We start from the raw sequence: 72,089 nt of genomic DNA on the forward strand, positions 1-72,089 counted from the left end.
CTTCCAGCCTCTCTATAATAGTTTCCTTTGGGTAGGGATTACGTGCTTACGTGTTTGGTTTGAATTGATCTATGCGATAAAAAGGTATACTAAACTGTTCGTTTAATGAATATACCCTCTATTTCATTTAGCTATGGCACTCATACCCAGTCTGATATAGTCTTCCTTAGTTCCAAATTTGGTGGACATCGATAAATGGGTTCAGAAGTCATGCTGAATTGATCGATAACTAAACAATACCCCCTGTCCCACACCCTCCCCTTTTTTTTAATTACTTAACCACATCCACAATATTTCATACAAATTTGGTTCAAATCGGTCATGAGGCTCAGGATTTACATTGAGTTGATCGATTGCTAAACAATACCCCTCCCCCCATACCCTCCCTCTTTTGTAAAGAACACCCCTCCTCCCACACCCTCCCTCTTTTCCAAAGAGCATGCCTAACCCCCTATCGCCCCCTCTGTAAGATAAAGAATTTGTGTTCCAAATTTGGTCGAAATCGGCCAAGGGGTTCAGAGTTTACACTGCGTTGATCGATAATTAAGCAATACCCCTCCCCCCATACCCTCCCCTTTTTCAAAGAGCATACTTAACCTCCCTATCGTTCCCTCTGTAAGATAAAGGATTTGTGTTTCAAATTCGGTTGAAATCGGCCAACGGGTTCAGAATTTAAACTGAGCTGACCGATAACTAAGAAATACCCCTCCGTCACACCCCTTCCCTTTTCCAAAGAGCATGCTTAACCTCCGATCGTCTACTTCTTAAGAGCAGGAAATTGTGTTCCAAATTTGGTCGAAATCGGCCAAGGGGTTCAGAATGTAAACTGCGTTGATCAATAGTTAAGCAATACCCCTCCCCCCATACCCTCCTCCTTTTACAAAGAGCACGCTTAACCCCCCTATCGTTCCCTCTGTAAGATAAAGAATTTGTGTTTCAAATTCGGTTGAAATCGGCCAAGGGGTTCAGAATTTACACTGAGTTGATCGATAACTAAGCAATACCCCTCCCCCCACACCCTCCTCCTTTTCCAAAGAGCATGCTTAGCCCCCTATCGTCTTCTTTTTAAGATAGGGTAATTGTGTTCCGAATTTGGTCGAAATCGGCCAAGGGGTTCAGAATTTAAACTGCGTTGATCGATAACTGTATTGCTCCCTCCCCCCATAGCGTCCCCCTTTTCCAAAGAGCATGCTCAACTCCCCTATCGTCCCATCCTTAAGACAAAGAATTTGTGTTCAAAATTTGGTTGAAATCGGCCAAGGGGTTCAGAATTTAAACTGCGTTGATCAATAGTTAAGCAATACCCCTCCCCCCATACCCTCCTCCTTTTACAAAGAGCACGCTTAACCCCCCTATCGTTCCCTCTGTAAGATAAAGAATTTGTGTTTCAAATTCGGTTGAAATCGGCCAAGGGGTTCAGAATATAAACTGAGTTGATCGATAACTAAGCAATACCCCTCCCCACACACCCTCCCCCTTTTCCAAATAGCATGCTGAACCCCCTATCGTCCCCTTTTTAAGATAAGGAATTTGTGTTCCAAATTTGGTCGAATTCGGCCAAGGGGTTCAGAATTTAAACTGCGTAGATCGATAATTAAGCAATACCCCTTCCCCCATACCCTCCCCGTTCTCCAAAATGCATGCTCGACCCGTCCCCTCCTTAAGATAAAGAATTTGTGTTCTAAATTTGGTTGAAATCGGCCAAGGGATTCAGAATTTACACTCAGTTGACCGATAACTAAGCAATACCCCTCCCCCCACACCCTCCCCCTTTTCCAAAGAACATGCCTAACCCCCCTATCGTCGTCTCCTCAAGATAAAGAATGTGTGTTCCAAATTTGGTTAAAATCGGTAAATGGGTTCAGAAGTTATGCTGGAACATACATACAAACATACATACAAACATACAAACATTGAGTTTTATATATATAGATAGATAGATAGATAGATAGATAGATAGATAGATAGATAGATAGATAGATAGATAGATAGATAGATAGATTCATTTTGTGATTCGGCAAATCAGGATCATTCACATATCTGGCGTGGATTCCTCTCACAACAATTCAAGACAAAGTTTTCAAAACGACTTATCTGCTTTTGTAAACAAAGATTCAAACGACGATTTGACGAATCTGTTAGCTCTCCCACGCAAACCAGCACCACCAATAGGTAGATGAAGGTTTCCGCTACCTGTTGATGGTGTTGGTTTGCGTAGGAGAGCTAACAGATTCGTCAAATCGTCGTTTGAATCTTTGTTTATAAAAGCAGATAAGTCGTTTTGAAAATTTTGTCTTGAATTAAGGTACCAAGACGCATTGTTCATCTCATCTACGAAGGAAAATGTATGGCAACAAATGGGCGGTAGACCAGCAACGACACGTGCGAAAAAGCCAACTTGTCCAAACGTCTGGATAATTTAAAGAAATTGAATATTGTGTCGCCAACACTAAATTGTATTCCGACTTCCGACGTTTTACTTCCGAACTTACTTTTGACATCATGAACGTCAGAACAAAATTTGAATTTGCTACCAACACATTGTCGGAACTCGGAAGAGCGTTCGGAAGTGTGGAAATCGACTTCCGAACTTCAATTTGGTGCCAGCGACGTTGTCAGCGACAAAACATGCTTGATTTTGTGACAGATAACACCATGCAGTGCTGCATATTTATTTTACTTTTCCGTGTGAATCTCGTCGGAAGTGGGCCTTGCTGCCAGTTTATCAGCGTCATACAAACAGTTTTGGTCTAAATGCACAATAATAGTGATCAAAGTGATTCTGTATTGGAGTGTATGGATGTTACTTTCATCGACAATTTTAATAATTCCTGTTTACTGAATGTCTCGATAAAAAACAATTAGACACTAATGGAAATCGGCAGGGGATTTTCGACAGCTATTCCAAATTTCAACCCACCGTTATGTAAAAGGTTTAATCAATTGTTTGTGATAATAGTACCAGGGCAAAAATGTGTGGTGAGATTGAAATTACGAAAAACTGAAATAAGACAAACCCTAAAACAGCAATTCTTGGCGAAATCCGCTTTTCATCACATAACAATTTAAAGTTCTGTATGTCTACACCTGTAATCCTAACTGAAAGCTTTACTCCTCGTAAGGCACGTTTTATCTCATTTGGAGAATTAAACTCAAATTCATAGTTTCATTTGGAGAATTCAACTTAAAAGTGACAGTTCGAAAATAAAAAAAATCACCCGATCATAAGAATAGCTGGTGCTACCCAGCAATTCCAATGAAAAATGATTCGATATCTGTCAAAAGTAATCATGCTCTGCGAGCAGGGTTATTCGATAATTATTGAAATGTCACTTTTAAGTTTAATTTCAGTTTAATTCTCCAAACCCTAATAAAAGAAATTAAAGTGAAATTAGAAATAAAACGCCAAAGTCAATTATTAAAACAATATAAATGCTATTAATTTGATGATTGACATATGATTTACTTTTATAAATTACTCAACTATCTCTTAAAATTAATCACTGAGTACCATTCCTTTACTCCGCAAATCCTTCTTCGCTTCCTTGATCTGTTCCAGAAGTTCCTTAGCTGCTTCCTCACAATTGTTGAAGGTAAACGTTCGGTACAATACAACGGTGGCAGAGTAAAGCTGGAATTAAAGTTTTTTTTTTACAGGTAAACATCTCATGTCAACAACTGTTATTCATATCGGTTTCCATTCATAGCAAGGAAAGTGTTCGTTTATATAATACACTTCTAGTGCTTAATATCATAAGAGTGTAAGTGCATCAATTTTTCCTTTCGGTAACAACTCAGCTCGATTCAGCAAACTGCCGCATTTCTCTACATTGATACACCCTACCAGCGCGCTGCAGCATATGTTAGATTTTCTTGCAATTCTGTAAAAGAACCTACTAAAAACTAAAATCTATATAAGAACTGGGGATATGCGAAATTGATAGATTATTTTTATAACACAAATATTGTACAAGATCTACAATTTTGCAAACTTTTCTTACAATACCTATTCAAGAAGCTCAAATCTCTGGTATAAGGATCTAACAAATTTGCCTATGTACTTAGGTATTGGCATACTGGAGGTAAGATTTTTGTAAGTTATTATACAGAGTTGTAATGAATTCTAACATTCATGGTTGAGAGTAATAAGAGAGCATCAACTCAAAAAAATCATCAATGCAGTTACCTCGTTATGGTACTAAGCGCAAGACATATTAGTTTGAGTATTACTTACTCCAAAAATCACCAACAGAATCAGCGGAGAGAGTTGAATCTCGAACATATACTGGTCGAAAACCTGATGCTGCACCTGACGACACACGATGGCAAAGTACACTCCAAAGAACGCGACGGCCGCCGCTAACCACTCCATCAGCTTGGTCATTTTAATCAAATTAAGGATCAAAATCCACTACCTAAGCACCGTAAATCCTATTTCGATGAAGCCGGTTCAACTACGAAGCGATGCGAACCGAGGGACCTCAAGTTTGTTTGTTTTGATTAATTACACGGTGTCACTGTTGACGTGGTGGTTGTCAAGCGAACAGAAACGGGGAAACAAGTTTCATGAGACGACCGCTAGGTGCACCGCACACTCGAGTGTTCGTATGTAGATGTCAGCACAGGCACTTATGGTGCGTTCATTCTTTTATGGCAAGACAATTTGGCGCGAAATCTTTGTGAAAATAAAATAATGCAACATGCTAGACGCTGGCTTGAGATTTCCAATTAGAAATTAGATTCAATAGAACGGAATAACCAAACTATTCAGCTGACAAAAAACTTGACAAAAATCACTAGTAACAACAAAATGAACTCATCTGGGGAATTATTTTAGATGATTGTAATTGTAATGATAGAATTCGAACTTGACGTCAAATGAGCATAATTCGACTAATATGACTTGCGAACTGCGAACACGAACGAAGCTCTAGGTTCTTCCCGAAAAATCTAAAGGCCTACCGTTTCCTCAAATTTGATAACAGTCAGCCATGGTCCTCGAAATGGAAGACAAGCATCTTCGAAGCAGCTAGAAGAGACTATCCTTCGACAATGTAGCAACTCCGTTTCCGGTTCATTTGCCGCCTGAAGAAATTTAAATAGCTTTCTATCGATATGGAAAATTAATTGTTGAAATCGAATCAAAAGCTTAAGGTAATTACGTTGAATTGAGTCGACTCATAAATATAACACTTTGGCCAGGTCACACCAAATACAGTTTTGCTGCCGATCCGTGATGGTTAAAACGCCAGTGTTCGGAATATGAAACAATACGGGATGGGGTTCGTCGACTCACGGCGCTTAAGTCTCTTTACAATTTGATACTAAGTTCGAAGGAGACGCACGGTTGAGATTATTTCGATTACTTGCTTTTTTTATTGCCATAACTTGATGAATTGGAATTTGTCCAGAACCAAAATCTGTCCGTCTTATGGATTATAATCCCTCACAAACGAGGGGTTTATTGCAATATGATGTGAATAAATAAAAATCAAATCTATTTTTTATTTATCAAATGTGTTGAATAACGTTCAAATTATATGATCCGTTTATCAAGGAAATCTTTGAGCTATTTGTAATGCTACTCGAGCTATCCATTTTATTAAACATATTTAATAACATATTTAGTCACAAAAAAAAATCTGTAGGAATTTAGGTCCTTTGATTTGAGCATGTGCATAAAAGACCGCCCACGGTTGCTATCGTAGGGGTCCGGAATCCATACAGCACCGAAATCCGTATGCCACGTGAGATATTAATGAATTATTGGCAGTGGCTGATTTTCTACCCGCCGCTGCTACATCTAATGCGCAAATAGCCAGCATGAGTTAACCGCCAGAAATTTGTATGGCGAAAGACATATAACGCGGGTTTTCTCAAAATCAGGAACTTTTCATTAAAAGCTATTTGGTTGTGTAGGAAGGTATCCGCTAATACGCCTACCAAATATTTTTTTGATGAAGGTGCTTAATTTTGAGAAATCGAACCATAGATACCTACCTTTCGCCATACAGATTTCAGAAAGTTAACTCCTAGTGTGCCGCTGTAAGCCCGCTCAAAGTGGGCGATTCATTAAATAAGTTATCTTAACCTATGTTCATATCGTTCATATACTTGAGCGTAAGCTTTTTGGCCATTTGATGTAAAAGTAGGCTTTGAAATTAAAACAACGCAAATCAACAACAAAACACTACCCAGCAAACATGTTGACACATATGTTGACCATAATTGTACCAAAACTGACTGTGTTCGAATAACAAATCGCTATCAATAAAGTATTTATTTATTTATCATCAGACTAAGGCCGGAGTGGCCTGTGCTGCACATAAAAGACTTCTCCATTCAGCTCGGTTCATGGCTGCATTTCGCCAACCACGCAGTCTGCGGAGGGTCCGCAAGTCGTCCTCCACCTGATCGATCCACCTTGCCCGCTGTGCACCTCGCCTTCTTGTTCCCGTCGGATCGTTGTCGAGAACCATTTTCACCGGATTACTGTCCGACATTCTGGCTACGTGCCCGGCCCACCGCAGTCTTCCGATTTTCGCGGTGTGAACGATGGATGGTTCTCCCAACAGCTGATGCAACTCGTGGTTCATTCGCCTCCTCCACGTACCGTCCGCCATCTGCACCCCACCATAGATGGTACGCAACACTTTCCTTTCGAAAACTCCCAGTGCGCGTTGGTCCTCCACGAGCATCGTCCAGGTCTCGTGTCCGTAGAGAACTACCGGTCTTATAAGCGTTTTGTAGATAGTCAGTTTGGTACGGCGGCGAACTCTATTCGATCGGAGCGTCTTGCGGAGTCCAAAGTACGTACGATTTCCAGCCACTATGCGTCTCCGAATTTCTCTGCTGGTATCGTTATCGGCGGTCACCAGTGAGCCCAAGTACACGAATTCTTCTACCACCTCGATTTCGTGACCACCGATAGAAACTCGTGGTGGGTGGCTCATTGACCTCTCTTGAGCCTCTTCCTATCATGTACTTCGTCTTCGACGTGTTGATGACTAGTCCAATCCGTTTAGCTTCGCTTTTCAGTCTGATGTAGGCTTCCTCCATCCTCTCAAAGTTACGTGCCATGATATCAATGTCGTCGGCGAAACCAAATAACTGGACGGACTTCGTGAAAATCGTACCACTCGTGTCAATCCCTGCCCTTCGTATTACTCCCTCCAAAGCGATGTTGAATAGCAGACACGAAAGACCATCACCTTGCCGTAACCCTCTACGGGTTTCGAAGGGACTCGAGAATGCCCTGAAACTCGAACTACGCACATCACCCGATCCATCGTCGCCTTGATCAACCGTATCAGTTTATTCGGAAATCCGTTTTCGTGCATAAGCTGCCATAGCTGGTCCCGATCGATTGTATCATATGCGGCTTTGAAGTCGATAAATAGATGATGTGTGGGCACGTTGTATTCGCGGCATTTCTGCAATACCTGACGTATGGCGAACACCTGGTCTGTGGTAGAGCGTTCACCCATAAATCCCGCCTGGTACTGCCCCACGAACTCTCTTGCAATTGGTGTTAGTCGACGGCATAAAATTTGGGAGAGTACCTTGTAGGCGGCGTTCAGCAATGTGATTGCGCGGTAGTTGCTACAATCCAGCTTATCGCCCTTTTTGTAGATGGGACACACGACACCTTCCATCCACTCCTGCGGCAGAACCTCATCCTCCCAAACCTTGGTAATCACCCAGTGCAGCGCTCTAGCCAGTGCTTCACCACCGTGTTTAAACAGCTCTCCTGGTAGTTGGTCAACTCCAGGGGCTTTGTTGTTTTTCAATTATTTCAATTTCAATTATCAATAAAGTAACTCTTCTCCATTCGGCTAGGTCCATGGCTACACGTCGCCAACCACGCAGTCTACGGAGGGTCCGCAAGTCATCTTCCACCTGATCGATCCACCTAGCCCTGTACCTAGCCCTCGCCACCGCACCGCCACCACCGCAGTCGTCCGATTTTTGCGATGTGAACGATGGATGGTTCTCCCAGCAGCTCATGCAACTCGTGGTTCATTCGCCTCTTCCACTATCGTCCGCCATCTGCAGCCCACCATAAATTGTACGCAACTTTTTCCTTTCGAAAACTCCCAGTGGGCGTTGGTCCTCCACGAGCATCGTCCAGGTCTTGTGTCCGTAGAGGACTATCGGTCTAATGAGCGTTTTGTAGATTGTCATTTTGGAACGGCTGCAAACTCTATTCGATCGGAGCGTCTTGCGGAGGCCAAAGCACAAACGATTTCCAGCCACTATACGTCACCGAATTTCTCTGCTGGTATCATTTTCGGCAGTCACCAGTGAGCCCAGGTACACAAATTCTTCTACCACCTCGATGTCATCACCACCGATGCAAACTCGCGGTGGGTGGCTCACATTGTCTTCTCTGGAACCTCTTCCTATCATGTACTTAGTCTTCGACGTGTTGATGACAAGTCCAATCCGCTTGGAATCCCTATTCAGTCTGATGTAGGTTTCCTCCTTGTGGGCAGCAGGGACTATGTCCAAGGGCTTGACGATCCCTCCCCAGGCCATCTGCGAGTTGTGGTGCCTGCCTAGGATGTGGTGGGGTTTGATAGTAGGTTTGTTAAACCTCTATAAAAAGCTGCAAGTATCCGCAAGTAGGCTTCGCCAAAGCGACCGTGTGGCTCAAAGCGCACAAGCCTAAGTCCTGGTGTCAGGTGGGACGCTAAACAGCTCTGACACGACGCCCCTCCAACGAGACAGGAGGCCCAATAAGCCGCCTTTAAAAGCAACCATTACGAACGACATAGTAGATAATACGACTCGATACAATCGGCAACGACCTAGGGGACGAATAAAGGATCACGATTGGAAGCTTGGAACATGGAACTGCAAGTCGCTAGGCTTCGCAGGTTGCGATAGGATAATCTACGATGAATTACATCCCCCAATTTCGACGTCGTAGTGCTGCAGGAAATCTGCTGGACAGGACAGAAAGTGTGGAAAAGCGGGCATCGAGAGGCTACATTCTACCAAAGCTGTGGCACCACCAACGAGCTGGGAACCGGCTTCATAGTGCTGGGAAAGATGCGCCAACGCGTGATTGGGTGGCAGCCAATCAACGCAAGGATGTGCAAGCTGAAGATAAAAGGCCGATTTTTTTAATTATAGCATCATCAACGTGCACAGCCCACACGAAAGGAGACCCGACAACGAGAAAGAAGCGTTCTATGCACAGCTGGAGCAGACATACGATGGATGCCCACTGCGGGACGTCAAAATCGTCATCGGTGACATGAACGCTCAGGTAGGAAGGGAGGAAATGTATAGATCGGTCATCGGATCAGACAGTCTGCATACCGTATCGAACGACAACGGCCAACGACGCATAAACTTTGCAGCCTCCCGCGGTATGGTAGTCCGAAGCACTTTCTTCCCCGCAAGAATATCCACAAGGCTACATGGAAATCACCTAATCAAGTAACGGAAAACCAAATCGACCACGTTCTAATCGACGGCAAATTCTTCTCCGACATCACGAACGTATGCACTTACCACAGTGCGAATATTGAATTCGACCACTACCTCGCTGCAGTATGTCTGCGCTCAAAACTATCGACGGTGTACAACACGCGTCAGAGTCGTCTGCCGCGGCTAAACATTGGGCGGCTACAAGACGGTAGACTATGCGCAGCAGCTGGATATGGCACTCACAACGGAAGAGCAGCTAGGCGCAGCGTCTCTTGAAGATGGCTGGAGATATATTCGATCCGCCATTGGAAGCACCGCAACCGCTGCACTGGTGCCCCCGGATCAGAGAAACTGGCATGACGGGTAATGTGAGCAGTTAGTTGATAAGAAGAATGCAGCATGGGCGAGATTGCTGCAACACCCCACGAGGGCAAACGAAGCACGATACAAACGGGCGCGGAGCAGACAGAACTCGATTTTTCGGATGAAAAAGCGCCAGCATGAAGATCGAGACCGTGAAGAGACGGAGGAACTGTACCGCGCTGATAATGCACGAAAGTTCTATGAGAAGTTAAACCGCTCACGCAAGGGCCACGTGCCACAGCCCAATATGTGTAAGGACATAAACGGGAACCTTCTTACAAACGACCGTAAGGTGATCCAAAGGTGGCGGCAGCACTACGAAGAGCACGTGAATGGCGATGTGGCAGACCACGGTGGCGATATGGTAATGAACCTAGGAGCACGCGCGTAGGACATGCGACTTCCGGCTCCGAATCTCCAGGAAATCCAGGAGGAGATCGGCCGGCTGAAAAACAACAAAGCTCCTGGAGTTGACCAACTACCAGGAGAGCTGTTTAAACACGGTTGTGAGGCACTGGCTAGAGCGCTGCACTGGGTGATTACCAAGGTTTGGGAGGATGATGTTCTGCCGCAGGGGTGGATGGAAGGTGTCGTATGTCCCATCTACAAAAAGGGCGATAAGCTGGATTGTAGCTGAACGCCGCCTACAAGGTACTCTCCCAAATTTTATGCCGCCGACTAACACCAATTGCAAGAGAGTTCGTGGGGCAGTATCAGGCGGGATTTATTGGTGAACGCTCTACCACAGATCAGGTGTTCACCGTACGTCAGGTATTACAGAAATGCCGCGAATACAACGTACCCACACATCATCTATTCATCGACTTCAAAGCCGCATATGATACAATCGATCGGGACCAGCTATGGCAGCTAATGCACGAAAACGGATTTCCGGATAAACTGATACGGTTGATCAAGGCGACGATGGATCGGGTGATGTGCGTAGTTCGAGTTTCAGGGGCATTCTCGATTCCCTTCGAAAAGCGCAGAGGGTTACGGCAAGGTATAAGGTCTTTCGTGTCTGCTATTCAACATCGCTTTGGAGGGAGATAACGATACCAGCAGAGAAATTCGGAGACGCATCATGGCAGGGAATCGTACGTACTTTGGACTCCGCAAAACGCTTCGATCGAATAGAGTTCGCCGCCGTACCAATCTGACTATTTACAAAACGCTTTTTAAACTGGTAGTTCTCTACGAACACGAGACCTGGACGATGCTCGTGGAGGACCAACGCGCACTGGAAGTTTTCGAAAGGAAAGTGCTGCGTACCATTTGTGGTGGGGTGCAGATGGCGGACGGTACGTGGAGGAGACGAATGTACCACGAGTTGCATCAGCTGTTGGGAGAACCATCCATCGGTCACACCACAAAATTTGGAAGACTGTGGTGGGGCGGGCACGTAGCCAGAATGTCGGAGTAATCCGGTGAAAATGGTTCTCGACAACGATCCGACAGTAACAAGAAGGCGAGGTGCTCAGCGAGCAAGGTGGATCGATCAGGTGGAGTACGATTTGCGGACCATCCGCAGCCTGCGTGGTTGGCGAAGTGCAGCCATGGACCGATCCGAATGAAGATGACTTGTATGTATTGCTCAGGCCACTACGGACTTAGTCTGGTAATAAAAAAGGTTTCCTCCATCTTCTCAAAGTTACGTGCCATAATATCTATGTCGTCGGCTAAACCAAGCTGGACGGACTTATTGAAAATTGTACCACTGTTAATCCCTGTTCTTCGTATTACCCCCTCCAAAACGATTTTGAATAGTAGACACGAAAGACCATCACCTTGCCGTAGCCCTCTGCGCGTTTCAAAGGGACTCGAGAATGCCCTCGAAACTACGCACGCCCGATCCATCGTCGCCTTGATCAACCATATCGGTTTATCCGGAAATCCGTTTTCGTGCATTAGCTGCCATAGCTGGTCCCGATCGATGGTATCATATGTGACTTTGCAGTCGATGAATAGATGATGCGTGGCCACGTTTTATTCCCGGCATTTTTGCAGTACTTGGCGAATGGCGAACACCTGGTCCATGGAGGAGTGTTCGCCCATAAAACCCGCCTGGAACTGCCCCAAGAACTATCTTGCAATTGGTGCTAGTCATCGGCATAAAATTTGGGAGACAACCTTGCTATCTGTCAGACTGTGCGTGAAACATGGCCGCCAATCACCCTTTCTTGTTCATAATTGAAACAGATTTTACTATCGTAATTATAATGAATGATTTGATTATCGGTTTTATCGGTCAGTTCTACTCAAAGTATGAGGGAGTAGATAAATGAAAGCTAATTGAAAATCAACAGATTGAAAGCCGTTTGCTAGGGTGCGAACAAGTATTAAACGATAGAGTGGGAAAGGGAGAAAGGAAGACCATCTATATAACAGCACACAATCGAAGCATGAATCTTCTTGCCTAACGTCCTGGTTGTGGACGGCTTGGTTAGCGGTATGGAAACCACCGTGCCAAACCAGGCAAAAAGATCTCCCATGTGCTGTTCTGTTTTACATTTAATTCTATCGATCGGCAGCTTTATGTGGAATTCGCACTATCACTCATGGGGGTATGTCGTTGCCTGGATCTTTTTGCCTAAGTATTTTTTCAAAAAATCTAAGTTTTTCTTTCCCTTCTGGATTTCTTCTCCAAGAGTTCTTAAGATTTCCTCCTCCCAGGCATTTCATTGTAGGGAATTCTTCCTTAAAAGGTTCTTGGAAACTGTTCCCTCCCACTCATGAATAATGCTGGGAATTTTTTCGTCTCGAATTCTGGGAAATCAATTCTTTACGAACCCCGGGTTATTCCTCTGGAGAATTCCTCCTCTGAAGAATTCCACCTCAAGAAATTTGGGGTAATTCTACCTCAGGAAATATTTCTACATGAATTCTGGAGATTTGCTCCTTCCAGAATTCTGGTCAATTCCTCCACAAGTAGTTCAGGGGAATATCTTCCCCACAAAATTTGAGGAGACACATCCCCAGGAGCTCTTAGGAGTTCTTCTTTTGTTGAAAGCTCATCCATGACTCCTTTTTCATTTCCGTCTACCGCGGAGTATCGAACTCTAACAGGTACTTTAATACCTCTATGAGAATTTTTAATTCTTCGTACACCTTTCTTCGTTTAAAATGTTCAAGAATCTCGAACTTGACACATTAAATCAAAATAATCTAGGACCCGAACTTGAAATGATTAATAAAATATTCCACTATCTGTAAGTACGACCATTATTTATCAAATCGTTTCTCACCCATTCAAGGCAGTGGCGTAGCCAGAAAATTAATCTGGGGGGGGATTTCAGTTTTATTTTTTATTTGAGAAGGTTCGAAAAAAAAATTTCAAAATGTCCAAAACTACCCCCGTGGCTACACCACTGATTCAAGGATTTCGGTTAAAAGATTTTTTCTTACTTCACGTAATTCGTTGTACTTATATTCAATAACGACTCGAAACACACATACACAGATCGAACTTACAAACTATACCTTCTCACCTCTCCCTTCCCCTTCTAAAATCTAACGGAGCCGACACGTTCGGGACCCGTCCAGCAGTTCGGGAATCTGTATCGCCTGCACCCGGAAGTTGGTCTCGTTCATGTTCAACGTGCCGGTCATGATCTTCTGAAACCGGCAGGTCATCACCCACAATTCTTCGATTCCTTTCCGGTTGCGTACGATTTTCACGCCACTGGGAAACTGCAACGTATCCTGGTTTTGCGACACGATCTTGAAGTTGTTCGGATTGTAGTTCGTGGTGGAGTCCCAGCAGGCGATCGCCATCTGGTTCAGCAATCCGAAGAACAAATTTCCATTGCTGTCCATCGCTTCGGCGGCAGATTGCGTCGTTCGGCGACCGATCGACCGAAAGGCTCGGGGCATTGCGCCGACGTCTTCCGCCCACATCGTGTCGTTGTGCAGCACCGAAGTGCGGACAGCGTTCTCGGAAATTGAAGCAAGCGCGTGGAAGAATAGCAACCGGTCGCTCAGGACAGTGGGCCGTTTATTGGCGACACCGTACGCCGAGTTGAATGTGAAATCCGACGGAGCTTTCGGACTAAGGGCCATACTGATCATGCCGTCCATCAGGTCGAAGCTCTCGTTTGCAATGGTGAACGTGCCGTGATCCGGATTTGGGTTCATTAGTTTGTTGGTGACGCGCCAGGATTTTCCGCGGGCCATGTCGTACACGATAAGACCTGATCCAGTCACGTCCGCGGCGTAGATCATGGTATTAGAGCAGGTTCCAGATGGAGGTGGATCACGTACGTCTACAAGCTGGTTGAATAAAATTTGGTTATATTAGTGAAACTAATTATGTTAGATGCGTTGAAGGATACTTACAATGCTGACAAGAAGCGAAACATCACACATCAGCTGATTAGCGGGGATCTGATACTGGTGTATGATCTGATCGGTCCGAAGATCGAACGCTACTATTTTCGGCAAACAGATTCTGCGATCACCAATTTTACCGGTATCTACAACCCAGAGGCGATTGCACTCATCGATCTGTAATGATGTTAAGGACTCTCATGATATAATATTTTTTTAAAACATAAAATACCTACCGTAGTTCTAAACACCGATACGATTCCTTGACATCGACCATCTTCTGGTGTTGCCTGAATAGCTGCATTTGGATATGGCTCAATCAGGGGTCCTGACGCACCCTGTTGCTGGGAGATTGTGCCCAAAGTAGCGGGAATGCCTTCAATGAAGCGTGGAACGGTTATAAAAACCCGTGATCGAATAGAATCTGAAATCCAAGAAATACTTTAGATTAGTTACAGACTGCCAGAATGTGAACCAAACTAAGATCCTACTGCTATTATAATCAACATCCATATCCAGAGGAATGCAATTCGCATGAATGAATCGTTTAGAAGCCAGAGCTTCTTCTCGTTCCCTCGGCGAGGAGAAAACGAAATCCAGAGAGTTCCACTGAGTCACCCATCGTAGCTGTTTGCCATAGGTCGTCGTCTGCTGGGCGTTGATACTCACCATGCAGGCCCCGACCACCAACAGAACACCCCAACTCGCCGTCCGAACGATCATGCTTGTTGCTTTGCGCTAGAAGACAAGACAAACAAACGAAATAAAACAAATTGCGGTGTAACATGCAAAACAATTAGATAATTGAAATGTTTCGCGATCCATTGAGGGGTGCGGCCGGCTTTCAGGCTGATGAGTGGGCTATTTACGTTGTTGGTGCTGCACACTGGTTCAGAGGCCCCCAAAACGTGCGTTTTTTAGTTATTTTAGTAACAATCTCCATCAAGACGAAACAGCCACATTTAAGACAAATGGATGTCATTTGTCGAGATTGTAACCATGCAATAAATAACTAATCATGTTAGCCACTTTTTAATTGTTACGTAACAGTTGTATTGAAAAACGTACATTAAGGACTATTTTAAGTTGATTCAAAACAATAGTGGAACACGACGGAACAAAACAAAACATTGTGCATTCGGTAGCTTAAAACCGAATCTTTCAGATGGTGGCTGTTTGGCTTGCCACCTCTTGCCGCTTTTCATGGTGTGTTGATGTGAAAATTGACTATTTTTTCTAAAAATTCCTTAATAACTTTGACAGGTTTCAAGATAGATCAAAGTAGTCTTCTAGACAAACATGTTTTTTGTCATTATGCACAACTTTCTAGAATAACCCATAGTGCAAAAATCATTTCCAAAAAAGTTATGCTCAAAATATGATTTTTGGGGGTCATTCATACAAAAAGTGCTCTAATTCCTTACAAAACCATTTGTCCAATATTGTGTCTTTAGAAAAGATGTTCCAATTTACATTCTTTAAAACATTGCAGAGAACAACCACTGCTTTTGTACATCTGCGTAAATTTTTTGTTTCATACCGCCCTTCAAGGTGGATAGATCATTGATATTTTTTTATCAAAAGAAAGCCCAAATAATATCCTTCAACTCTTCTGAAGACATCATGACTCTAAAATGTAGTTTTCAGGTCGAAAACTAAAAAACGCACGTTTTGGGGGCGTCTGAACCAGTGTGTGCTGATGGTAGGATCACCGCCGCCACCGCGGAGAGACCAAACGAAATAGAGACATTAGGCCAATTTCGCGAACCGTGACCACATATAATGATAGGAGCCACACGAGTGATAGAAGCAACAAAAAAGTTCTATGTTGATTCGAAGTTTATTACCATCACCATGGCTCGAGTATTTTTGATGGAGGAACGTCGCGGCTTGATCTCGTAGCCTCTTCATCGCACCATGTGTCACAACTTAGCTGATAGTAATTTTGAATTGTCATAGCATTAGAATGGAGAAGACAAGTTTAATAGCTTAAGATTAGAATTGACGTTCCATTGAGAATACATCATCTATACGTCGTCATCAAAATTCAACATTGAGTAGCAGTTGTTTACGGTTCCTTGAACATTTCGCACTATGTTGTACCTAGTTGGTGAAAAGGTTTAGATCATTTGTGTAGAGGTCATTTTCATTCATTACCACCTAAAGTGATTTAATGAAAAATGCAGACAACGACTTATTTTAATTGCCGTTTTGATTTATAAAGGCAATAGTAGTAGGAAAAATTATGAAAAAAATACTGGGATTGAGCCCAAGACCTCGTACCAATGAATCAGAATGGGTAACCACTATAGGAAGGCAAGCCCACCACGAAGAAGACTGATACAGATATGATGGTAAAAAATCACTGGGACGCTGAACGTCTGATGTCGTCTAGCTAGAGGATGGGTCAATCCTCCGACTGAGTTTTTATAGCGATTGTTGAGTTTTCACGCAACAGGAATCGAATAAATAACATCATGACATGGCAAAACAGCAAAGATTCGGCGCACCGCTTTGCTTTGATAGACTCAATTCACAGAACATCGATAAGAAATTCAAATAAAACACATTGGCGGTCAGAATGGGCTGTGATCATGACTTGCAAGATGGTATACGGTTGCATAATTGCTGATTGGAATGCTGTCAGGCTCCGACCCAGGCCAATTCTTACCCTTTATCTCGGGTATGATTGAATGATTTGTAGTTCGTTATAACTCTATTGGCGAAGGGCCGGTCCTATAGTACCGTTGAAGCAGCCCGAGATTCTGGTGCGACCTTCATCAATAAAGCTTTCACTTATTGTATTTGCATAAAGTGAAACAAACCACCATCAATTGCAATGCACAGTAGGTGCATTTGTGCTTGGTGATTCAAAAACCGGGGCGTGGCTTCAATCAAGAATTGAAAGAATCGGAGAGAAAGGACCAATATTCTTTAGCTGAGTAAGCGATGTTATAATCTGTTAAATTGAATTGGATTTGGATTGGATTTAGATTGGATTTGGATTGGATTTGGATTGGATTTGGATTGGATTTGGATTGGATTTGGATTGGATTTGGATTGGATTTGGATTGGATTTGGATTGGATTTGGATTGGATTTGGATTGGATTTGGATTGGTTTGGATTGGTTTGGATTGATTTGGATTGGTTTGGATTGGTTTGATTGGTTTGGATTGGTTTGGATTGGTTTGGATTGGTTTGGATTGGTTTGGATTGGTTTGGATTGGTTTGGATTGGTTTGATTGGTTTGGATTGGATTTGGATTGGATTTGGATTGGATTTGGATTGGATTTGGATTGGATTTGGATTGGATTTGGATTGGATTTGGATTGGATTTGGATTGGATTTGGATTGGATTTGGATTGGATTTGGATTGGATTTGGATTTCCCAAACCAATCCATTTTCAGCGGACGTCCTGACGCGCTTTGTGGTTTTCCTAACCATTTTTTAAACCACAAATCGTTTTTCAAAGGTCGTCCTTACGCGCTTTGTGATTTTCCTAACCACAACCCGTTTTTTAGCGGTCTTCCAGACACGCTTTGAGATTTTCCTAACCACAACCAAATATTTCAGCGGTGTTCCATGCGCGCTTTCTAATTTTCCAAACCACAATCCGTTTTCCAGCGGACGTCACGACGCATTTTGTAATTTTCCAAACTAGAATCTGTTATCTAGCGGTCTTACGGATGCGCTTTGTGATTTTTAAAACCACAATCCGTTTTCCAGCGGCCTTCCAGACGCACTTTGTGATTTTTTAAATCAAACCACAACCATTTTCCAACGGTTTTCCAGACGCGCTTTCTGATTTTCCAAGCCACAATCCGTTTTCCAGCGGACGTCCCGCCGCGCTTTGTGATTTTCCTAACCACAATCCGTTTTCCAGCGATCTTCCAGACGCCCTTTGTGATTTTCCAAACCATGAGAGGCATTCAGCTCCGAGTTGTCTTATCTCATCTCAGGTCCAGCCGCACTTTGTTATTTTCTTAAACACAATCCAGTGTTTTCCAGTGGTCTTCCAGAAACGCTTTGGGGTCTTCAAGACGCGCTCAGTGATTTTTCAAACCACAATATTTTTTCAGCGTTCTTCCTTCTATTGTATATCCACAGCCAAGCACATGTGGAGATGTGCAGTAAAGCACATGTGGAGATTGGACAAATCAAGCATCCGAAAGATATTCAATTTGCAAAAAAGAGAGCTAACCGCGGTGGAGGTTGGTACTCGGATTCTGATGGCTTTTCCGCAAACGTGACCTTTAAGTGGTCTTGTTGTGTAGGGGTTATCACGCCTATCTATAGAGTAGGAGGTTGAGGGTTCGAGTCCCTCCAAGACACGTGGATTCTTTTTCGCAAATTTCATATCAATTTGTCCATTTCGGAACATATGCTGTGCATATGCACAGCCAAGATATTTAACAAATAAATAAACCGTTAAAAAAGTGAACGATGGAACATGTGTTGAGTGAGACGTCTGTTTCTCTGTGCATCAAATATTTTAATAATTAGCACATTAATTATTGAGTTGTATCACCTTTTGAAGTCAGCGTCGGGATCAAAAGAAGAACTTGGCATGTTCGCCAAAATGTGTGGCCCCAAATTCCCGGAACGAAATGTTATGACAGAAGCTCTCAGTGGGTGCACCGAGATCTGACAATAAAAGGCCGAGTCATGGCTTGCTGCGCACTAATTGACACGCTGAGATGTTAAGGACACTCCTCTTCCTCTTCTTCTTATTGGCATTACATTCCCACACTGGGACAGAGCCGCCTCGCTACTTAGTGTTCATTAAGCACTTCCACAGTTATTAACTGCGAGGTTTCTAAGCCAAGTTACCATTTTTACCATTTTGAGGCTGACATGATGATACTTTTATGCCCAGGGAAGTCGTGACAATTTCCAAACCGAAAATTGTCTAGACCGCCGCCGGGAATCGAACTCAGCCACCCCTAGCATGGTTTTGCTTTGTAGCCGCGTGTCTTACCGCATGGCTAAGGAGGACACTCCTCACGGAATCCAAATGTCAACTGTAATTCTTCACAGACAAAAATTAAGCAAGTTTAAAACAACCAAAAATTTGTTTGATATTCAACCTTCAATTTTGGTTGTTTTAAAGTCAGTATCTGTTTATTTCAAGCCTGCATATATGGTTGAAATAAATATTTTCTTGACTTAGTTTCAACCATCGTAATAACCTTGCTTCGACAAAAAATTTTGTTTGATTCAAACTAAGAAATCAATTATTTTCAAACATGCACAAGTATTGATTCAAACAAAATTCAGTTTCCTATCAGCAGTTTTGTCATAGCGTACTCAAATTGTGATTTCGGGTTGAACCAACGTATATGTTTAATTAAAAATAAACTGTTTTTTTGTGTGTGCGTATACCAACCTAAAACCTAGCCCAAAACAAACCAAAAAAAATAGTTTATATATTATTATATATTTATATATTTAGTTAGTTTCAACCATGTTGTACAGTTAAACCAAACTGGTTTTTTGTTTAGGCCACAATTAACCTATAATATTGGTTAAAACAAACTAAGATATGGTTGTTTTTACCATATTTTTTTCTCCGTGAATTATAATATCAGTTTTGCTGCGTCACAGCATGCGTGAAATAATAAAAATGACAGTTGTGCGTTACTTCCGTACCGAGTGGTGTGCCCTTGAAAACGCGAGTACTTTGGAATTTGGATTCCGTGAAGAGTGTTTAATGTAGTTTTAAATGAAGTCATTATCTGGTAAAATCTATGCAAAAGTGGATTTCAAATTTAAAAATTAATTTAGGTATGTCTGTAGACTTATGGAAATGAACAAAGCATGTAATTGGTCATACTTGAGTAATTGTTTAGACAGAACAAAAACAATTCGATATTTAACCTTAGTAAGATATTGGGGTCAATATGACCCAAAACGAAACTTCAAAGTAGAATAACTTTTACCTGATAATCCGATCGTTATGAAATTTCTTGACTTTTAATATTTTCTGGAGATGTAGCATCTGACATGAAAACAATATTTTAAGGTGCAACAGGAACGACCCCACAAAAAAAGTTACGAATAAGATGTTAGGGTCATATTGATCCAGAAATGTAAATGCTTATAAAACAGTCAAATTATAATCGAATTACAAAGTTTATATACCGTTCGAAAGATAAACTCATCAATTTTGTGGCTATGTGGTGATATGCTGGTTCTGGAGACAATGTCCACCGGGAAACGACTTCCACGGGGACCTTGTCGGTCATATAAGGGGAGCATAAAAATCGCTCCATATATACCTTTCAATCGTTAATTCTGCATAGATTATCTTAAAACTATAATGTATGGTCCATGAGAGGGCTTCCGGCGAAAGTGGTCACTCCTGGTACATGCAAGGTGCCCCTGGGGAACCCGCGGGAGGGGACATTTCCTTTTTATCACCAAAATATGCCGTGCGGCGGCTCTTTTGTCATGATTTTCTACCAAACAGATGGTTATGCGTTTGAAATCGATAAGTGACCACATTTACCACCCCTGGTAGATGCAAGGTGCCCCCGGGGAGCCCGAAGGAAAGGACATTTCCGTTTTAGCACCAAAATATGCCGTGCGCCGCTCTTTCGTCATGATTTTCCGCCAATCAGATGGTTATGCACTTGAAATCGATAATTGACCACATTGGCCACTCTTGGAGCCTATGAGGTGCCCTCGGGGAACCCTTAGAAGAGGAAATTTCCGTTTTATTTATCTGTGATTTCCTTTCAAATAGGTGCCCTAGAAACGGATTATCGACATATCGGCCACCCTTAGATCCTATGAGATGACCTAGAACCTGAAATCAAAACCTGAAACCTGAAATTTCCTGCTGAACGCAACTTATTGCAAGCCAATTGGATGAGCATAAGTTCCAGAAAAGTGATTTTCCAATGCAGGTGCTGAAATTAGTATTTTGGCCATAACTTCGGAGCCCATAGTCCGATCTGACCAATTTTCAATAGGAAACAATAGGGCAGGATTTTACGTCGAATGCTATTTAATGCAAGCAAATCGGTTGAGGAAAAGTTCCTAAAAAGTGAGTGAGATTTTGTGTGCACAAACACACACACAGACATCACGTCAATTCGTCAAACTGAGTCGATTGGTATGGGTATCCGGGCCTCATATAAAAAGTTCATTTTTGGAGCGAACATATAGCCTTATATAGGATTACTCATTCGGTAAGAACGGTAAGAACACGTAAATGATCCCTACTATTTGTTTCCAGGGAGAATCTTATAGATTCCACGAGCGGCCAATTGAGATGGTACACCAACCAGCGGATGGCAGATTTTAATACTGTCCTGTATATGAACCTTACAGAAACTGTATAACAGGGCTTGCAACCCAACTGAAGATGAGCAAACCACGCATGCCTCCTTCTCTTGCTTGCTTCACAAGCAGTCACTGGTAGTGAGGAAACAAATTCGGCAAGCAACACGAAGCTTCGATGCTCTTGTCACACATAAGCTACTGAATCATACATGTTCGTTGTTTGATCGCCTACCGAGGGAAGCGATTGTAACGAACTCTTGTGTTGATGTCACTCCTGCGTTGTGTTACGGGAGAAGATGAAACATAACAAAGCAAAACAATTCTGAATTTTGCAGCTGTTCTCAGGTTGTAGCGCTTGTCTCGCTTCTCTTTGAATAACATGTTTTTACGAAGGAATTTTGATCCACACGCGCATCAAAAACATGCGGTTATTTCTAAGGGTTAGAGAGTAATTGGGTATAACATATCTAATAGGGGAACGGTTCGGCACTTCATCCCATAGCACCTATTTCCATCCCATCAAAAACAAATCAATGAGAAGGAATTTGGTTTGTTTCTTATTTTTGTGATTTTTTTCAGCAGTAAGCACGCGTGTTAGCAAAAAGAAGCGACGAGATTGGTGCTGTATTTCTTTGTTTTGCGATGAGATGAATATATGTTCAGTGAGATGGAAAATGGAACAGTTCCCCTATATCTTGGAAGCGGTTAGATTTAGAAAGTAGTCGTTTTTTACAAAGTTCTTCGGAAGGTCAAAACCATTTTGTTGAAGATTAATTTAGTTTGGAATTCATTGTTCATGAGACTTTCTGCAAGATAGGATATCTCGGATCCATACAATTTAGCAAGTAGATGTACTCTACAAATATTTTTGGAAGATGATGTAGGATATCTCGGAATCTATTCAATTCAGAAAAAAAACGTCTTCTACAAAGTTGTTCACAAGTTTAAAACCATTATGTTAAAGATAAGCTTAGTTCAGGCAAGGTAGGATATCTCGGAATCTATTCAACTTGGAAAGTAGCCGTCTTCTACAAAGTTGTTCGGAAAGTCAAAACCATTATGTTGGAGATTAGTTTAGTTTGAAATTCGCTCACCCAAAGGCGCTAGTATACATAAGACTTTCAGCAAAGTAGAATATCTTAGAATCCATACAATTTAGCAAGTAGCTGTATTCTACAAATCTGTTTGGATGGTAAAAACCATTATGTTGAAGATTAGTTTAGTTCATAATTCATCCACTCAATGGCGCTAGTGTACCAGAAACTTTCGGCAAGGTAGGATATTTTGGAAGCTATTCAATCTAGAGAGAAGCCGTCATCTACAAAGTTGTTCGAAAGGTCAAAACCATCATGTTAAAGACTAGTTTAGTTCAGAATTGATCCACCGAACGGCGCTAGTGTACATGAGACCTTCGGCAAGGTAGGATATCTCGGAATCTATACAATTTGGCAAGTAACTGTATACTACAAATTTGTTTGGAAGGCAAAAACCATTATGTTGAAGATTAGTTCAGTTAAGAATTGATCCACAACTTTGTGGAATATCTCAAAATGTCGTGACCATCACCAGATGATCAGATATGAAAACAAAAACCACCACGCTTTTGAACGATGTTCTTTACTGACAATCACTGCAAGCGCATCGTGACATGTAGAAGCTGACACGTGAGTACCTTAGGTAAGCGTGACACCCAGATTCATAACCACAAGCTGAGAGCCATATAGAGCATCAGGTCGGTCAGCTGTCAAAAGTGCAGGTGAGCACCGTTATTAATTGATTTTGTTGTCGTTTGATTGGACTGACGTCGTTTTTAATTAATAAATCAGATAAACCAATAGTCAAATTAAGGGTTCATTTACAAATTACATAACGCTAAAATGGATCATTTTCAGCCCCCACCCACCCTCTCGTAACGTATTTTGTATGGAAGGGTTTTGAAATTTGTATGGGCCATATTTGTGAATGGCTCTATTAACTTAGTTAAACTAAGTTTTTACAAATTTGATCCAGACTATCTTTTGAAAAAGGCCTAATTTTTTTTTATTGATTTTCTCAAATGGATACAATCGAAAAACAACGCATCCTACAAAAAATGTTATATGGGTGACTATCGCAAAATCAGTCAAAGTTTCTAATAAATATATCGGAAACAATTCAAATTGTGCCACACAGTGAAAAAAAATCTGTTTTAAAAATTAAAACTCGATTTGCAAAAAAACGCCGTTTTTAATTTGAATGAAATTGTGCCTCACGATAGTTGATTATGTTCCCTACCAACCGTCCATACATCGCAAGCTTGACACTTTCAAGGGAAAAAAGTTTTCTAACAAAAAAATTTTCTTGCAGGAATTGATTTTTTTTTCAGTGTCAAGGAGTGTCAGTGGAATTAACATATACATACATACATACATTGAAACTTGCCTGATCAGGGGTTGAGGATCTCGGGATCGTTTTATGCGGACTTGTCTCTCAATTCCGTAGCTGAGGACTGTCATATCAAGGCCTGATGGTCCCTTTGCGGACCCGACATAGCGAACAAATACAAAAGTGGTGGAAACATTTTAACCTAGGGCTATGCTCTCAAATTAGGAACTACTGGCTCAGTTTTACGACCTCGTCTATTTTATTGTTGTAGGTAGGGAACATAATTTCCTATCTTGAGACACAATTGCATACAAATCAAAAAAAGCTTTTTTTCGCAAATCGAGTTTTAATTTTTAAAACTGATTTTTTCCAGTGTAGGGCTCAATTTGAATTGTTTCCTATATCTTTATTAGAAACTTTGACTGATTTTGCGATAGTCACCCATACAACATTTTTTTGTAGGATGCGTCGTTTTTTGATTGTATCCATTTGAAAAAATCAATAAAAAAAATTTGGAATTTTCAAAAGATAGACTAAATCAAAATTGGGAAAACTGTGTATGTACTTTTCTTTTTACAGCACCTCTTAAAATATTGCACAAAAAGTCAACATAAACAATAAGAACACTTAAATGTTCCCAAAAGTTCTATTTTGGCTTCATGCATTTTTATTACAGCAAAAATCCATTAATTTCCGCTAAGTGGATTATTCCATTGCTGACAAGCGTTGATTTCGAACCAAACACCGCATAGGTCAAGTGATCATCACGATAGTCAAGATGACACGGATATGACAACCACAACATCAGGAAAGTTTTCCTATCATTCATGCTGGTGATCACAGGCAGAAGAAGTGAAGACATGGTGAGTGACCACCCGCATAATAAAAAACAACATGTTATATGGTCAGAATCATTATTACGATGTAAGATATAGTTTCACAGTTTACGTTGCGGTTATCAAATATTTTTCGGTTGATTCAACCATAACTACTCGACATCATCACTAAATGTCAATATACATACATGTCAACATTTTATCATACTGTCGAGCGCAAATTTTGCACGCGAAAACGGCCGATATTTTAAGGTGACATAACTTAACAACCCATTCAACATACTGTTATTTGTCAAATAACCGTACCACAAACTGTTGAAACTTTACATGAGATTGTTCATTTACAGTTGTCAACAGTAAAGGATACTGTGGCCGAACGCACGGGAAAATATCCATTTACAGTTTGTAATTATACGGGCAAGCGCTAGTTGCTAAAATGTCACTTTCATGGTGATCGTTACACCAAGTATGTGAGATCCACATTGAGCATCACAATTGAGTACTTGACACATGACCTGGATTTTGTTATTGTCACGCTTTGCGTGACTTGAACGGTGACACTTTGCAGCACTGATCACAACTCTCTGAATATCACAGATTCTGAGATATCTAATTCAACTGGTTGTCTCATAGACGCTAGTGTCACCATGCGAATGAATTACGAAATAATGAGATATTCTCCGGGTTTAATCTTTCGAACAACTTTGTAGAACATCACAACTGTCCAAATTTCACAGACTCCGAGATATCTTATTCAACTGTTTGTCTCATAGACGATAGCGCCATCATGCGGATGAATTCCAAATTATTGAAATGTTGTTCACAACGGGTTTGATCTTTCGAACAACTTTGAAGAATATCACAACTCTCGAAATTTCACAGATTCCGAGATATCTTATTCAACTGGTTGTCTCACAACACAAGCCTACTAAATAAAAAATGACAAAATTTTCTATTGCAAAATAAAATAACCCATCTAATGGGTGGCTACTAAATGGCGGGAATGGAAAGAAAGGCTCGGGAAGAAAACTACAAAGAAGTGCAGCTCAATCTGATTTACGTTATTATAAAGAGTAATCCTTTGTATTTAAACTTAGATTAATGAATGGTAGTATATGATCCGTGGTCCGCTGTGCGGCGTAGTTTAATCTTGCATGACCGTTGGACTGATGCCATTTTCGGATGCTGCATCTTATCCTTCTGATGAGTTGCTTCGTGTCTTTGGTCTTCCAATCACGTTTATATATAATGGAGCTCAGTAGACCTAAAATACTTTAGCAGTTATCGAAACATTTTCACGCTTAATATTGTCCACCGTGTACTTTTCCCACGATCTTTGTTCGCTTAAAAGTACTGTACAATGTGTGCCACAGTACTTCCTGTTTTGATGGGATTTCTTATAACTGAAAATCGTGGAGTTGGAAAAAGTTTGTGGGAGACAATTTTCTGAATATTCTAAGGATTTATTCACATAAGGTATTATTTCTCTGAAAGCATTATTGTTCTCATAGAAAATAATTGAATTATTGAAATTCCCGTTTTTTAGTTCAAAATTTAGGTGCATTTCCTATGCTCCACCACTCTATTATTGCACGCTTCCAGCGTGCGAATTGGCGATTAAAGGTTGCATGAAGAAGAAGAAGTCGAAGGATGATATTTGGAAAATATTGCACGGGGAAGCATACGGAAAAATTTTTAAAACTCTTCTCAAAAATTCTAGAAGCGATTTAATTAAAAACGGAAAGCAGTGCGGGTTTGGATTTTTCTTATACTGTGTATCAAAAGTATGATATCATAAAATAAAATTTGAAATCGAAAAATTACGTTTATTATGCAGTAGAAGGAAAGTCCAACCCCGTACTGCTAACCGTTTTTAATTAAATTACTCTTAGAATTTTTGAAAAGAGTTTTAAAAAACTTTCCGTATGCTTCCCCGTGCAATATTTTTCAAATATCATCCTTCGACTTCTTCTTCTTCATGCAACCTTTAATCGTCAATTGTGAACGTATGTTGATTGTGTCTATTCACGTTTAAAGGTTGCATGAAGAAGAAGAAGTCGAAGGATGATATTAGAAAAATATTGCATGAGGAAGCATACGGAAAAATTTTTAAAACTCTTCTCAAAAATTCTAGAAGCGATTTAATTAAAAACGGAAAGCAGTACGGGGTTGGACTTTTCTTATACTGTGTATCAAGTATGATATCATAAAATAAAATTTGAAATCGAAGAATTGCGTTTATTATGCAGTAGAAGGATAGTCCAACCCCGTACTGCTAACCGATTATAATTAAATTGCTCCTAGAATTTTTGAGAAGAGTTTTAAAAAACTTCCCGTATGCTTCCCCATGCAATATTTTTCAAATATCATCCTTCGACTTCTTCTTCTTCATGCAACCTTTAATCGTCAATACGCTCTCTTACTACAGTACTGAACGAATTAAACATGTATCTCCTCAGTGCCATGTTGTAACATGAAGCAATCCTTCTCGGTCCCGACCCGTAGAAATGGAACTTCCGAGCAAAACAAACCAGTAAATAACGCCAGCAACACAAGCAAAGCGAGAGAGAAGCTTTGTCGCTAAATGATGTTGTGAGTAGGTTGCAACACCGAGCAACAATACTTCATACGCAAAAATGAAGCACGACAACTCTCTCGTGCAGTATTTGTGCGACAAACACAGTACATCGAATACGTGTATATCCTCTCTTTCGACGAATCTGAGAATTTCCATGTAACAAATTATCATAGAGTATATTCACAAATCTGCACTTTTTACAAGCCCTGCTGTATAATAATTTGGCATATACAATTTCAGAAAATTTTAATACAATTGTTGTATTGAAATCTCACAGATTTGTATTATTTTAATACAATACCTGTATAAAAATCTTACAGAATTCTATATGCCCAGATTTTATATAATAATTGTCAGATTTGTATTTTGGGAGTAATTAATTTCAAAAGCACACTCATCTACTTGATAGAAAATCATGAAGGAAGAGACAACGACAACATCCCTTTCAATGGATACCTCGCGGCACTCCACAATTACCGAGACTGGGCCTTGGGTTCCCCCGGGTTGATATTAGATTTCAAGAGTATGACCAACTATTTGATGGAAAATGATACTGAAAGAGCCGCTACACGGCATATCTTGGTATAAAAATAAAAATTTCCTCCTTGTACAGGTTCCCTGGAAGCACCTCATAGGTTTCAAAAGTGGCCAATATGGTCGCTAATCGATTTTAGGTGAGTGAGAGTAAGGACGGAAATGTCCTCTCCTATGAGCTCCACGGGGGTACTTCATAGTTTCCAAAATGGAAAATGTGGTCACTTATTCATTTCGGTATAAAAACGAAAATGTCACCTTCTACCAATGTGGTCACTTATCGATTTCGAGCTGAATAACCATCTCTTTGATGGGAAAACACACCGAAAGGGTCGCCGCACGGTGTATTTCGGTGTTAAAACGGAAATGTTCAATTCTATGGGTTCCCTGGGGGCCCCTCATAGGTTCCAAGCGTGGCCAATGTGGTCCCTTATCAATTTTTAGCGCATAATCATCTATTCTGTGGAAAATCATGTCGAAAGAGCCGCATCACGGCATATTTTGGAGTTAAAACCGAAATATCCTTTCCTACGGGTTCCCCGGGGGCACCTTGCATGTACCAGGAGTGGTCAATTATCGATTTCAAGTGCATAACCATCTGTTTGGTCGAAAATCATGACAAAAGAGCCGCCGCTCGACATATTTTGATGTTAAAACGGAAATGTCCCCTTCTACGGGTTCCCCGAGGGCACCTTATGGGCTCCAAGAGTTATCAATGTGGTCACTTATCGATTTCGAGTGCATAATCATCTATTTTGTGGAAAATCATGACGAAAGAACCGCCGCACTGCATATTTTGGTGCTAAAACGGAAATGTCCTCTCCTACGGGTTCCCCGGAGGCCCCTTACATGTACTAGAAGTAGCCAATGTGGTCACTTATCGATTTCAAGCACATAATCATCTATTTTGTGGAAAATCATGACAAAACCCTAGTAACATTTTAGTTTTATGATGGTTTTATAACACGTTTCAAGAGTAAATTATTGTCTTCAAGAGCGTTATAAAACTTAAAATGTTACATGGGAAGAGCCGCCGCACGGCATATTTTGGTACTAAAACGGAAATGTCCCCTTCTACGAGTTCCCCGAGGGCACCTCATAGGCTCCAAGAGTTATCAATGTGGTCACTTATAGATTTCGAGCGCATAATCATCTATTTTCTGGAAAATCATGACGAAAGAGCCGCCGCACGGCATATTTTGGTGTTTAAACAGAAATGTCCTCTCCTACGGGTTCCCCGGGGGCCCCTTGCATGTACCAGGAGTGGCCAATGTGGTTACTTATCGATTTCAAGCGCATAACCATCTGTTTGGTAAAAAATCATGACAGAAGATCCGCCGCACGACATATTTTGGTGCTAAAACGGAAATGTCCTTTCCTGCGGGTTCCCCGGGGCCCCCTTGCATGTACCAGGAGTGGTCAATGTGGTCACTTATCGATTTCAAGCGCAGAACCATCTGTTTGGTGGAAAATCATGACGAAAGAGCCGCCGCACGGCATATTTTGGTGCTTAAACGGAAATGTCCTTTCCTACGGGTTCCCCGGGGGCACCTTGCATGTACCAGGAGTAGTCAATGTGGTTACTTATCGATTTCGAGCGCATAATCATCTATTTTCTGGAAAATCATGACGAAAGAGCCGCCGCACGGCATATTTTGGTGCTAAAACGGAAATGTCCTTTTTTACGGGTTCCCCGAGGGCACCTCATAGGCTCCAAGAGTGACCAATGTGGTCAATTATCGATTTCAGGCGCATAGTCATCTATTTTGTGGAAAATCATGACAAAAGAGATGCCGCACGGCACATTTTGGTGCTAACACGGAAATGTCCCCGTGGAAGTCGTTTCCCGGTGGCCATTGTCTCCAGAACAAGCATATCACCACATAGCCACAAAATTGATGAGTTTATCTTTCGAACGGTATATAAACTTTGTAATTCGATTATAATTTGACTGTTTTATAAGCATTTACATTTCTGGGTCAATATGACCCTAACATCTTATTCGTAAGTTTTTCCTAATATCCGAAGAAGGTTAATTGGTAGATCTCTATGCGTAGGGAGAAGTACTATTTGAGCAGCTCTTCCATTACCGTCCACAATGTTTATAACTCGGTCGTGTTACAACCATTTGATTTGATTTCTTGCACATCACTAGAAACACGTAAGATAGGTAAAATAGATCACAAAGACGAATTATTTCAACAATACAAGAAAGTGATAGTGTGCCAATTATTGTTTTCAATTATCACCACAAAATGACATAATTACCTCAAACGGTCTAATTTCATGTTCCAATTGTCTTGCGACAAGGGACCGCCAATGTCGTGCAATTGTAACTGCCAGTGACTTCCGCCCTGTCGGGCATAAGGCATACGACCATTATTGGCAGTTTAGGCACCCATATTGTCTACAGGTCTGGTTATACAAGTCGAGGGAACGTGTTCGCCAAGTTATGTGGCGCTCTTACCTCATTCCTTCCATTCGAGACGGCAGGTAGCCGGCGCAAGGTCATTTCTATTCTGAATGGAAAGTCATTCTCATATCAATGTGGGAACTAGAAGGCGACGTTACGTCGCAAGTAAGTTGACATGTGCAGAATCTGCAAACCGGTTCCAACAAAGTAGATTGCAAAATGAATCAAGGAATGGTAATGTGGTTATCAATGAACTCATGTGGGTAATGGAATATGTGGTCATAGCTTTGACAAACAAAGAATGGAATTCAAAACACTACTCTTAACTGCTATTTATACTATAATGGAAAAAATGCACTCTTTGTAGAGAAACTTTAGGATTTGAACCGGTCGACGCGATGCCAACAATAGCCCTTCTGTTCATCGTAGATGGGTTCAGTGTGGTTGTTGAAACACCTGTACCTGTCAGTAATTGAACCGTGTGCAAGTGCAGAGTCAAGTAAATAAATCAATCCACGAAAAGAACAACAATGCACATCGGTAAGACTTCGGCTTATTTAGTTTTCTTCGTTGTTAAGCTACAAAAGCTGTCTACTACTGGGGAAACACCATCGAATCAATCAGTTATCGGTCGTGATGACTTTGGTTACTCTATTCGGTGCTGTTGTTGTTTACTGATCCAATAAATATGTTATTCTTCGTATACACATGCCATTTAACTTTGAAAATTTATTTCACATATTCTATTCATATTTTCAATTAGAGAGGCATTCTTTCAAAATATTTACGCCTTGTTATAATTATACGATGGAGACATCATCATCCTGTAAGTGCTGGCATAATGTGAGTCACATAAAATGTGTAAAAAAAACCGTATTCTTCGGAGCAAGAAAGGTAAATACCTTAGTATCCACCCCTGCAAATAATGACCGATATCGGCTGATGGAATGGAAGTTAACACGCCCATAGAATGTTTATTGCCGACTTATGCACATTCGCGTGATTTAAATGCGGCAATCAAGAATAAAACCCCCTCCATGGCTCCAGGCATCACGGTAACAATCGATATCGATAACAATCGGTGAACTTCGGCCATTCAAATACCAACCAGTTTCACTCTTCCTTTCAAATTAAAACAAATAGAATCACACCAAAGCGGATACGAAGCATAATTTATCGTTTCAACTGTTATCCCAGTACCTATGCCCTCCAGCACTCCAATCGGTTTCTCCATCTCTCGATTTATCTACCCTTAATCGATGCCCTCTTCGGCATCAAAGTTTACTGTTTGTATAATTTTTCAGAGACATTTCAAATTATATTTCTTCTGCATTGTGCATAATAATAATAATAAATGTGCATAATTCTACCCTTTTCAGAGGAAGCACTGTTGAAGAGAAGACCTCCGCAGATGTTAGCTGTGGAGCATTTCTTGGTTACAGATTATGAATCACGTTCGTGACATTTTCCTCCTATTTAAGTCTTCAAAGTGCACCGTGGCAAGTCATGTTCTACGCTCTAAGGCACAATCCAATCTTTCGATACACAAACTAATAGAAAAATTAAAACAAGTGGATTTCACTCCGAAAAAAACATCAGTTTTCACCTACCTCAATAGTTCTCACTACAGCAGACCGGTGCGGTGTGCCTTAACTGTTCTGCGCTTGACACTGCTCGATCGATCGATTCCATGACCACAAACACCGCAACCACCAACAACTTGGTGATCGCCCAAGGTAGGTATTTAATCTACCACCCTCCAAAACGGTAGCAGCCCCCCGCTCGGTACCCGCCCAAAGAGGCAAGAAATTAATTCACTTTTTCTGCACGGCTTGGTTCGATTTTCAATGTCACCAGCAGAGACCACGCGCGCACCCGCTTAGGCGATGCGTTGTTGTCGCGTCGCGGCTTACGGGCGTTTAACAGTCGCCGCGGATGATGTGTTGGTTATTGGAAAAGCAGCCACCGTGATCGAGACCGTTCGAGTTTTGCCCTCGAATTCCGCCGTTGGTGTAACAAATCGCGTGGAGGATGATCGATGGGAATTGCACACGCTGAAGAGGTTCGTTACATTTTGATAAGTTTATTAAATAGGTACGTGACGTGACACACATCACGGTCTGTGGTTGGGGTCGTTCATAAAATACATAATACTTTAAGGGGTGAGAGAGTATCTGAAACAAAATTTCAAAGCCTCCCATACAAAAAAAAACGTTACAAAAGAGGTCAATTTTGGTGATATGTAATTTGTGAATGAACCCTTAATTAGCTGGATGGAAGCGAACGATATAGAACGGAAAAGGAGATCGTTGGCTTCATGCAGTCAGTGGTCGTACGTATAAATATCGGTGAAACGAAGGCTGCTCCTCGTAGCCGTGCGTCATCGGAATACTAATAGTCGGAAGGTTAGTGAAATCGCCTATTTTCGGCTTAAATGAAGAAGAGCAACTTCCAGATGGAATATAGTAGAGCAGCGCGTTAGTGTCGGACCATTTTTTTGTAATCAGGGTTGCAACAGACACATTTCGCGCCAAATCGTAGGGTAATGTCTCCGATTGATAAATAGGCTCAACGCTTGGGTAGAATGTGTGAGCAGGGAAATTCGTCTCAGTGTCCCAAAATGTCTTTTTGAAAACTTTTCGGTATTTCCTGTTGTAATTCTTTACAGATTCTACGAGTAAATCTTTGGGATTTCCTCCAAGTTATTTCAAATTTAAACGGAAAATTCTTTGGAATTTCCAAGAGAAGCTTTTAGGAATTTCCAAGAAAGTGTTATAGCATTTCTAAAAGTCATTCTTGGACATTTTCCTCCCTCCTTGGAGTATCTCCAGAATTTGTTCTAGAAAGAGAAGTTCTTTTGAATTTTCACAGGAATATTTTCGAAATTCCCACCGGATATTTTTCGAAATCTTCACATGGAATAACGGGTACCGCTTACGCATTTTGACTTCTCAAGGCATAAATTGATTAATATTTGTGAAATTAAATCAAAAATTGAAAAAAAAATCCGATTTTGACCAATTTCCTATTTTATAACTCTAAAATTCACCAGGGGGTGATAAAATTCAAATATCACTGTATTACCGTTATGTGTTTTTTTATATTCTTCTATATAAAAAAGTCCCAAGTAGATTTCTAGGGAAAAAAGATTTCTATGAAAAATGTATCTATAGATATGCGGATAACTCGACTGCATTACCACAGCAGAATCATTTGAATGTCTATAAGACACATTTCGAATTACACATAGAAAAAAAAATCCTTACTACTTAACTAATTTTTTATTTCTGCCCGAAAATAAACTTTTCGTAAAATTTAATAAAATTTCTTTGCATATTCAAGAGAAAATCTTCTAAATTTCCTGCACAGTTCTTAACTCCATTTTGCCAAAAAATCATGTAATGAACGAATATATTGTTATAAAATTAAAATAATAAAAGAATATAAATAATAATGTGATAAAGCAATATATCGTATGTTCAAAAGCGACGCTCACTTTGTTTACTTTCTCTTTCGATTATTACAAAACCGAACTGACATTTACATCAGGTTTTTTTATTACAGATCTGAAGAAAACAGTTTTTTCTAGTTTGCTGAGGAGAAAATATTGCAACAAATGTAAAACAAACCTAGATATTAGCAAAAGAGAGCGTTATGAAAGAGATTCTCTCATTTGGACTTACGACGTTCTCAAAAATCATGCTAGATATATTCAAATGTACCGTCAAATGGAGTAACTTGCAACACTTTGAATCTTTAAAGCCATTGTACGACGAATCAAACAGCCGAAGAAAATAAGTACCCCATCCCATGTCCTGATGGGGACGTGTTCTCGTCGAAATAACAATTGGATTGGTACGGAGGAACAAAAATCAAGTCAAAATGTTGCGAGTAGCACAATTTGACGGCATTTCTGAAGGAAAACAAAACTATATTTGATCTATCGGATTGGTTGAGTATTTTGCATCCTTTTCTACTTTCTCGTAAACAAGTTAAGTTCAGGCCGATTTCGCTAAGACCAGGTGGTAAACGAGGTTATCGTGTTTTGTTGTTGATACTTTTTGATACGTTGATAAGAAGATCAAAAGATTGGTTAAAGAACATCCAATGATTGAAAGAAGGTAGATATTACTTCTAAAAACATTCAAGACCGCATCTTGCTTTCGTGCTGTGCGGTTCTTTCTCTCTTTGCGGAAGGAAGTTTTTAATACTACCCGAAGCTATTTTAATTTCAACGGTGCTTCTTAGCGCTATTTGTACCCACTGATCCCGTTACGATCTTTGCAAAGACCCGTGCCTTCGTTTTACGTTGGACCCGTTTGCGGAAGTAAAATTCCGACAAGCGGTGGTAATCCTGCAGGGACACCGTTCTGGGAAAAAACCTCTTAGAAGGTCACGTCTCCACGCTCAGCCATGAGCATTAATAAAAACAAGAGGAAGGGGAGTCTCTGAATTCTCCACTTCCTTCAAAGAAACAAGGTTTCAAGACCGTCCTGCCAAAGCGCGGAAAAATAGAAGGAAGCTGGAGAATTCAGATATTCCTTCTAACTCTAATATAGGAAACAATTCTTCTCCAATCGAACTGAGCAATCAGTTCGATTTGATTAATGATGAAATTGAGCAAATCGAATATACCTCTAGCCCAGGTGATTCGATTCATGCGAAGAAGCAAAGCATTCCGCCAATTGTGGTATCTGTTGCCGAGTTTTCTGGCTTCCGGAATGAGATTTTGAGTAACCTTCAGGGGATCAAGGTTTCATTTCAGATTGCTAGGAAGGGTGACTGCCGCGTTTTGCCGGGATCCTTTGACGATCGCAAACGTCTTCTTCACTATTTAACTGAGAAACGCCATAAATTCTTCACATACGACGACAAAACTGAGCGATTGTTCAAAGTCGTCTTGAAAGGTCTTCCCAGTGATGACAAATCACTGGATGAGATTAAAATTGAAATTTCTCAATTACTTGGATTTTCACCAGTCCAAGTAATTAAGATGAAAAAGAAATCCCACTCTGGTACTTCCCAAAGGGGCATTTCTCAAGAATTTTATTTAGTTCATTTTAACAAAAGTGAACTAAATAATATGAAAAGTTTGGAAAAGGCCTGTATTATGTCTCATGTCCGTGTTACATGGGAACATTTCCGCAGGCCTGGGGGAAATTTCCAAAACCCCACCCAGTGCCGTAAGTGCCAAAAGTGGGGTCATGGAACCAAACATTGTCACATGGATGCTAAATGCATGATTTGTGGTGGAACCTCTCACGCCAAGGATGCATGTCCTGTGAGAGAAGATTCCAATAAATTTAAATGTGCAAATTGTGGGGGCAATCATAAATCCAATTTCTGGGAATGCCCTTCACGCAAAAAAGTTTTGAATTCCCGTGCAAAATTGATGACGGGAAATTCCAATCGGATCCCAGATTCGACGGGTAGAAAATTTTCAAACGCTCAAATTTCGAAACCGGTTACCGGTCGAGCAATTCATACCCACCACAATTCACAAACAAATTTTGCCGCTCGTCAACGGGTAGCAAGCACTTCAGTAATTTCCAATTTTTCCAATGTACCTACGTATGCAAACATCGCTGCTGGTAGACCAAATTTCTCTTCTCAAAATGAGGTTTATACTAGAGGCCTGAATAAGAGAAACGCGGATAGGTATGTGCCGCCAATCGAACCGTCAAAAAACAGCAGCCAATCGAGCGGGAGACCTGTCAAGCAGCCAAAATGTTGGCTCAAATACTGAAAACGGCTAAATTTGTTTTTATGCCATTTTTAAATAAACAAATTTGAATGCATTTTACATTAGTTTGCAATAATATATGCAATTCATTTATAGATTCTGAAATGATATTGCATTGTTTATTGGATTCTATTGTCATGTGATGTGGAAACATTAAATAGCGGATTGTGAGATTTTATCTACATAAACCATTTCTTCCTTTTCATGTGTTGCTCTTTGATGAATAAGATTGGATGCAGTGTTGGCAGAGTCATATTTTCTATCCGCGTTTCTCTTATTCAGGCCTCTAGTTTATACCCATGTCCCAACGGAAAATAACGGTCATGTTGCCGATTCAGGTAGCATGACTGCTTCCGATTTTGATTTTTTAACTGAACAATTGCATCACATGATTGATGCAATGTTCAAAGCAAATACCATTCCTGAAGCTGTTCAGGTTGGTATAAAGTACACACAAAAAATTGTTATCGGACTCCGTTTCAATGGATCCAAATAATTGTGTGAAAGTTCTAAATTGGAATGCCCGCTCTCTAAAGGGTAAGGAAGATGAATTATTCAACTTCCTAACAGTTCATAATGTGCATATGGCCATTATAACTGAAACGTATTTAAAACCAGGACTCTCCATTAAAAGAGATCCAAACTATTTTATCTACAGAAATGATCGTCTTGACAGCGCCTGTGGTGGGGTCGCCATTGTCATTAATAGACGTATCAAACATAAATTATTTTCTTCGTTTGAAACCAAAGTTTTTGAAACCTTGGGAGTTTCTGTTGATACAAATTTTGGTCAATTTTCCTTCATTGCAGCCTATTTGCCTTTTCAGTGCAATGGGCAGCAAAAGAATTTGTTGAAAGCTGATCTTCAAATTCTGACTCGCAACAAATCAAAATTCTTCGTAATTGGTGACTTCAATGCCAAACACCGTTCATGGAATAATGCTCAAAGCAATTCCAACGGCAACATTTTATTTGAAGATTGTTCTGCGGGATATTATACTATTCAATATCCCAATGGCCCAACTTGTTTTTCATCCACTCGAAATCCTTCGACAATTGATTTGGTTTTAACGGATTCAAGTCAGCTGTGTGGCCAATTGGTAACTCATGCTGACTTTGACTCTGATCACCTTCCTGTGACATTTGATATCTCACAAGAAGCCATTCATAATCCAATCAGCTCTACTTTCAATTATCATAGGGCTGATTGGGATTTATATAAAACGTATATCGATAGGAATTTTGATGTTGATATTCCTCTCGATACCAAAAGTGATATTGATGATGCTCTCGTATCTTTGACAAATCTAATTGTCGAAGCCAGAGGCATTGCAATTCCTAAATGTGAAATTAAATTGAACTCCATTATTATTGACGACGATCTTCAGCTACTGATCCGTCTTAAAAATGTGAGGCAAAGGCAATACCAAAGAACTCGCGATCCCGCATTGAAAGTTATTTGGCGAGATTTGCAAAATGAAATTAAAAAACGTTTCGCTATTCTGAGAAATACCAACTTTGAGAATAATGTCTCGAAGTTGGATCCCAGTTCGAAACCCTTTTGGAAATTAACGAAAATTCTTAAAAAACCTCAAAAGCCAATTCCAGCGCTTAAAGAGGGAAATAAAATTTTATTAACAAATGGCGAAAAGGCTCAAAAACTTGCTCAGCAATTCGAGAGTGCCCATAATTTTAGTCTAGGTCTCACTAGTCCAATTGAGGATCAGGTTACACGAAGCTTCGAAGACATTCTCGATCAAGATAATGTTTTTGACCCTTCGTTGGGAACTAATTTGGATGAAGTGAGATCTATTACTAGAAAATTTAAAAATATGAAAGCCCCGGATGATGATGGTATTTTCTACATACTTATCAAAAAAACTTCCTGAGAGCTCTTTATCCTTTTTGGTTAATTTATTTAACAAATGTTTTCAATTGACATACTTCCCAGATAAATGGAAAAACGCCAAAGTTGTTCCAATTTTGAAGCCGAACAAAAATCCACCTGAGGCTTCTAGTTATCGCCCAATCAGTTTGCTTTCTTCAATAAGCAAACTGTTTGAAAAGATTATTTTAAATAGAATGATGGTTCATATTAATGACAATTCTATTTTTGCTGATGAGTAATTTGGTTTTCGCCATGGGCATTCAACCACTCATCAGTTATTAAGAGTTACGAACTTAATTCGGCTCAACAAATCTGAAGGATATTCGACTGGAGTTGCTCTTCTTGATATAGAGAAAGCATTTGACAGTGTTTGGCATGAAGGTTTGATTGTAAAATTGATGAATTTTAATTTTCCTCTGTACATTATTAAACTAATCCAAAATTATTTATCAGATCGCTCACTGCAGGTAAACTATCAGAATTCTAAATCTGATAGATTATCTGTAAGGGCTGGTGTCCCCCAAGGCAGCATACTGGGGCCTATTTTGTATAACATTTTTACTTCTGACTTACCTGATTTACCACCAGGGTGTCAAAAATCTTTGTTTGCAGATGACACAGGTCTCTCAGCCAAAGGGCGTAGCCTTCGTGTCATTTGTAGTAGATTGCAAAAAAGTTTGGATATTTTCTCCACTTACTTGCAAAAATGGAAAATTTCCTCGAATGCTTCCAAAACTCAGCTTATAATTTTCCCACATAAGCCGAGAGCTTCTTATTTGAAACCTTCTAGCAGACATATTGTCACTATGAATGGTGTTCCAATTAATTGGTCTAGCGAAGCTAAATATTTAGGACTTCTGCTAGATCAAAATTAACTTTTAAAAATCACATTGAAGGCCTTCAAGCCAAATGTAACAAATATATTAAGTGTCTATATCCACTTATAAACAGAAAATCAAAACTTTGTCTTAAGAACAAACTTTTGATTTACAAACAAATTTTAGACCTGCCATGTTGTATGCTGTGCCAATATGGACTAGTTGCTGCAATACCAGAAAGAAGGCACTTCAGAGGATTCAAAATAAAATTCTGAAAATGATTTTGAAGTTGCCTCCGTGGTATAGTACCAATGAACTTCATAGAATTTCTAATATTGAGACATTGCAACAAATGTCCAACAAAAAAATTTCAATTTCAGACAAAAATCGTTGCAATCTTCTATTGCAACGATTAGCTCCTTGTACCCTTAGTATAAATTAGGTTAAGTTTAGTTTAAGTAGAAAACATTGTAATTCCTACATGGTTCAATTCAACCAGAGGAAAAATCCTAACTGCCAGAGGCAATTGAAATGTATTAATAATAACTACAAATATAACATAGCAAATAAGGATGATAGTGTTAAGAAAACACGGAACACCTAGTCTAAGAGATGAATGCATGTATTAGATAATTAGCAAATAAAATTAGTTAAAAAAAAAAACTTCTAAAAACATTAATTGTTATTTTCGGGGAAATGTCATATTCGGAGAATTGTCATATCCGGGGAAATATCATTTCTGATAAACTGTCATTTCCGGGGAAACGTAAGTTATATTCGGGGAAATGTCACGTTCGAACTAATTGTTATCATTGTCATATTCGCGGGATTTTATTTTTGAGGAATTGCATATTCGAGGAATTGTCATTTTCTGCCGAAATGCCATTTCCGATGAAATTTTTTCAAGGATATGATATTGTACGTGGAATTCGTTAAAATCGCCGTTTTCACATTCACAGGCGTTTTCATAGTAATATCTGTCAAACTGACAAGTCTGCCATGTGCTTTTCGCTGTTTCCCTCGAATTTCTCTTTCTTTTTCCGATGTTTCGACATCTGTTTCGATAGACAAGGAGCAAAAAACAAGGTCTATGAGTTTGGCAAACTTTGCTGCAAAAGGGAACGTTTGAAATAGGCAAGTGAACCGACCTTTGAATCCATTGGTCAAGTAAATCCACAATAATTGTGGATAATGTTACTTTCGAAGATATGTTATTTCCGGGAAAATGATTTTTTTTTTTTCAATTAAAAGAATTGGTTTCCAAAGAATTTCAAAATAACCTAACTAAACAATGGGAAATTTGAAGTATGCCCAACGTCTGATAAGCCTATCATACATTATGCCTTACGTTTTTCACGCCTGACGTACTGATACTTAACCTCGCGCACCTTACTCCTCCTTTACATCTCCCCCTTTATCGTTCAACTCCATCTATAATCACTTGCTTAGGCTAAACGACATATGTCCCAATTTTTGACGATATCGGTCAAGGGGTACAGAAGTTTTACTGTAGGGGGCGTTTTCTAAATAATGTACCCCGCGCCCCGTAACCACCTCCAGCTTTTTCCAATGACCCTCCAACTCCTCTACAACCGTCCCCTTAGGATTAAGAGTCTTCTTCTTCTCCTTTTCTTCTTATTGGCAGTACGTCCCCCACTGGGAAATTGCCGCCTAGCTGCTTAGTGTTCATTCAGCACTTCCACAGTTATTAACCGCGAGGTTTCTAAGCCAAGCACAATAGGACAGCCTCATATGAAGGAGTCGCCAAAACTACCAATATGTCAATTTCGATTTGGGCGTGTAAAATATGATAAATACACAGCTTATAACCTGTATTTTCATAATCAGGGTGGTTTCGAATTTTTATATTTTGAATGGAAGGGTGGAGGGATGTTCAAACTTGCCCCTCCTAGAAATGACAGTTTTGCGTATGGACAGCTTTGTCATATTTTCATCTCAAAAGTCTCATATTTATACATCGTTACAAAGGTCTTGAACAGATCTAAACAATAGGCTTGATAACGTAATAACAGCTCCGTCTCCGTGCTTTATAGTGTTATATGCCGATTGGCTCAGTTTGACGAATTGAGATGATGTCTATGTGTTCGTAAGTGTGAATGTTCGTATGTGTGTGATCAAAATAACTCTTTTTCTCTTTTTCCTGGCGATTTTGCAAAGCCGATTTACTCGCAACAAGTTGCATTCGTCAGAGGATGTTGTTCCATTATTCCCTGTTGAAAGTTGGAGAATCGGACAATGGGCTCGGGAAATATGGCCAAAATACATGTTTAAAAAATTAACTAATTTTTAATGCAGATATCCTTAACCGATTTGCTTACAAAAAGCATTCGTCGCGGAACTCTTAAATATTGTTTCCTATTAAAAATGGGCTGAATTTTACTGTGGACTCAAAAGTGTTGATAAAAATATTATTTTTATATAATGCACGGAAAAGAAAATTATTGCTAGGTGGATTAATCAGCTTTTTTGGTTAAATACTTTTTATTCAATTTCATCTGAATAAAATAATAATGGGTAGTTCAGTCAGTATCGCATTACACTTCAATAAGTCACTTTAATTGAATTTGGCGTCAAACACAATTAACGCCTTATTAATAAATCAATTTGAATTATATCGAGCTTTGGTAGTCCAAGAAGTTATACTCAGTGATTTTTTTTAACTCTAGAAGCTAATAGTGCCTTTTTATCTTTTTAAAAAATCTGTGTTGCTTCTATTTCTCTGTGACTTGAATATACTATATTGAAACCATCATATGGCCAACAGCATTTTATCCACCACAATCAGACTTGTTGCAAGCTAAAAAGTGATCATATCCCGTTACTTTCGTATAATATGACAAAAATCGATACTATGTCGAAAATTGGCCCCATACCCCATTACGGTACAAAAAAGTTCATATCTTTCAATGTTTTTATGACAAATACCACCACTTCTAGCCCGATTTTTAATTTTGGCCAAAAATACCTCCTTTTTTTCCTATTGTGCTAAGTTACCATTTTTGCATTCGTATATCATGAGGCTAGCACGATGATACTTTTATGCCCAGGGAAGTCAAGGCAATTTCCAAACCGAAAATTATCTAGACCGGAACCGGGAATCGAACCCCGCCACCTCCAGCATGGTCTTGCTTTATAGTCGCACATCTCACGGCTAGGCTAAGGATTGATAGTACGTGTCTCAAATTTGGTTTAAATGTTGCGTTTAACAGGATGTAAAAAGTTCGTTTAATTAACATGTCCCTTCCTCCTTTCTCCTTTGACTCTACCATTTATTATATAATCGTCTTATGACAGAGAATAAGTATTCCAAATTTGGTGGAAAAAGGTTGATCGGCTTAAAAGTTATAAAAGATGGGGATTAGGGACTGTGTGTTCCAAATCTGGTTGAAATCGGACCTGTGGGTTAAAAGCTACCATGATTTTATCGTTTTCTAAAGAGTTCCCCTCCTCCAACACTCTCCCCCTTATTGCAATGCCCAATCCTCCCTTTTTGGGTGGGAATAGAAAATGTGTGTTTCAAATTTGTTCGAAATCGGACCTGGGAGTTAAAAATTACACTGTTTTTTTTTTGTTTTCTAAAGAGTTCCCCTGTACTGAATTTGGTTAAAATCGGTCAAGTGGTTCAGAAGCAGTTACCGAGCGTACATACATACATATATGAATCATTTGTTTAAGAAACTGCATATATCAATTTTTCACAATTCCGAAAAAAAACAACAAAAAACTGTTTTTGAACAAATTGGCACCGAATCTTTTTATTTCTTCGATACAGATCAAAAGTGTTTGGCAAAACTCAACATTCTGAGGCACTTCCAGTTTGAAAGCTGCAAGCAGTACTTCATAATTGCTCTTCAAAGTGCGTGTACATACATATGTAGTTTCTCAAAAAAAACGAAAAATTCTTCATACATATCCGAAAATTTTTTTTTCGTAATTCTTGCCAGAATACGTATTTTTGGGCGAGGATTCAGAATATATGAAAATCTCATTTCGGCCAAAAATGTTACTGCATATCAGTTTCTCAAACAAACGGTTCATATGTACATAAGAGTGATTCAAATTTTGTCTTTTTTCCTCCTCGATGCTCAAAAGATTGCATTTGCCATTTTAATAATTTTAATATTTTTTAGCAAATTTGGATGTTATTTGATTCTGCACACGTCATTTGAAGTTTGTATGAAAATTACTGTGGACATCACCACTTATGTGAAAACTTGTTCCGTGAGATGGACCATGAACTACGTACTTAAATATAATTATAACGTCGACATTACATAAAACTTACTAAGCTAAAAGACAGCTGTTGTTGCGTAGCGATTTGACTTTTGTACCTATGCAAAATTATAAAGCAATCAAAAATGTTCATTATTGATATTGATGTTATTTTTTACGTGTCAAATTGAATGTCCCATGATTCAGTGTTTCCTTAATAACTTTTCTTCCAAGCATCAAATTGTTTCGCAACACAATGACCGGTTTCCATCCTAAATTTACTATGCCACCAAAGTATTCATATATTGTTGAAGCCTAATGGGAAGCGTTGCGGAACGGTTTTGCACAAAAGCTACTGTTTTCATATCATTTTTCTTACAAACTTCAAACTGCGCGTGCTCACTCAAATTACTACCAAATTAGCTAAAAATTTAGTAAATGTCATCGTTTAAGCATAGGGGAGCGAAAATGTCAAAATTTGAATCAGTCTAATCTACATACATAGATGGTTTTTATATATAGAGATTGTGTGAGATAATTGGGAGATTTTTTGATAATTATGAATCATAAACATACGGTTTCCAAATAGCATAAATCATTAGTTTTCTGTTCAGTGTGCCGGGAATCGGTCCATGTGCCCAAGTGATTTACCCTATATTTAACGCCGCCAGGATGGCCCCCGCTAAGAATTGCGCTATGGGACACCCGAGCAGCACAAGTCAGACGAAAATGCTTGCAGCAACTTGAATGTGACTAAATCTGGTCATATATGAGTTACTGTAACCCATGTGAAACATGTGTGCTGCTGCAAATTTAATTTTTTAACGCAGTTTTAGTTAATTAATATCACAGCTTTTCAAATGCCACTTGATTTCTTTTTTTATTTATTGTGAAGTTTTTGGTGGGGTTAACTCAATGATGCTCGAGGTCTTAATCGGCTAAAATTAAAGCGTATAAAAACCATTGTGTATTCTCAAATTCACCGGTTCAAAGGCTTTTAACAGACGATTCCCTCGGGGACTAAATTCGTAACTCGATTGACTAATTTCCGAAATGCACCTTTACGTTAATAGTTGATACGGGTATCAGGACGTCAACACATGGAACATCTTCACTGTCATTTTCATCATTTACCTGATGGATAAGGATGTGAAAATAGAAAGGAACAGGAAATGTATATATGTGGTAAGAAAAATGGAACAAGAAGCCTTAGATGAGGACTTCAATACGCCAAAGGCGAAACACAGAGTAGACTGTGAAGAACGCATATAATTTCTGTTCATGACTAATAGATTTATACTGTTTTCGAATAATAGATACTCGGAAGTAGTGAGAGTTTTCAGATACATATGTCAAACTCAACCTTTCTTAGTCTGGCAACTACAAATCACGACCATGCTGAACGTGGCTGGGTACGATTCCCGGTCCGGACCAGGACTTTCCTGGGCATAAAAGTATCATCGTGTTAGCCTCATGGTATACGAATGCAAAAATGGTAATTTGGCAGTTGAAAACTGTGGAAGTGCTAAACTAAATGGATGGAGGATGTAATACCAATAAGAAAAAGAAATTCAACCTCAGCAGCAAGGCCGCCGGCCAAGTCGAGTCAAATACGAGACACTGAAGGCGACCTTACTGTTGAGATCGAGATACGTATCGGTGAAGTTGCTATCAAGTGGTAAAATTGAATGAGATAGTAGTAACTCGTCTTATGACAAGTGAAAATGTTTCACTAAAAGCTCCAAATAAGTTCTATTCATATTGAAACACTAATTAAATCATAAATAATAAGCAACGAAAAAATTGTTTAGGTGGTTAGCTAGTTAGGATTATTATGCAGTTATACTGCATAATTAATAGTTAATTAAAAGGTTGAATAGTTTTGACATTCAACTTTCTGAGCAGATTTGCCTAATAACGAATAGTTGACATTTCCGATATGATTGTATGGTTGCATAAGTCATAAATTCGAATGAGTCATGTATTCAAAATAGCAAATAGTAGTAAATTAGGTTAGTTTATTCATCTATAACAATTTATAATTGAATTTGTTAAAAGTTAGCCGAGTAGATGCCCTGGCGCTAGTAATAAATTTAATTTATTTTATTTTTTTAAATACATTAATAAAAAAATCCTAGCGGAATAATAAGATAAATAATAAATCAAAAGAGCAAACTAGTATATTATTGGTCAAACAAATTAAATGTGAAATAAATGTATCACTATAGTATAGTCACTGCACATGATCGCATATTTGAAACATTTGCATTTTGAGCTAAGCTTAATAATCGTCTACAAATTGTTAGTTCTTCAAGCTGACCAAGTAAAAACAGAATGTTTGGTCTAGAAACCCCGAAAACAACTACCAAGTTGTTTCGTAACATTGAGCACAGTGACTGTATTACAGTAACACTAGTAAATTCTGTCACCGGTATGCCGCGTTTGCACTGCAAATTATGTTAATGTCGCTACCGAAGATTTCATCTGGAAAAAGTTTTTTGCATTTTTTTTACGATTAGAAAATTATGCAGATTTTCATACTAATACATATCACAACCTTTAGCACTCCATTTCTTCCATGTCGATTGCTACAAATATGCTGACAAAATAAATCTTGAATTAGTCCAAATTATTGGTTAAAACGCAACCCTCTGGATGAATCAGTTATGTGACTGAAATAAACAATTGTAAAATAAATCAACCTGACAACTTCAAAAACTTACCAAATGATGATTGGATTGGCCAAGTAAGTTCCAAATATTTGTTTTTTTTTCATACTATTAACTTGACTAACAAATAAATGATTAAAGTCAAACTGAATGAAACGTATAATATGACAATATACATAACTGATCGATTGACCGTTTTTCCGCTTTTTTCATCGATGGGACATTTTTTGAGAACAGTAGAATAAGGAGGCGGACAAAGAATGAGATCAGCAAAACCAAATGCCACTTTGGTGATCATAAGCTAGGATTTCATAAATCAATAATAATTATTCAATTATTCAATTATTAAAATATGCGTCACCCATTGATATTTTCGAACTAACAGCTTCACACACATTAACTGACGCCATACTACAAAACAACTTTCGCCGTGTTTAGTTATTCATGACATGCAAACGCCCAATACCGGAAGTATCAACAGTAAAACCATTCTTTTTATTCTTCCAACAAGACACTTTCGATAAACTTTATATTCCAAGTTTTTTTTAAAAGCCAAGAAAAAATCGAAGACGAAACATTCGTTACAACATATGTCTATAGTTGTTTACAAGCGCTTTGCAACAATATTTGCATTGACCAATTAGTAATCAAATCGATCGAGTACAAATATAAACAGTTAACATCCTTATCTGATTTGATTGGTAACAACTACAAACTAAATTAACCAAGAACAGATTCAGGTATTTCACTTGGTTATCATTTCTGATTAGCGATGAGCATCCATAACATTAACGATTCTCTGAATCAAGTCCACCAGACATCATTTTTCGTTGAAATTCTCAACCGGTTTTCCACGCGACAATCTATTCTTGAAACTTAGATCTTTATGTTCTACAGGTGACCCCGCCTTGTCCTGCCGAGCGCGACGTGCTGTTAGACACGATTTCCAAGATCATTTAAACACAATTTTTCGCCAAACTTGATTTTTTCACTGTCAAAAAAAACACACATGAACATGCAATCACAATCGCTCGAATACAGGAATTATAATGCCGTGGATCACGATCACGCACCTCTCTATTCCATTTTGCGACATTGACAAAAATGCACACCACTTGAGATCAATTTCTCACCTTTTCCCTTTCGCGAATATGCAACTGCAAACAATTTTCTTCAACCACAAGAGGTAACACTACCGTCGCTTCCGAGTCTTCTTGCGTTTGTTACTGATACGCGCGCCACAAGCTTGTGCCTCCTTAGTACGTCTCGATCAGACGACTTCACCGAATCGACTAGCTGCTCGTGGACCACCATCGGCTTACTTTATTGATTATTTTACAGCTGCGAACGCGAAGGCTGCCAATCGCGAGCTCGCTCGCGACACGACGCGAACGCGATCGCGGACAAGCCCCTTTAGCGAGGATCACTCACTCGCGGTTTGACCGAACTGCCACCGCACCGGCAAGGCAATCCATTAGTCTTTTCCAACGTAACGGATGTCGAAGATCTTCTGATGTGCGCGCGGTATCGCGTAGAAGGGAAAATAGGATACAGGAAAACTTACCCACAGCGCTGACTGACACGCTCAGCTGGACAAATTACGAACAAGTTCGACACCCCGAGAAACCGGAACTCGCGGGAGCATCGAAGCGTGATGTTGGTCGCCGGTTTGCAGAACAAACGATTGATTGCGTATAAGTGCGTAGTGTGTGGGTATGGCGATCGTTAATCGAAAGGATGATTTATACAAAACGCCGATCGTTTTTTTATAATTTATTATAATAAAATGATAACCAAAACAACATACCCGTGACCTCCTTATGTCATGTGCGTTCAAACGGCATAAACAAGGTAGTGGCAGGTTGTGGGCAGGACGGAAAGCATACATTGAGCATTAAATGTCGAACAGTTGAAGATCAATGGTCGAGTACGCTGGCAGAGCAAAGCGGGTTTCGATGTTCTGGTTCCATACTTTGCTGAAACATACCAGTTTTATTTTTCGTGTCAAGGAAATTTCCATTGCCATTGCAATGTATGAATATTACGTATTATTGTTACCAAATCAGATGGCTTTTTCTATTGAATGGCAATTAACTGTATTCATGGCGGACAGCAAGTGGCTTGTTCAAAATTGATAAAATATAGATATAATAATTAAACCGCTTTGAGATACTGTACATTGAAGGGGGGCTTTATAAAATGAAAACCCCAATTTAATTAACCGAGTAGTGATATTGCCTTTCTCGCGTTCAGTCATGAGACTGGGTTCACTTGATCCCTATTTCTCATTTCCGATGTATCATGATGATGATGATGATGATGATACTACCATCTATTGTAGCAAGGCACCTGCCGATAGCACTGGCCATATCTGACAAACGATTTGATCACGATTATACTACTGTTTGTATTTCATCAGACTCCTGTATGAAGGGCCAAAAATGGGTGGGGTGGTTCCATAAGCAGAGACACTTATGCGAATCCACGGGATGAATAGAGAATCTCCTTCCAGAAGAAAGTTCGTACATACAATATTATAATTTAGCCCTCGTTTCCCAGATTGACCCAATAGATGGGGAGAAGAACCCGCCCTCTATCCACGAGATGTTAACAACAGGAAGTTGGCGATTCCACTCTTCCTATCCAAATCGCTTCAATCGGGTGCCCTAATGTTTTTTTTATGGTATATAATCATATGGTTTCAATATAATTTGGTAAATATATATAATGGAATTCTCTCACCAAGTTTTAATTCCATGTCCTGGACCTTTCTTCAACGCCAGCTCGTTTTAGATTCATGCCCTCAGAGATCGAAAACCAATAGCTCTTCGAAAGATGTTCTGGTTTAGATCGGGTAATATGCTTCATTCTGGTTCAAAGATCGAGAAATAGACTTCTTGATTTCTGAAAAGATGAAATAAAAAGACGGATGGCAGTATCATACATAATAACATAATTGTTTTGATTAATATGAATCTGTATTCAGACTTTTTTGCCTGTCTCGTACAATGAACTTTTTTTTTTCAAAATCATTTTTTTATATCGTTGTATCAGAGGATTTATAAACGTGATAAGTACAAAACAACTTTATTTTGGACTGTGGTGAGCTGGTTATTTAACAAAAATTGGCAATAACTCTGCAGTGATCTAATAGGTGGAAGAATACGTGACGCGCATTACATTACAAATACATTTCTTCTCTACACATAATAAGAAATGACAAAATATGAAAAGTGTTTGCTTAGTGAACCATTTATTTGAGGAACTGCATGTGTGACATTTTTGGGCAAAATTAGATTTTTATATTTTTTGAATCCTCGTCCAAAAATACGTATTCTGGCAAACGTAAAATTAGTTCGGAATTTTTTTTTTTTCGTTTGCTTGAGAAGTTACATATGTACACGCACTTTGAAGATTACAGAGATTATGTAGCACAGCTTGCCATTTCCGAACTGAAAGTGTGCCAGGGCGTTGAGTATTACTAACAACTATTGATCTGTATCGAAAAAATTGGAAGATTCGGTGCCAATTTGTTCAAAAACAGTTTTTTGGTGTTTCCTAGGAATTGTGAGAAAATAAATATGTTCCAAATACCCAAAAATCAGTTCATATTTTCATAAAGCGCAAACGCAAGCTTATAATTTTAAAAAAATCTGAAGATTCATTGGCACAGTTTTAATATTTCCCATGGAAACACAATAAATCCAATATATTTTCTTTGCACATAACATGTCGCCCTCCGTTTGATTTATTTTTATAAAACAAATGATAGAAAAAAAAGGAAAGGCATTAGAAAAGTATATATACTTCCTGAGAACTAATGGAATATAGTACTTAAAAAAGGGAGATTTTGTGATACTTTACGAATTCCACGTGTCGTATATCAACGGCGCTAATATGAATGCCAGAAGCAGTAAGGTTTGCATGATAAAATTCTTCTCCTTTTGATTTCAAGTATAGTTTTGTCTTCAATCACCGATTCTCCAATGTTTCAGATATGTAGGCGCAATGTCTTGTTGGTTATGCAGCAAGTTGACAGATTCAATTGTTTCCACGCAAGACCTTTTTGTTTCCAACTGATGGAAGAACTGGAACAGCTACCGGATTTGCCGCCAAATTCTGCTACCATCGATACCAAGTCCTCCGTTGAAGGTGACGAAGGTCCTACATGATCCATTACGTAAGAAAGTTGGTATCCTTTAGATTTCCAGGGACACAGCCATAGATGTTACAGTCTCAGTTACTGACAAAACTTCTTTTCTGAGGCACTCCAGCATAGAATCATCCAATCATGAAAACATTCGATGAATCTGAATGCTTTTCCTTCTCAGCTTTTTGGTTCAAATATGCCACATTCTTGACATAACGATTTTTTTCCGCGTCCATTAGCTATCACAGCACACTACGGGGTAATGGTTCAGGATAACGAGGTACGTATACTTTTAATCATATTTTGTGTATGTTTTTGTTTATTGCCTCTTTATCCTAGCAAAAAAAAGTCCGAAACATTATCGTCATAAAGTCCCTCCCGGCATGCGCACAGTGAAGAAGCAATCAGAAAGTGTCTAGACCTCTCGACGAAATAGTAAAGGGCTTTTCTGTAAAATCCACCTTTGATAAATACGAAATCTCTACTATTCAATACCGATTGAGCAGCAAATGGCAAAAAACAACCAAACATGGACCACCCAGTGTTCTCTCCAAGAGTTTTTGTCTGCTGATCCCAGGAAAACTCCATTTAAAAAAAAATTCCACCGGTAAATATTCTAGCGATGTTATTATTATTGTTTGCCAATTCTATTATTCTGGTTCTAGGCCGGAAATGGTTCAACTCATTTATGCGACGACATCCTACATTGTCCCTCCGAACACAAGAGGAAGTATCACCTGTTAGTGCTCGTGTAAGCGAAAAAGATAATAGGAATTGGTTTAAGGAAGTCTATCAGTGGCTGGACCGCCATGGAATGAGTGATATCCTAATTGACTCATCCCGTGTGTTTAACGGAGATATGCTTTTGATACTTTCATTTGCAATATCAAATTTTGGTGACCTTGTGGTCGAGTTAATAGTAATCACATTAAAAGTTGAGAACTAAATGTTGTATCTAAATAAACAAAATGATAACAATTTTTGATATCACGGAATACAAAAATGACTATATAGAGCAAAAACAAAAAAATATCTCAATTTGACATTGTTTTGATTCGTGGATCATATAGTGATATCAAAATACTGATATCTTATTTAGTTACTCGTTTGATCGAACACATATTATGCGATATTGCCTCAAATATGTTTTCATGCGGTTTATAGAATACGGACTCTATTTATTATTCTCAATTATCAAAATAATATCAAAATATGATATTTGCTAAAGTACTCTGCAATTCTATATCAAAATATGTTATAGTTATGATATCAAAAACTCAATTTGTTATCATTTTGATAATATTTTGATAGTGGACTCTGCTCGGAATCCTCCTTTTACCTCCAGCAAAAGAGGAAGCAAAAACGTCTACGAAGTGGAGCAAGCCTGCAGCAAGCAAAACGTTACCGTGATGTTTTTTTAGCGCATCCAGGACTGGTGGTGAATCCACTGGCCATTCTTCCAGGGCTCGAATCAGAAAGGAAATCACGCAAGGATTTCCCTCAGAATGGGGACTTGGGCAGAGTGAGCGTGGGTGGATGACATCTCCTATCTTCGGTGAATACATGAAGAAAGTTTTCCACCCATCTCTACTTCAAAAAGGAATCAAGCTCCCTGTAATATTGTTTGTGGACGGCCATTCTTCTCACGTAGGAATAGTAGTTGTTCGTTCTGGTGCGAAAAGTTAAGCACCTTCTCGGATTTAAAATAAAATCGTGTGGACCACGTCGTTTATGCTTGGACGAAAGGAAGGAACTGACATATTTATTTATACTTAACGAAAAAAAACAACACGAAACGTTGACGTCGTCTTTACTTCAAAAAGGGCGAACATCCACCCCCGGCGTTAACGTGACCAGCTTGATCATTCTCCAATTCGGTCAACTGTTGCTCCGTTGGTAAAGGACATATTTAGGAAATACTCCGCTTCATTACTCCACCGGAAGTACGAATCTCCACCACTCGTACTAATCCATCGCTTCCCGGGTGTAAACTGACAATGCGGCCCATTGCCCACTTGAGCGGCGGCAAATTATCCTCCTTAATTATGACCAATTGTCCCACATATAAGTTTGGCGATAATCGTCGGTTTTTCATCCTTTGTTGCAAGGTGTTAAGATATTCCACAGAGAAACGTTTCCAAAATACTTGTTGCCGTTGTTTTATGTTCTGATACATTGAAAACCGGTTCGTCGGAATATTTCTCATTTCCGATGTATCACAGCCAAAAATGAATAAACTTACGCGGTTTTCTGTGCGGTTGCCTGTGCGGCTCTCCAAGAAAAATATAATTCAACTTTACTGATGTATGACAGTCTGTAAATTGTGTTGTTATTGATACACAATCGATTTTTTAAAGTGCTGTCAAAAATCGTATTTAAAAATATGCTGGGGGATTGAAAAATAGTGTAATTTTTCTTCTTACAAAAGTTATTTGTTTTGAACGCGAAACCCAACTTAGGTGATAAACTCATATCATATTTTTATACCTCCCATCAGACATGATTTTGTTTCCAAGTTTGTTCATTTGGTAGGATCAGGCATGTATACGGAGCCAAGGTTCTTTGTGATGTACAATCGATATCATCTTATTGTTAAATTAGTAAGAGAGGAACAGACATGAAAATGTCGGAGATAGTTAATAGAACACCTTCACAAAAAATATAAGATTCCGCTATACCACACAATGGCTGCTGACTGACTACTAACTGATATATTTCCAGCAGCAACAGCTCTCTATTAATAAAACGACAAATATCTACAGTACAAGATCAGTTACATCTATATGGTGCCTGCTCCCTACTCATCTCACGTCTACAGCGGGGTTGTGTACACTAGCTGATATTCGCCTTGCTAAACTCCTCGCGCCGCACAGTGATGCCACTCCATACAAAACTCGGAAAAAAGTCTTTTCAATCAATTTTTGGCAACCGATTTTCTCGCAACAGGTTGCATTCGAAGCGGAATATTGTCCCATTGCTTCCTATTGAAAATTGGATAGGACTATGGGCTCAGAAGCTATGGCCAAAATACATTTTTTCATACAAAAACGCGTAAAAACGCGTAAAAACACATCACTCATTTTTTTTGGCACTTTTCCTCAACCGACTCACTCGCAACAAACTGCATTCGAAGCAGAATCCTTTTCCATTGTTTCTTATTGAAAATTGGTCAAATCGGACATTGGGATCGGCCAAAATACTAATTTCATTATTACAATACAAAATCATTTTTTGGCACTTATGTCCATCCGATTTGCTTGCAACAAGTTGCGTTCGGCGAGAAATTGTATAATGCATATAAACAAATATGAAAAATAAGACCTATCCACATATTTGTGTTATTTTAAACTTTTCTTACGTATTTCTTAACCCGTTTGAACGAACGAGAAAGGCACCATCACCGATAGATGGATTAATTAGGGTTTTTGTGCTTAAGATTGCTACGTAGCCTGAATGATCAGAGTTATTCAATATGATCCAATTATATGGTATTTGTGCAAGTATTGTATGTACTGTGAACTGAGGTAAGCTCCCTCGCGGTAGAGCGCTTTTTTCGAACTAAAATGTGTATAACTTGGAATTGGGCAGGTATTTTGCGTTTCCCAGCTGAATTTCAAATTTATCAAGGAATGTTTCTGGAAAATTTAGTGGACCTACTTATTCCCAAATTTGAAAAAATGTCTCAATACTGAACTATTGTACAACCAAAATTTTCGCTTCTCAACACCTTTCTCCAATGATTGATTTGAAATATAAGGAACCGAATTTTGCAAAACCCAACTGACAAAAGTTTCTAAATTTTTCAACGATCATTTTGATGTAATAATAATTATATGCAACCACATGAAATTTTGCAGAAATGTCTTTTTACTTCAATCAAGTTTTCCAAATTGCATACAAAAGCTATCATTTTGGGACTTTGGGAGAGCGGCTAACAGCACATTGTCCCTTGCGAATAGCAAGGAATGAGCACAGAGAGCGGCGAATTTTTGAATGTAGCGTGACACTATAAAACTGCGTATTTACATTTGCAAACATGCAATAAAAATTAAGACAAATATGTGGAAGATACAAACAAGACAAATAAATGAAATAAGACAAAAAAAGACAAAAAAGACAAAAAAGACAAAAAAGACAAATAAGACAAATATGACAAAAAAGACAAATACGACAAATATAAAAAATAAAACAAATAAGACAAATAAGATAAATAAGACAAACAAGACAAATAACACAAATAACACAAATAGAACAATTTTTCCAATTTTTACAGGAATTCCTCCGGATATTCCTCCAGGAATTCCTCAGGCTATTCCTCCAGGGTATCCTTCGAATATTCCTCCAAGAATCCCTTTGGATATTCCTCTAGGAATTTTTCCGGATATTCCTACAAATCTTTCTCCAAGGATTCTTCCGAAACTCCTACAGGAATTCCTCAGAATATTCCCCCTGGAGGGATTCCCGTAGGAACTTCCGGAGGAATTCCCGGAGGAACTTCCGGAGGAATTCCCGGAGGAACTTCCGGAGGAATTCCCGGAGGAACTTCCGGAGGAATTCCCGGAGGAACTTCCGGAGGAATTCCCGGAGGAACTTCCGGAGGAATTCCCGGAGGAACTTCCGGAGGAATTCCCGGAGGAACTTCCGGAGGAATTCCCGGAGGAATTCCCGGAGGAACTTTCGGAGGAATTCCCGGAGGAACTTCCGGAGGAATTCCCGGAGGAACTTCCGGAGGAATTCCCGGAGGAACTTCCGGAGGAATTCCCGGAGGAACTTCCGGAGGAATTCCCGGAGGAACTTCCGGAGGAATTCCCGGAGGAACTTCCGGAGGAATTCCCGGAGGAACTTCCGGAGGAATTCCCGGAGGAACTTCCGGAAGAAATGGAACTCCCGGACGAATCCCCGGAGGAACTTCCGGAGGAACTTCGGGAGGAATTCCCGGAGGAACTTCCGGAGGAATTCCTGGAGGAACTTCGGAGGAATTCCGGAGGAACTTCGGAGGAATTCCCGGAGGAACTTCCGGAGGAATTCCCGGAGGAATTCCCAGAGGAACTTCCGGAGGAATTCCCAGAGGAACTTCCGGAGGAATTCCCAGAGGAACTTCCGGAGGAATTCCCAGAGGAACTTCCGGAGGAATTCCCAGAGGAACTTCCGGAGGAATTTCCAGAGGAACTTCCGGAGGAATTTCCAGAGGAACTTCCGGAGGAATTCCCAGAGGAACTTCCGGAGGAATAACCGCAGGAACTTTCGGAGGAATTCCCGGAGGAACTTCCGGAGGAATTCCCGGAGGAATTTCCAAAGGAATTGCTGAAGGAAATTTCAAAGGAATTCCTGGAGGAGTTTCTGGAGGAATTTCTGAAGGAACTCTTGGAGGAACTTCCGGAGGAATTTCCGGAGGAACTTTCGGAGGACCTCCTGGAGGAATTTCTGGAGAAACTCCTGGACGTACTTCCGGAAGAATTTTTGGAGAAGTTTCCGAAGCAATTCCTGGAGGAATATCCGGAGGAATTCCTGGAGGAATATCCGGAGGAACTGTTGGAGGAACTTCCGGAGGAATTCCTGGAGGAACTTCCAAAGGAATTCCTGTAGGAACTTGCAGAAGAATTCCTGGAGGAACTTCCATAGAAAAGCCTGGAGGAACTTCCAGAGAAAAGCCTGGAGAAACTTCCGGAAGTAGTCCTAGAGAAGTTTTCGAAGGAATATCCGGAGGAATTACTGGAGGAATATCCAGAGGAATTCCTGGAGGAATATTCAGAGGAATTCCTGGAGGAATATCCAGAAGAATTCCTGGAGGAATATCCAGAGGAATCCTGGAGGAAGCTCCATAGGAATTCCTGGAGGAATATCCAGAGGAATTCCTGGAGGAATATCCAGAGGAACTCCTGGAGGAATATCCATAGGAACTCCTGGAGGAACATCCAAAGGAACTCTTGGAGGAATATTTGAGGAATATCCAGAGGAACTCCTGGAGGAATATCCAGAGGAACTCTTGGAGCAATATCCAGAGGAACTCCTGGAGGAATATCCAGAGGAATTCCTGGAGGAATATCCAGAGGATTTCCTGGAGGAATATCCAGAGGAATTCCTGGAGGTATATCCAGAGGAATTCCTGGAGAAATATCCGGAGGAGTTCCTGGAGGAATATTCGGAGGAATGAAGCAATTCCTTTGGAAATATTGGAGGGAATTATTAGAGGAATGGAGTAATTCCTGGGAAAATATCGAAAGGAATTTCTTGAGGAATATCCGGAGAAATTACTAAAGAAATTTCCGGAGAAATTCCTGGAACAATAATCAACGCAATTCCTGGAGCAATATCCGGAGAAATTTCTGGAAATTTTCTCCATGAATTCCTTCGAAATCTCTGCCAGGAAATCTCCAGGTTCTTTCTGGAGTTCTTTCGGAGATTCCTCCTGGAATTCCTCTGGAAGTTCCTTTTTGAATACCTTTGGAAGTTACTTCTGGAATATCTTGAGCAGTTCCTTCTGGAATTCACCCAGAAGTTCCTCTTGGAGCTCCTCCGAAAGTTCTTTCTAGAACTCCTCCGGAAGTTTTTTTTTTCGGAATTCCTGCGGAAGTTGCATCGGAAAATCCGGAGTTCTTCCAGGAATCCCTCTGGAAGTTCCTCTAGGAATTCATGGTAGATCAATTGATACAAACTCCAACACAGTTTTGAAAAATTTCGAGCTTCTGGTTAAGATGAGGTGCGAATCATATACGCAAGCTCTACGGACGTGTATGGCCATAACTGGTCAATGTCAGATTTTTATCGAGCGTAGTTGACCTGACCCTTTTCGGATTGGAAATTGTCCCGACTTCCCTGGGCATAAAAGTATCATCGTGTTAGCCTCATGTTATATGGATGCAAAAATGGTAACCTGGCTATGAAACCTCGCAGTTAATAACTGTGGAAGTGCTTAACCTTCTGTCTGTGCTCAAAAAAACTTACGTTGTCTGTGCTCTGGGGTCAAATTGACCCCAAATTGAAATTGCTATAACTTTTTTAATGTTTGACCAATTTTGGATTTTTGGGGCTGTTTTGAAAGATAATTTAATCATCTTTCAGGTCGTTACCAAAGATTGACTATTGGTGGGCGGGTACATCGCGGGGAGGGGTTTTAGTGAACAAGGGTATAAAACAGTGATTTTTTTATGATTATTTTACTTATATCCGAAAATCCTACCCATTTTGAACTGCACCTTTTTTAAAAAGGCTATGCAGGAAGGCATGTGCTTTGGCATGAGGAGTTTATAAGTTTAGAACTCGGCCGCCAGGTGGTGGTATATTTGAATTCATTATTTTAGACTACTCAAGATATTCCGATATATAGAATTCTCCTCAGTGTAAATATTCTTATCGCACAAATTTAAAAATGGAAAGGAGTGCTTATTATATTGAGCACCGCTTTGTAGTGCTAGACATCCTGAACAATGTTGCTGAATACAACTTGGGTGTAGGTATGAGGGATCTCAAGCTAAAGCAATATTTCATATATGCAAGAATATTGCAAGTACACTAGCGTCGCCTATTTGTAGATTTCCTAATTATTTATTTCGTTACATGGCAGTCTATTTCCACCAGACGAACTTTGTTACAGACGTCATCTTTACAAATTTCAAAATTAAGCGATAAGAATATTTACAATGAGGAAAATTCCATATATCGGAGTTACTTGAGTAGTCTAAAATAATGAATTCAAATATACCGCCACCTAGCGACCAAGCGCTAAACTAATCAATGCCTCATGTCAAAGCACACGCCTTCCTGCATAACCTTTTTGAAAAGGTGCAGTTCAAAATGGGTAGGATTTTCATATATAATAAAATAAGCATGAAAAATCACTATTTTTGTACCCTTTTTACGAAAACCCCTCCCCGCGATGTACCCGCCCACCTATGGTCAATCTTTGGTAACGACCTGAAAGATGATTAAATTATCTTTCGAAACAGCCACAAAAATCCAAAATTGGCCAAACATTAAAAAAGTTATATTAATTTCAATTTGGGGTCAATTTGACCCCAGAGCACAGACAACGTAAGTTTTTTGAAAAAAGTACACTGTAGCGCATATTTTCAAGATTTTTGAAGTGAATTTGCACCTAGGAGACAGATCTCGGCGAGTTTTACCAAACTACCAAAAATTAGGAGAATCGGTTGAAAATTTAAAAAATGGCAGCCACTCAAAGTGGCCTGGGGTCATATTGACCCCAGAGCACAGACAAAAGGTTAAAGAACACTAAGCTGCGAGGCGGCTTTGTCGTCCCAGTGTGGGAATGTAATGCCAATAAAAAGAAGAAAAAGTTGGTCTGTTAAACCAATTGTTCCAAACTTCACAATAGTTTGGACAACCTAGAACATCTGGTTTGGGTATAACTGAAACGAAATTTATAAGCGTGGTGTCCACGGACATGTATTAACATGAATGATTGATAACATCTTTGTATCGAGCGCAGTTTACCTTGTAGATCGTTTTATTCCAGAACATTTTGGGTAACGCATAACATCTGGTTTGGATATAACTGAGTTACAAATGACACATATAGGCTCTACGAACTTGTATGGACATGACTGGTTGATGTCGAAGTTATATTGAGCGCAGTTGACTTGATAGACTTCAGAGCAGTGTAGAGTACTTCGAACATGATATTGGTATAATTGAGTTGCAAATCGTATGCATGGGCTCTACTGACTTGTATGGACATCTTATTGCTATCAGATTTGTACCGAGCGCAGTTGACCTGGTAGACCAATTCATCCGAACTCCAGAACAGTTTTGGAGAACCTAGAACATCTGGTTGGGGTATAACTGAGTTGAAAACTATACACGTGGGCTCTTCGGATGTGTGTGGACACGACTTGTCAATTCAAGATAGCTATCGACCGCTGTTGACCAGGTAGACCGATTGATCCAAACTCCAGAACAGTTTGGAGAACCTGAAACATCTGGTATGGGTATAACTGTGCTGCAAATCATACGCGTGGGCACTAAGGACTTATGTGGACATGATTGGTCGATTTCAGATAGCTATCGAGCTGAGTTGACTTGGTAGACCAATTGATCCAAACTCCTAAACAGTTTGGAGATCCTAGAACATCTGATTTGGGCAAAACTGAGTAGAATATCATTCCCCTGGCCTCTATTGACCTGCATGAACTTGACGGGTTTCCATTGGCACGGGTTTCCGTAGTTTTCATCGTCAACATTTGCATATCATCTTTCATCAGTATAGAGGTCATTTTGGAGTCGCTAGGGATGTCCAGAAGAAACATTTTATTGACACATAGTATAGTCAATGCTAGAATAGTGTTATGAAACATTTTTTGAACCTGTAAGTCTTGTTCCGACTGAAGAATGTCATGTAAATTGAAATTTACTACATTTTGAAAAAAAAAAAACATCCTTACTCACGCTGCTCTAGGGAAAAATTGAGCATCCCTAGAAACATAACACAGCGGTATGGTGAAACTAGATAAGATGGGTAAGACATTCGTAAAAGAATTGTGAAAATCGGTCAAAAGACGCTTGAGATACAGCTGTTTGAAAATTTAGTTCCCACGATTTTCTGATCACTGTATTCGGCGTGTTAATAATTATGTTTACTTCAAGAATTCTATGAAGAAAAATGCTATTTGCGCAGATTTGCGCAAAACAATCATCATATCCCCGAAAAGCTGAATAAATAAGCTTTGAAATAAGCCCAATTCGGCATGCGTGCGATTGCGTGCTCATAGTTAAAAATCAGGTTGAACAGCATCAAGTCTTCGCCATACATGTTACAAGTAAATTTAAAAAACATCTTTGATTTGCCATTGGATCGACATGATGCACCCCGTGCAATTTTCATCCAATCTTCGTGAAATTTTGAGGAAAGACATTTCAAACATTATGAAAAATTATAAAAATACTTTTGAAGCAATACGCTCAACTCAATTTTTATCACTTTTTTCCGCCTTGGCATCACTGTGCGCCGCCCAACATTGAGTCAGTCTTCCTGAGCTTCTTGCTTTAAAAAACAATTCTTGATCCAATGTCCTTCCAATCGACGTTCGTACAACAAACTTTCCAGCACATGCGCAAGTACAAGTAGTCCGACCCCGATGCTCCGCCTATTTTTTTTTTTGGTTCTTGCTGCTGACCAGCTCCTGACCAAAGCTTCGCTTGGATTCCTTCTGACCAACCAGCAAGCTACCGAAAGTTCGAACCTCCCACTAAATTCTGTACGGTGCTACCCATGACTTTCGCAGCCAATGCATGATGGCCCTCCTTAGCCGTGCGGATAAACGCGCGGCTACAAAGCAAGACCATGCTGAGGGTGGCTGGGTTTGATTCCCGGTGCCGGTCTAGGCAATTTTCGGATAGGAAATTGTCTCGACTTCCCTGGGCATAAAAGTATCATCGTGTTAGCCTCATGATATACGAATGCAGAAAAAATGGTAACTTGGCTTAGAAACCTCGCAGTTAATAACTGTGGAAGTGCTTAATGCACACTAAGCTGCGAGGCGGCTCTGTCATAGTGTGGGGATGTAATGCCAATAAGAAGGAGAAGCATGATCCCAGTATGCCACGAGACTTATGCGCCCGATCCATGAATCCCGGACTGCGATTACGTTTCTCTAGATAATCCATCGACACTATGTTTAAGATCCGAAATCTTCCTGGACCATAATCTGTTCCAAGGTTGTTAATCGATAAATTATCGTCGTTAATTTAACGCCATCTTCGATAACGATAACGGTTGTACGATGATGTTTCGTTGACGAGAAAGTGAGCGTTGATTTAATATTATCGTTATCGAGTACCGTTTGATTTAATATATCAATATGAACTCTGTATTATTTGGCCTTTCTAAAATATGAACTATACCCTTGAGCATTGAATAAAATCGTTTTTAAATCAAAACATAAATTTTCTAAGAAAACATCGAAAAATCCCGGAATCCCGGGATTTCCCTGGATCCCGGAATATACGAGCAAGTTCATCCCGAATCCCGGGACAACGAATATGGCCGGGGAATGGAAACTCTAAAGAGATCAAGTGTCCCCATATTGACGGAACAACTTGAATTCCAAATATCCTAAAATTGTGAAATTGTGATCGAATATAGACATTTTGACCAGTACATCGTGGCAAATACCATCGTGGCAAATAAAAAAAATCTTTAGGTGGGCCAAAACAAACAAACCGTCCTGCAGAATTGAAACCATTAGAGACCCAGGGAGTGGAATTTAGGTCCTAGACGAGGACCAGCAAAGCCCCAAGCTGCTGGTCTAGAGCCACGGCAGCTTCCGGGGTGGGCACTCAAGGCCTTCTTTTATTATTCTCCCTGGTCCTCAGGGTCGTTTTAATTACTTGCTGTGTTGGTCATTGGAGATAATTCCTTTTGTAATTCTATTTAGTTTTATGTGGTGGAAAGGCGGACAATAACAAGGTGGACGGAAACATCGGAAAACAAGATTTTTGGATTTTAGATTAAACGGACAGCTGTGGTTCGGAGGGCCATACAATTTTTGATGAAATAAATATTTGTTTTGTTTCATTTAAAGACTAAAGAGTGGGGGGGGTGTAACAGGGTGAGCTCACCGATACGTTGCGGCCGTTGCTGCTACTGATGATCGATGTTGTTTTGAGGCTTCTGATGTTTCTTCTCTGGATCGTTTCTTCTGGCTTCTTCTTCACCGCCAAGCTATCACAGCATAAAGGGGGGGTGTATTTCGACGGTTAGGCCTAAGTGACGAACGGCCATTGTTTCGCGAGTCCGAAGGGTGGTACCGTAGTGCACACTGTTCTGGTCGGGATTCGAGCGAGCTGACACCATAATTAACTGGCAAGGTACAGACTTTACGGAACGTCACTGTAGTAACACCATTGCCACTTCCGACCACACTTCACTGCAGTTTTTTTTCCACACTCGCTCGAATTGTTCCGTACGTTCCGATCAAAGCAAGCTTGGCTCGGATGGCACTAACTTTTGCAAAAATGGTGTCTTTTGCCAACCGCTTATGTGGTTTGCTACACTTTGATCCGTACTATTTATTTTAATTATTTAAAACTGATCGTGACGTTTTAGCTGTTTATAGTTTTTTTGTTAGGACTAGTTTTCACAAAGTTATCACTAACACGCGAATTTCCCCGGATCGTGTATGCAACGGACGAAACCGGACCGTCTCAAACTTCTCATATATGAGAGACCCCTTGCCTTTTTAGAATCCCTTTTTATATTTTCATCATGACTTCTAGAAACTTCTGCAAGTCATTCTTCATGTGGAAAGAGTCGTATAACGGATGCGTTTTCAGTGCAACAATGGTCTTCTTACAGACTAAACAAAATTGAATTAATTACAAGTAGGTGTCGTGTCAAACTACTAATATTTAAATTCCGATTGTTGGCTATATGCAAAACCTTTACAATCATAGCCGGACACTTGTTTTCCTTTTTTTTCTTGTTAATATTTTTTATATAAATGTAAATAAAGTATCTCAATAAATAGATTAATAATAAATAATGAATAAATAAATAAATAAATAAATAAATGAAATTAATAAATAAAGCCTCTGAATAAATAGTGAAATAAATAAATAAATAAATAAGTAAATAAATAAATGAATAAATTAGTAAATAAATAAATAAATAAATAAATAAATAAGTAAATAAATAATGCATCTGAATAAATAAAGAAAATCTACAATCGGAATACATAACAAAAATGAATAAATAATAAATAAAGACACCTTAAGCTACTAAGCGTAAAATAAACATTGTAATCAAACACAAAAATGTGGAAACAGACGATTATTATACAATTAGACATTCAAATTAGAAATATAAACATGCAATTTGAATAAAAAAATAACAATAAATATTCTCCAGACCATCAGCTGGCCTCTCCAACACATAACAACATTGTTACCAAAAACGGTTGGTAACAGAATCAATACGGTTGTCAATGCGAAATATAACTCACCACATAATGATCATTTCTCTAGAAGATCTATGCTTAAAAATTCGCTAGAATAAAACTACTTTGGTTCTCGGTAAAACAGGGGGGATCAAGTCTCCCCATCTTCCCCCAATTGTTAACAAATTCAATAGTGATCAACTAGGATTTGCCTCCATGTCGAATGCAATTTGTTGGGAGAAAACCTTTTAATGATTACTATATGAAAAGTCGGCTAATGTTTACATTTTGAATTACATTTTGCTGACTCAATAGATTTTGCGTGGTCTCAAATTTCCTATCCCTACAACGAAAGGAGAAAAAAAATAATTTAAATATAACTAGGTATATGGTATTATGAATCCAGGGAATCTACTATTTGTAGCAATCAATAAAATATTTAAATTCAGACCTTATATATATTTTTTTTTTTTTTTTACAAGGGAGAATGCATTTACACACTAACCCAGTACACGTGCATTGTAGTTGCCAAACTACCACACGGAAGTGTACTGGAGTGTCGGACTCGACCATACCGGTAATACCGCCTAAACTCCCTTGGGCTCCACCATCGTTTCCCCCAGGAACTACCTCCCAGTACTACTTCTGCGGGAAGGGCAGTACTAAACGTACTCGCTCGTTCTCGCTCACACAGGCACCCGTCCCGTGCGAGACTGACTTGGGTGCTCGCTCTATCGCACCCTCAAACACACCCTACATACTCTGTTGCACCTCTGTCATGCCGTGCGGGTCTAACTTGTGTGCCCACCCTTCTCATGCCATGTGGGTCTAACTTGTATGCCCACCCAAACCCTTGATTCATGCTCATACACTCCATGCTTGCACACACGCTACACACACGCTAACCAGTCCATACATACACCTATTCATTCACCCTTCTGCCATGCTTCGAGGTGACGATATCGGTTGCCACCCGCTGCGCCATTACCTCTGCATGGGCAGACCATTCACACACTTCTTCGCGTTCGGCACTTTCGCTCTAACTTACCAATCAAAAGTTAGTCATGCTTGTCGATTGTTGCTCGGCGCGCCAGATTCTCTGCAAGCTGCAGGCAATCTGAGTGGTTGCAGTCGAGACTGCGTTCCACTTCTCCACCGCTTGACACATCCTTTGGATAAGATTATCCAGAGTTGTGTCCCGGCCGCAAACGTCTAGCATTGCTCTTCTTTCGACGTCGAAACGAGGACATACGAACAGTATGTGCTCTGCAGTTTCGTCAACACCTGGGCAGTCAGGGCAGACGGAGACCTCCGCGTGCCCAAACCTGTGGTGGTACTGTCGGAAACAGCCATGGCCTGACAGGAATTGTGTCAGATGGAAGTGAACCTCCCCATGGGGTCTCCCCACCCAGCTTGATATGTTAGGAATCAGCCGGTGGGTCCACCTACCTTTCGAGGAGTTATCCCACTCGCGCTGCCATCTAGCAACCGAAGTCACCCTGGTACGCTCGCGGGCTCCTCTGGTGCCACGTAGGTCAAAACACTCCTCGTCCTCCCGGATGACCAGCCCGACTGGCATCATACTCGCTATCACGCAGGATGCGTCGCGCGATACCGTGCGGTAGGCCGATATCACCCTGAGACACATCAAGCGGTAGGTGCTCTCCAGTTTCTGCAGGTAACTGGTTACCCCCAGTGCTTTTGCCCAGGACGGGCCGCCGTACCTAAGAATAGATGCGGCAACGCCTGCCAGTAGCCTACGTCTACTGGCGCACACCTTGGAGCTGTTGGACATCATCCTCGATAATGCCGCCACAGCAGTCGAAGCCTTCTTGCACGCATATTCGACATGGCTACCGAAGGTAAGCTTGTCGTCTATGATGACCCCAAGAATCTTCAGACTCCGCTTTGAAGTGATCGCGACGTCTCCCACGTGTACAACTGCATGTTGTGCCGACTTACGGTTGCTGACGATAACCACCTCCGTCTTATGTTGAGCGAGCTTAAGGCCTCTCGCACTCATCCAGTCCGCCACAGTGCTGATCGCGTGTTCTGCGGTTAGCTCTACTTCGGGATTGACTCCCGTAGACCTCTAGGGTTACATCGTCAGCAAAGCCGACGATCTTCACACCAGGAGGGAACTTTAGCTTCAGAACCCCGTCATACATCAGGTTCCATAGTACCGGACCCAGAATTGACCCTTGCGGGACTCCTGCGGTAATAGGAACACTTTTCTGACCGGCATCGGTCTCGTATAGCAGCACACGGTTCTGGAAGTAGCATTCCAAGATCCGGTACAGTCCCACCGGCAGGCTAAGCCGGTGTAACGAGAGCGCGATGGCATCCCAGCTTGCGCTGTTGAATGCGTTCTTCACGTCCAGTGTCACCAACGCACAGTATCGAATTCCTCGCCTTTTCCGTTGGATCGCTACCTCTGCAGTCTTGAGGACTGAATTGATAGCGTCCACCGTGGACTTACCCTTCCGAAAACCAAACTGGTTACTCGACAGGCCATCCGTACCCTCTGCGTACGGGGTGAGCCTGTTGAGGATGATCCTCTCGAGCAGTTTACCCGTCGTGTCGATCAGGCAAATTGGTCTGTACGCCGATGGGTCGCCCGGAGGCTTCCCGGCCTTCGGCAGCAGTACCAACTTCTGCCTTTTCCATCTCTCAGGGAAACAACACTCATCCAGGCATCTCTGCATAGCTAGCCTGAACATGTTCGGGTTCGCTATGATCGCTGCCTTAAGTGCACTGTTTGGAACTCCATCGGAGCCTGGAGCTTTGTTCATCGCAAGGGTGTTAGCCACTGCGAGTAACTCTTCGTTCGTCACCGGAGCCACCATTTCGGCCACACTCCCAGCGCCTTGCAGCGCAGGAGGAGGCCAGGGACTTGTGGCTCGGGACGGGAAGAGTACTTCGATAATCCTCGCCAACCGGTCCGGTGACCGTTCGGGGGGTGAAGAGCCCCTTGGTCTTGGCCATCACGATCCTATAGGCGTCACCCCACGGATTCGCATTGGCACCCTCGCACAGGTTGTCGAAGCACGCTCTCTTGCTGCTCTTGATGGCCTTGTTAAGGGCCAGTCTCGCAGCTTGAAACACTTCCCGGCGGACCGCTCTTTCCTCCTCGGTGCGTGCTCGTTGCGTCCTACGTCTAGCCTTGAGGCAGGCTGATCGTAGGGCTGCAATTTCGGCACTCCACCAGTATACCGGGCGTCTGCCATTTCTTGGCAGGGCTTTCCTCGGCATAGTAGCGTCGCACGCGCGTGATAGGACAGCTATCAGCGCATCCCCGCTTAGACTGTCGGTGTTGGCCTCCAGTCCCAGGGCCGCGGTGAAAACTTCGCTGTCGAAGTGAATGGTCTTCCACCCACGGACCTGACAGGAATCACCCGCCCTCGGACGCTGCACACCATAATTGATCTTGAAGCGAATTGCTAGGTGATCACTATGGGTGTAGCCCTCGTCTACCCTCCAGTCCAGGTCCGAGACCAGACCAGGGCTGACAAACGTTACATCTATCCATGACTCGACCCCATTCCTACGGAATGTGCTACTGGCTCCGTCATTGACAAGCACTGCGTCGAGTTTTGCAAGTGCCTCGAGTAACGCTTGTCCCCTCTGATTGGTGCAGCGGCTGCCCCATTCCACTGCCCAAGCATTAAAGTCTCCCGCTATAACGAACGGGCTCCGACCTACTAGGTCGGCCGATAGCCTGTCGATCATCTGGTTGAACTGTTCCATTGGCCACCTTGGTGGGGCGTAGCAGCTACAATAGAACACCCTGTTGATCTTGGCTATCGCGACACCCTCCGCGGAGGAGTGTACAACCTCTTGAACGGGGTACCTTCCCGTTGTGCAGATTGCCGCCGACCTAGACCCGTCCGCCACCCAGTTGCCGTTGCCGGCAGGGACGTTGTACGGGTCGGACAGGAGGGCGACATCGATCCTCGACTCCGAGACCGCCTGCCACAGCAGCTGCTGGGCAGGTGCATAGTGATTCAGATTCAGCTGTGTTACTTGCACGGCTTTTTCCGATTGGCTTCTCCGAAGGGACACGCAGGCCCGCCCATAGCATGGTTCCGAGTCTGCTTCTTACTGGCGCAGATAAGGCACCTAGGTGCCTTGTCGCATTCCTGTGCTTTGTGTCCCTCCTCGCCGCAGCGACGACACATCTTGCTTCGGTCTGGGCCCTTGCAGTCATAAGACTTGTGCCCGGACTCAAGGCACCGGTAGCACCTGTCCACTGAAGGTGGCTGGAGCACACTTACTGGGCATACTGACCAGCCGATCTTCAGCTTCCCTTTCTCGATGACCTTTTTGGCGTCAGCCACCGGTAGTCTGAGATAGGCTACCTGTGTACCAAAGAATCCCCCTCTTAGACGTACAGAGGACCGCTCAACCTCTGTGCCGCACTGCTCTTTGACGGCAGAGACGACGTCTTCCGCGGTCGTGACCTCATCCAGCTGCTTACACTGGAGGGTCACTTCCGCACCCAACGACCTAACCTGAGCGCCGTCACCCAAGACCTCCTGGGCAAGCTTTTTGTAAGCCACCCCCAAGATCATTTCACCGTTCTTGGTACGTCTAACGCTGCGCACGTCCTGGCCCAGGGCCGATAGGCTATCGGCCGCTCGTAGCGATTTAAGGACATCGGCGTATTTGTCCTTGTCGGTTTTCACCAACAAGGCCTCGCCTCTGTCTCTCACTTTCTTCATTGGTCGAGGGGTGTTCGACTTCCGCCCCCTACTGACCAGTTGCCAAGGATTCGCATCCCCTTCGGCGGGTACCGATGGCTGGCTGGGGCCAGCTTGTGGCTCAGCAACTTGTGCCTGTTCAGTGCCTTTCGCCTTCTTGGGCATACGCCCTTCAGGCTCCGGTGCACCATCCAGGCGACGCTTCGCCTTAATGGTAGCGCGTTTGGGTCGCTTCTTACTTGGCGTTTTCTTGCCCTCACTGGCCGTAAGGGCGGTCGCCTCTTTCGCTGCAGTAACACCGCTAGGGGAGGAGAGGGCCTTGGTCTGCGTACCTTTGGCTAACCTCTCTGCTTCCGCTACACGCCTGATATAAGCGACCTGTTCTTGTCTTGCGACACGAACAGCTCGCCGGAGCACCAACAGGCTCTGCTTAAGCTCCTTGTTGGTGTTCTGCCTGCCGCTTACGAACTCGATGATCTCATCGAGTTGCTCGGCCACCACCCGTATCCCTGGTAGTGGCTCGTCAGGCGTGCAGGCAGGGCTACTCCCCACCACCACTGGAGACTCTTCGGTACTGCCAATAGCAGCAGCCGTCACTCCACTTGCCCCCTCTTTAATAGGGGACCTCGCTAGACCCCTTTTGGCAAAGGGGTCCGTCACCTCCAACTCCAAAGATTGGTTTCGTTCAATACTCATTTCTTATGGGTCCCTCTTGCGGCTGCCGCCGAATCCTACTGGAGTAGTCGCCTTTAGTGATCCCATGGTTATCTATGCCTGCCTTGCGGCAAGCAGGGAGGCCATGCGAGGGTTGACACTTGCGTGTTCAGAGCCAGATCAGCGCAAGTCAGGAAAGGGCATCTGAGCCTACTCCCACCCAGTAGGCAAAACTGGATGGCAGGATTGGGCAGCGTGCTACAAGGCCCGCCACGGTTTTATGGGACGGAAGACAGCCTAGCCATTAGCCCACTCGCCGTTTCGAGTCAGTGTCACCCGACCCTACTAAGAGAGTAGAATGTCAGACTGCCAGCCCTCACTTCACAATATAACAATATCCAAATACGAAACCAGTACACGCAACCAGTATGCCATAATCAAGGTCTTACTGATATCAACCCTGATGTGCCAGTGGCACTCTCTGGGCTTGTGCTTTTGAAGCGGCACACAGTCGCTTTGATAGAGTCTGCTTACGGGCACTTGTGGTTTTTTGGGAGGGATTTTAGCAGAGCCCACTGCTAAATCCCACCAGGCCCTAGGCAGTTCTCCCTGACTCACAGACAGCTGGGGAGGGGTCGTCAAGCCCTTGGACATGGTCCCTGCTGCCCCAAAATTCAGACCATGGGGGAGTCGAATGAACCACGAGTTGCATCAGCTGTTGGGAGAACCAACCGTCGTTCACACCGCGAAAATCGGATGACTGCGGTGGGCCGGGCAGACATTTTTTTTTCATTCTCGGGTATTTTTATCACTGCGACCATTTTTTTTTTGATCTTCTGGAGGAGTTTCCGGAGGAATTCCCGGATGAACTTCCGGAGGAATTCCTGGATGAACTTCCGGAGGAATTCCTGGAGGAACTTCCGGAGGAATTCCCGGAGGAACTTCCGGAGGAACTCCCGGAGGAACTTCCAGAGGAATTCCCGGAGGAACTTCCAGAGGAATTCCCGGAGTAACTTCCAGAGGAATTCCCGGAGAACTTCCGGAGGGATTCCCAGAGCAACGTCCGGGAGAATTCCCGGAAGAACTTCCGGAGGGTTTTCTGGAGGGACTTCCGGAGGAATCACTGTAGGGACTTCCAGAGGAATTCCTATAGGGATTGCCGGAGGAATTCCTTAGTGCTTTCTGGAGGAATTCCTGGAGGAACTTCCTGAGGGATTCCAGAAGGAACTTCTAGAGAATTTCTTTAAGGAACTCCCAAGGGAATTCCTTTGAGGAATTTCGGGAGAAATATTTCTGAGAACTTTCTGAGGAATTCTTCTGAGGAACTTTTAGAAAAAATTTTGTGAGGATCTTCCGGAGAAATTTCTTTCTGGAAGAAATGCAGGAGGAATTCTTATAATGGTTTCTGGCCATTGGTATTGAAAGGGTTTTCAGTCATGTTATCAAACCGGAAAACGACCATCTTGAATTCAAAAATGGTAGCAAATAGATTTCTGGATTCTACTCGTCGAACTCATTCCGGTAATACCCATATTCCAGGGGTTTCCAGTCGTTTTAACGAACTGAATTTCGGCCATCTTCAAATCCAAAATGGCGCCAAACATTGATTTTCGCTTGTCATAAGAAGAGTGCGTACAATCCCATTGAATTCCACCACTTAATTGTATCTTGACAGATACGTATTTCGACCTCAACAGTAAGGCCGTCTTCAGTGTCTCGTACTTGACTCGACTTAAGTACAAGTTACGTACGTAAGTCGGGTCAAGTACGAGACACTGAAGACGGCCTTACTGTTGAGGTCGAAATACGTATCTGTCAAGATACAATTAAGTGGTGCAATTCAATGGGATTGTACAAACTCGTCTTATGACAAGTGAAGACATTCCACTAAAAAGCTCAAAATAATTTTCTTAACAAAATTGATTTTCGGCTTCTACTCATCTAGCCCATTCCGGCAATATCCATATTGCATGGGTTTTCGGTCGTTATAACAAACCGAAAGTCGGCCATCTTCAATTATAAAATGGCGCCAAACATCGATTTCCGGTTTCTACTCGTCTAGCCCATTCCGGCAATACTCATATTGCATTAATCGAACCGGAAGTCGGCCATCTTGAATTCCAAAATGGCGCCAAACATCGATTTCCGGCTTCTACTCGTCGAACTAATTCCGGCAATATCCATATTGCATGGGTTTCCGGTCCTTTTATCAAACCGGAAGTCGGCCATCTTTAATTTCAAAATGGCGTCAAACATCGATTTCCGGCTTCTACTCATCGAATCCATTCCGGCAATACCCTATTGTATGCAGTTTTATACTCTGCAAAACAATCGTTCCCATATCCATAAAATTATTATATTTAAGTGTTTTCCATTCAAAAAGACTTGGAAAATTTTTATCTGGGTACCGCGTTAATTCGAAAACCCGTATAAAAAAAACTTCGCAAAAAAACCGTGTAAAAAAAAACCTGGGTGTATTGTAATATATTCCCCTTTTTTCTAGCTATGTCATTATGGCGTATAGTTATTGGAAGTGTTCGACTAACAGCTTCTCCCCAACACGGCTCAGCTTTTCGAATGCACCACCGAATTGGGATTTTTTCTACCAACTTCAAGTGGTTGTATAAGCCTCTTGGTGAAGAACTTTAGTCTTGTTCGAAAAATTGCCGTACAACAACGGCATAACAGATGCACAGAATCATCTTTTTCTATGTCACACAGATCATTTTTAAGTTTCCCTATAAGCTTCAAATGATATCGACTCGGAAAATTACCTGTAATGAGACCCGTATAAGTACTTAGGTATCTTTTAGAGCGTTTCGATTGCCTGTTGTGTTCCTAAAATTGGAACATAGATTCCCATACCTCCAGCTCCATACGAAGAGAAAAAGTTGGCAAGCTGCAGAAAGGTTCCGGTCCTGTAAACCGACTTGATGATCCGAGTCTCGCCAGCATATCGGCTTTATCGTTACCATCTATTCCACAGTGTCATGGAACCCAATATAGGGGGAGATCCCCCAGTAGCGGACACATAAGCCATTTAACAAAAATCTCACTAACTATACGGGTTATGTTAACTGGTATACCATATACACAAAATATGATCGTTGATGAATCATATAAACTATACCTGAGCATTTGAACACGTTTTGCGACAATGTATTTCAATGATGAATTTTGGTGGAAAATTTCACCTTTCAGAAAAGCGTACCCTACCCGAGTAGACGAAAATAGCTCATTAATATCAAATGTTGATGAGATAGCAAAATGAGATATTGACATGATTGATATAAGAGATAAAAGATCAGACGACAAAATCAATATTTTGCACCAAAATATCATGAGGAGATCAAGTTATGCTATTTGTAAGAAGTGATCAATATCATGTGCCATTCGTTTGTTCTTATCCATAGCATATCTTGATATTCAAATGATATTTCGGTGCAAATTTTTGTTCTTTTATCTCTTATGTCAATAAAAACCATATCATGTTTTGTTATTCTGTTCATGGCTTCTGCCCGGGTAGTACCGGACACTTTTACATCATGTTCAAATATAACGAAGTTGCTATTATATGAGTAGAGACATCATTTAGAATAGCAATATTTTTCACTTGCTTTGAGTTGTGGATTTTAAAATGTGTTAATAGAGCTTATTATTATGAGCACCTTTTTTCAATGCCATCTTCAAATTTTCGTTCTACTTATTTCTATGGCTTCCTGATACTTTAGTATAAAGAAGCAATTAAATTGAAGTAAGTTTGACAAAACAGGTGTAAAAATGACTATTTGCTTACATAAGAATCTCGCTGTCCGGACAGCTGGGGGACAGCTGCCGGATAGACGAAATTGATTTTGCACCACAATTACATAACATATCTAACAAATCATGATCGTTATCAAAATATGGCTGATATTGACCATCTCTACATAATTAGAATGCTTCCGATCAAATTTGATCTTGTTGATTCAAACCTTCTAAAGTAAGATAAAACAAGAAAATTTTGACCATTTTTTTACAATCCTAAATTTTGAACAAAGCTTTCAACCTAAAGTTCAAATTTTTCCTACAGGTAAAGGACTTTGAAATAGCTATCATTTGCACTGAATTAGATGGTGGAAGGACCTCCACAAGTATCGTTTTGAGAAGTGTCTGGTGTTGGGAGGTGTCCGGCGCTGGGGGATCTCCCCCTAGATAGTT

At 40.9% G+C, this 72,089-nt stretch overlaps 2 protein-coding genes across 2 annotated transcripts; both read right to left on the bottom strand.

Moving 5' to 3' along the window:
- Nucleotides 1-3,411: 3,411 nt before the first annotated feature.
- LOC134212055 (dolichol-phosphate mannosyltransferase subunit 3-like) lies at nucleotides 3,412-4,508 on the bottom strand. The gene is made up of 2 exons (XM_062689972.1): nucleotides 4,235-4,508; nucleotides 3,412-3,631 (listed from the first exon to the last, which is right to left on the bottom strand). Exons 1-2 carry the CDS (start codon nucleotides 4,382-4,384, stop codon nucleotides 3,497-3,499), a joined length of 285 nt encoding a protein of 94 aa, XP_062545956.1. The 5' UTR covers nucleotides 4,385-4,508; the 3' UTR covers nucleotides 3,412-3,496.
- An 8,704-nt stretch (nucleotides 4,509-13,212) lies between these two features.
- Nucleotides 13,213-46,784, bottom strand: LOC134212713 (major royal jelly protein 1-like). Its single transcript, XM_062691231.1, has 5 exons — nucleotides 46,626-46,784; nucleotides 14,619-14,865; nucleotides 14,364-14,551; nucleotides 14,137-14,304; nucleotides 13,213-14,070 (listed from the first exon to the last, which is right to left on the bottom strand). Exons 2-5 carry the CDS (start codon nucleotides 14,848-14,850, stop codon nucleotides 13,312-13,314), a joined length of 1,347 nt encoding a protein of 448 aa, XP_062547215.1. The 5' UTR covers nucleotides 14,851-14,865; nucleotides 46,626-46,784; the 3' UTR covers nucleotides 13,213-13,311.
- Between the last annotated feature and the right edge of the window lie 25,305 nt (nucleotides 46,785-72,089).

Source organism: Armigeres subalbatus, chromosome 1, assembly GCF_024139115.2.
Source record: "Armigeres subalbatus isolate Guangzhou_Male chromosome 1, GZ_Asu_2, whole genome shotgun sequence".
NCBI lineage: Eukaryota > Metazoa > Arthropoda > Insecta > Diptera > Culicidae > Armigeres > Armigeres subalbatus.

What these genes read in the sequence shown, in the direction of transcription:
- LOC134212055 (XM_062689972.1), bottom strand. Translation starts at nt 4,384, where the DNA reads ATGACCAAGCTGATGGAGTGGTTAGCGGCGGCCGTCGCGTTCTTTGGA. An exon ending in TTCTGTTGGTGATTTTTGGA is followed by an intron (nt 3,632 to 4,234) that starts GTAAGTAATACT and finishes CTTTAATTCCAG; the next exon opens with CTTTACTCTGCCACCGTTGT.
- LOC134212713 (XM_062691231.1), bottom strand. Translation starts at nt 14,850, where the DNA reads ATGATCGTTCGGACGGCGAGTTGGGGTGTTCTGTTGGTGGTCGGGGCC. An exon ending in GGATGTTGATTATAATAGCA is followed by an intron (nt 14,552 to 14,618) that starts GTAGGATCTTAG and finishes CTTGGATTTCAG; the next exon opens with ATTCTATTCGATCACGGGTT. An exon ending in TATCGGTGTTTAGAACTACG is followed by an intron (nt 14,305 to 14,363) that starts GTAGGTATTTTA and finishes ACATCATTACAG; the next exon opens with ATCGATGAGTGCAATCGCCT.